This window comes from Procambarus clarkii, chromosome 23 (genome assembly GCF_040958095.1).
Source record: "Procambarus clarkii isolate CNS0578487 chromosome 23, FALCON_Pclarkii_2.0, whole genome shotgun sequence".
NCBI lineage: Eukaryota > Metazoa > Arthropoda > Malacostraca > Decapoda > Cambaridae > Procambarus > Procambarus clarkii.
The window spans coordinates 9952027-10024115 of record NC_091172.1 but is presented as its reverse complement, the minus strand read 5'-3'; the positions used below and the strand labels follow the sequence as shown (position 1 = coordinate 10024115).

The 72089-nt window shown below is 42.2% G+C and overlaps 1 protein-coding gene across 1 annotated transcript; it reads left to right on the top strand.

Annotated features, from left to right (window-relative positions):
- Positions 1 to 23924: 23924 nt before the first annotated feature.
- LOC123764063 (transmembrane protein 120 homolog) lies at positions 23925 to 70712 on the top strand. The gene is made up of 10 exons (XM_045751558.2): positions 23925 to 24126; positions 31822 to 31940; positions 34224 to 34400; positions 37015 to 37107; positions 41565 to 41640; positions 44911 to 45052; positions 49598 to 49821; positions 54245 to 54408; positions 60790 to 60901; positions 70327 to 70712. Exons 1-10 carry the CDS (start codon positions 24055 to 24057, stop codon positions 70567 to 70569), a joined length of 1422 nt encoding a protein of 473 aa, XP_045607514.1. The 5' UTR covers positions 23925 to 24054; the 3' UTR covers positions 70570 to 70712.
- The last annotated feature ends 1377 nt before the right edge of the window (positions 70713 to 72089 follow it).

Below are 72089 nucleotides of genomic sequence, written 5' to 3'. Positions count from 1 at the left end.
GTTGACAATAGAGGAGTGAGGTAGATTACAGGGAATTTATTAGGTAGTGTTTAGTTTTTATCTTAAACTGGTTGAGAGAGGTACAGTCTTTAACATGGTTGGGAAGGTCATTCCACATTCTGGGCCCCTTGATTTGCAGAGCATTTCTAGTTTGATTAAGACGTACTCTAGGAATATCAAAACTGTATTTATTTCTGGTGTGGTGCTCATGGGTTCTGTTACAACCTTCTATGAAGCTTTTAAGATCAGGATTGGCATTATAGTTTAGCGTTTTATATATGTATAATACACATGAGAGAATGTGCAGTGACTTAATATCTAACATATTAAGAGATTTGAGTAGGGGTACCGAGTGATGTCTGGGGCCAGAGTTGGATATTGTTCTAATAGCGGCTTTGTGTTGGGTAATTAGAGGACGTAAGTGATTTTGGGTAGTAGAACCCCAAGCACAAATACCATAGTTGAGATAAGGATAGATAAGGGAGTAATAGAGAGTCACCAGAGCAGGGCGTGGTACATAATATCTGATCTTAGAAAGAATGCCCACAGTTTTTGAAACTTTTTTTGATATATTTAGAATGTGTCCCTGGAAATTCAGCTTGTGGTCAATGAGAATGCCAAGGAATTTGCCATCTAATTTGTTACAAATTTGGGTATTGTTTATTTTGAGATTTATAAGACTAGAGGATTTACTGCCAAACAGAATATAGAAGGTTTTGTCAATGTTAAGGGTGAGTTTGTTGGCAGTTAGCCAAAGATGGACTTTATTTAGCTCAGTATTTACTGTGGCATTTAGAGCAAGAGGGTCAGGACTGGAGTAAATGAAGGTTGTGTCGTCAGCAAATAGAATTGGTTTGAGGTGTTGGGAGGCATTTGGAAGGTCATTAATGTAGATGAGAAAGAGGAGAGGGCCAAGTATGCTGCCCTGAGGAACACCAATGTTGATGGGTAGGGTGGGAGAAATTGTATTATTCACAGAAACATATTGGAGCCTGTCAGTAAGGTAGGACTCGAGGTATTGTAGGGAGTGTCCTCTGACTCCATAATGATGTAATTTAAGAAGAAGGTTTTGGTGGTTGACAGTATCAAAAGCTTTACGCAGGTCCACAAATAACCCAACAGGGAGCTCCTTTTTATCAAGAGCTGTATGAATCGAGTTAAGCATACAAATAAGTGCATCGTTAGTGCTTTTTTGGGTCTGAAGCCATATTGGCAAGGGCTAAGTATATTGAGTTTGGCTAGATATGAGTAAAGCTGCTTGTATATAAGTTTTTCAAAAATTTTTGAAAAATTTTTTAAAAATTTTTCAAAAATTTTCTTCTTGTTGTGACTTGTTGTGACTTCTTCTTGAAAGTGACTTGTTGAAGAGCAAAGCAATAGCAGGGGCTAAAGATCTGGAGGCTTTTTTGTAAATTAAAGTTGGTATCTCCTCAAGGGCACCAGACTTGGTTTTAAGGGAAAGGATTATCTCATTGACGTCAGTGGAATTAATAGGCTTTAGGTACAGAGACTGTGGATAGTTACCTGAAAGATAGTCATTAATGTCTGTACTGGAAGATGGAATATCATTTGCAAGGGATGAACCAATGGAAGAGAAGAACCTATTGAACTCAATAGCAGAATCAGAGGCTGAAAGCTGACCATCGTTATTAGACAGGAGAGTCGGTTTGTTATTTAAAGACTTCTTTGATCCCAATATTTGAGAAATTGTTCTCCAAGTTTGTTTAATGTTGCTCTTTATTTGGGTAAATTTATCTTCGTAGTATTTAGTTTTGGCTCGTCTAATTATCTTAGACAGCAATAATGAGTAATTCTTTGAGAATTCTTTGGAGACAATTCCTAACCTATACTTCTTCTCAAGGTCATGTTTTTTATTAATAGATTTAAGTATTCCCTTTGTAAGCCAGGGATTGTTAAGCCTTTTGGTTGTGACTTGTTTTGTAAGCATAGGACAGTGGGTATTATAAAGGCTAAGAGTTTTTTGAAGAAAAGATTGCACTGCTAGGTTGATGTCCACTATGTTACCTAACTCGGACTCCCAGTTGACATTATCAGCAGCAGTTATAAAATTGTCTATAGCAGTTTCATTGTGTAGTCTAAAACGTATCACTCTTGATTCAAGAGGTGGTTTGCTAATGTTAGTTAAGAGAAATGTGGGGTAATGATCTGTAGTGCTATCGGTGATTATACCTGAAGTAAGCGGAGAGGTTATGTTTGTCCAGATGTGATCGAGCGTCGTGGCAGTGCTATCAGTGATTCTAGTAGGTCTAGTGATTAAGGGTATGAGGAAGCAGGAATTCATCTAGAGGTCACTTGTCATTCACGGTATTAAAAAGACTCGTCTTGGTAAGTTGTAAAGGACAGGAGCCTTAAGAAGACTTTGACAAAGCTGCCTACTGATATCCTAAGAACTTCTAACGCATTTGCCGTGCTGGAGGACGAGTGCACATCTGTCGTCAAATTCAGAGAAGTGGTGGCACTGCTCTTTACTACCACCAAGAACTAACATGTTTAAAAGTAATTAGAACTAGAGACTGCTGTGGGGAGTATATCTTCGCCAGCTTCAGAGTCAAGGGTACCGAGTCTGTCCTGTCTGTGGGTGCAGTCTATAGAATTCCTAACACTGATGTGTCCGAATTCAACTCAAACCTCAGAAATCTAATACTCGATAACAGACTGAACAAAAACCATCTAATTATCGCAGGGGACTTTAATATTGACCTCTGCGAGCCTGAACACCCTACTGCTGTTAGCTTCCTCAACTGTATGAATTCCAGCTTCCTCATACCCTTAATCACTAGACCTACTAGAATCACTGATAGTACTGCCACGACTCTAGATCACATCTGGACAAACATAACCTCTCCGCTTACTTCAGGTATAATCACCGATAGCACTACAGACCATTACCCCACATTTCTCCTAACTAACATTAGCAAACCACCTCTAGAGTCAAGGGAGTTAAGTTTTAAGCTGCACAATGAAACTGCTATAGACAATTTTATAAATGCTGCTGATAATGTCAACTGGGAGTCCGAGTTAGGTAACATAGGGGACATCAACCTAGCAGTGTAATCTTTTCTTCAAAAAACTCTTAGCCTTTATAACACCCACGGCCCAAGAAAAGATGAAAGAACGAAACGATGCTAAGGCTAAGTGGCGGGTATTTCAGCCTGGCGACCCTGTCCTAGTATTAAAGCCTCGACTAGGGAGCACTATGTCCCACAAGTACGAAGGGCCCTACATTGTGACAGAAAAGACTGCATGGGGACCTCACGTACAAAGTGAGGCACTCTGACAAGCGTAACCAGGTAATGCTCGTACACGTGAATCGGCTGAAGAAGTTCCAGGGCCCCAGGCCCATTGCACTAACCAATGTTTCCATTTCCAGTGAGGGAGGGGATGATTGTTCTGGGGACCCAACTAATCTCATTCTCAATAATTCTAGTTCTGTGAATGCTGTGGAGGAGGGACTGTCCCATTTGCAGATGGCCCAACGTAAAGAGGTGCAGTCGTTGCTTGATGAATTCTCTAGTCTGTTCGGGGAGGTCCCGACCCATGACACCATTTGCCATGATGTCAAGTTGACGGACTATGTAACAAACTAGGCTGTTGTAAGAATTATCCAGAGTGGTTTATCGACAAAAGAGAATGGGAAGCTGAGCCGCATGGTGACCTGACCCCCAGGGGAATTCGCGGTGGAAATAACCGACGCTTTGTTCATATCTGCGTATAATGAATCATCCTATAGTATTCAAGTAATTTAGAGAAAATTAGCCTTTATTCATTTTGCATTAAAAATGTATTGTATAATAATACTGGGTACAATATCAAGAGTATTCTAATTATTGAGTTTAAGTCACCATCAGTGACGTCACGAATCAGATCTAACTTTTAAAGCGGAGTGACCGGCGGTCATAGGTCATCAGGGGTTGACAGGTCTACTATTTCTCAAAGTTTTAATAACCATCTTTGTGATCGGGAACAGCTCTGCCGTTAGAGGCTTGTGTAATTTATTTCAGTAAAATAATTCAACCAGTCTGGATCAATTAAGTACAACAGAGGTTAATTGTTATAACTTAAACCTGGCTAGTAACTTGGAAAACTTTGACTAGGCGGAAGGATACAAGGTTCTAGTCTGGGCTAGGCCAGACGAGGACAAATCAGTGTGGTCACGGAAGCAGCTGGGATAAGAGGTCAACATCTTACCTCTCCCCAAGAACAGGCCCAACACCTAGAACTGTGGTCGCCCAAGGTATAGTTGCTATTGTTAAGTATAGAAATAGTCTCATTTGCCACTCAGGTCAAGTAGGGAGTGTTAAATTGATAGGGAGTGAACATATTTAGATTTTGTTTTAGTTTTCGTTTAATAAATTAAATTTGTTATTAATTTGCATTTTATTGTTTCCATGTGTTTTATGTGTATACTTGTCCTGGTCACGTGGTCCACACGAGGCAGAGTTGCATTGGGCGCCGATTCTAACATCGAATCGGAATTATCATTACCGTGTAATTTATTCCACACTCAAGGTCATCGTTTATAGTGGGGATCAAGCCCCTAGGTTGATTAATTAGCGTGATCGATCCAGACCTCGATCATTGCTCTTGTATTACTGGTCTGGTGGTGGCAGCAGAGGTGACTCTAGGGTTTTGTTCAGAGCTTAGGTCACGTCATACTGGGTGTAGAATCCTAAGTCGGTCAATCGTCTTAGGACCACGTGGCGTGGAGTTGGCTTTGGTAAAAGTTTTGGAGTCCCTTGGTTTAGAAATAAAAGAAAGAATACGGGTAGAGGGAGTAGAAGATAAGAAGTGAAAGAGAGAGGAGCCCGAACCCGTGTTACAATGGTGCACAGCGGTGGTTTCAACAATTTTGTTTGAAATTGTTGAAAGGCTCACGCGTCTAGCCGTTCGAACACGTGCGCGGATGCTAAGGAGACAGCCGCGGGCCAGGATTAGCAGTGCGCCCCACAAGTGCGTTTGAGTGGGGATTGGCGAATCTTGGGTCATGCGGGCTGATATGATTAAGGTTAGTTAGTAAGATTAGGTTGTTAAAATTAGATTTATTGAAAAGGAGACCGCTCCGAGTTGATTGGACTGGGTACCATACTCGACCCATTGCAATTAATTCAGAGGTGTTGGGAGCCGCCATACTCTCAACAGCAGTTCCTTGAGGGCTGTCGGGGGCGGATATATCTGAGGGACGCCAATAGATAGTCCGAGGGCGTTATTAGACGACCCAAAACGCTAGGAAAAACGTAATCCGTGAAGGGCGTTGCGGCCTCCGAGGGACGGACTAGTAACCTACCTAGCAGCGATTCAACAACTAAGTGATCGCACACTTAGTGGAGGTTGAGTCGTCCCTAGTCATAATTGTTGCTGAAAGCTGCGTGTCGCTCTGTTGGAACCTAGATGGTGTGGCCTCTAGGCTAGGTGTGGTACGGCGAGCCGGTAGGAACAATTATAAGATTAAGTCGAGTGCATTTTTTTAATTAAGTATACTTCAATTTATAAAGTAATTTCCGTTTATTTGCGTTGTTCTAGATTAATTTTTTCCCCTAAATTCAATCCCCGGTTAAAAAATTTTCCCAAGTGTAGCGTTTCCTTGCATATTAGGCTAAGTGCGTACGTTAAGTTTTGTTATTCCCTGTTCTATTAGTCTAAGTCAGAGGCGTTGTTAATCCTCTGGACTTAGGGCTATATGTCGGTCACGATAGATAAGTGAAGGAGTTTAAGGGATAATAAGTTGCGTGTAAATGCTTAATAGAGTCCGTGGTATATTTCTAAGTATTTTGGGATAAGTTTTCGGCTAAGTCGATGTCGGAAACTCGTTAACTGTAATTAATTTGTATTCGTGGGTCACGTGTATGATCTGGGCGTCATTAGGATTCTCCAGTCGATGCGGGTGATATTTTCTAGTTTTTACCAGTAAGACGGTAGAATTGTGTTTTAGACTTAGAACTCTGTTTTCAGTAGAAACGTAGGTGGAAAATTTTCTAAGTCCAGCTTGGGCTAGAATCTGACTTTTTGGCGGAAATTCTAATTTTCATGTTTCGTGTATATTCTGGGGTCAGTATTACTCTCTAGTGCGCGCAAGGGACGTAATTCTGTCCGTAAGCATTAAACAGTGATAATTACATTTTTGCCGAATTTAGTTATTTTTCGAAAAAATCGTGTTGTAATTTTGTCAGAGTCCATGGGAGGTGAAAATCTCGGATTTTGACGAAAAATCGAATTAGTGAGTGTTGAAACCGCCCGAAGTGTCAGTATTGTTCTGTATACAACGTCAGTAGTAAATAATAACGTATTTATATCTGGGAACGAGAAACCCAAATTTTTGTGAATTAAACGAGTTTTGTGATATTTGGGGTGATAGAAATTTTTTTCCCTCGGAGTCAGGAAAATTGGCAGAGTCCAGCAATTGAGTAAAAACGCAGTTTTTGATAAAAATTCAATTTTTAGTAAGCATTTATAGGTCCTGGGTGTCTATATTAATCGCTAGAGCGGTTTATTAACGTAAAACTAGTTATTTTCCTTCAGAACAAAAATTTTGATTTTTCAGCGTTTAAGCGAAAAAGCGCGGGACTTAGTTTTTTTCAGCGCAGCTGGTCCCGCTCCATCAGTCATCAGGGGCCACGCTGCTCACTTCAAGCGCGTTTAGTATTCAAGTACAGTAAATATTCTTTATTAATCCATCACGAGTGCTGCGCGTTAGTTGCGTTATCATTTAAATTGTTTTATATAAATTAGATTCTTTAATTTTGTTAACGTAAAGGACTTAGGTTTCAGCAATAGAACTGTGGGATATTTCACGGTCAGACACGAGTGCGGGGCAGACATTCATTGGATTCACTTCAGCGATTCTCTCGATAAATCGTTGTATTTCCTATTTTGGGAATTTAGTAGTTGTTTCTTGGAAAAGAGTTGCGATTTTTTTTTTTACTATTATTTGTGTAAGATCACGGTTGTAGTGAGTTCGGGTCGAGGGTGTACTAAAGGGTAGTTTAGAAGAGACGTGGCACACCAGGAATCTCAGAAAATGTTTAACCCAGATAATGACCAGTCAGTAGGGACCAGTGGGAGTGGAAGTGGAAGTGTAGAGGACAGCACCTCTTCCGACACCACTGGGGACCACCTAGGTACACCTCATCCGTCACTACAACAACCCCAACCCCATCCTCAATTCCCATACCAACCCCATCCTCAATTCCCATACCAACCCCATCCTCAGTTCCCATACCAACCCTTCCCCCAACCCCAGGCCACCCCATACCCATACTAACCCCAGGCCACCCCATACCCATACCAACCCCAGGCCACCCCATACCCATACCCATTCCAACCCCAGGCCACCCCATACCCATACCCATACCCATTCCAGCCCCAGGCCACCCCATACCCACCCCAACCCCAATCCACACCCCAGCCTGAGGTCACCCACACCATACCTCAACCCCAACCTCCATCCACACCCCAACCCCAGGCCACCCACACCATACCTCAACCCCAACCTCCATCCACACCCCAACCCCAGGCCACCCACTCCATACCTCAACCCCAACCCCAGGCCGCCACAGCCTTAGACAGGCAGATGCGCACGGAGACGCCGGGCACTCAGTTGTCGCCATACGTAGAGGCGTTAAGTAAAGGCGAGGGAGCCAAGCCGAGGAACTGTGGCGCGGGTTCATCAGGCGGGAAGCAGCCCTCAGCTGCAAGTTCGAGCCACCCTGCGCGGGGTAACAACAGAGATCCGCGGAGGTGTTACTCCTGCTGGAAGCGCGGGCATATACAGAGGGATTGCGAAGTCACTCCTGCGAAAGCATGAAAGCAGGCTCCTAGTGATGGCAGGCCTACTTTTGAGGTGAAAGTGGAAGGTGTGAGATTGACAGCTTTTGTTGATACAGGAAGCCAGGCAACAGTAATTAAAAAGTCAGCCTTCAGCAATTTTAAGTTTGCACGTCTTCAACGTTGCGCAAAGACATTAACAGCAGTCAATGGGGAAAAGATTGAGATCGTAGGTCAAGGTACAGTTAATTTTGAGATTGATGGGGCATTGCAGCCTCACACATGTACGATCGTAGAGAACCTTGATTTTCCTGGTCACATCTTAATGGGAACTGATTTTCTGTCGCGATTTGATTATTCCTTGTCTGCTCAAAAAGGGGCTAGGAACTGCAGGTTGCAGTTGGGACAGACTTCCTACCCAGTGGAGATGATCGACCATCCCCCAGTTGTAGCTTCAATTAAACGGAAGCTGAAATATAATGCGCACTATCCAAAATTGATTTTTAAGTCTCTTCCAGACACAGTTAAGAGGTCATGCGCCTTGCATGCATTGACCAAACAGAGTTGCCCACCACATTCTGTTAAATTTATTAAAGTAGCCGTGGGACGTCACATACAACCAGGTACCACCCTTCAGGTGGCTGGGAGATGTGATAGTTTATTAATTCCTCATCACTTAGTTGTAGTGCTCGATAAAGGTGCACTCATTCCAGTTGTCAATCTTTCACATAAGACTTTTCGCTTCAGGGCAGGTGATAGGGTATCTCAGGGAACCATGGTGGAGGACACAGAAATCTTTCACCATGAGTCAGCTGAGACGCCAGCCGTCACTGCACAATGTAGTGCACTGAATATGTTGAATACTAAAACACCATCCAAAGTACAATACGAGACGAGAAATGTTGCACAGAATGTTGAGGAAGTGGAAAAATTAATTTCAGCACTTGATTTGCAACATGTTGCACAGGCAGATAGGAAGGCACTGAGAGGAGTTTTACGAAAATTCCCGAAATTGTTTGCGACAGAGGATGACCAGATTGGTCTCCTTGATAAGATCGAGCACACCATTCCAACTGGTGACCATTTGCCTGTGTACACAAGACAGTGGAGGTTGCCGGAACAGGCAAAGAACATTATCAGGGAGGAGTGCCAGAAAATGTTGAGACAGGGCGTAATAGAGCCTAGTACGTCACCATGGCTCTCTCCTGTTGTGCTAGTTCGGAAACCGGACGGTAGTTATCGTTTCTGTGTTGACTACCGGAAGGTGAACGAACTAACTAAGGGTGATGTGTATCCGTTGCCCCGAATACAGGAGATAATAGATCAATTTGGTGCTGCTAAGTATTTCTCAACTCTTGACGCAAAATCGGCGTATTGGGCGATTCCGGTGGCAGAACAAGATAGGGAAAAAACAGCATTCTCGGATGGTAGGCACACTTATCAATTCCGTAGGATGCCGTTTGGTTTGAAGACAGCGCCTTCGTCGTTTCAGAGGGCCATCAACTTTATCCTTAGTCCGGTACTGGGTAGGCATTCTTTAGCGTACCTGGATGATGTTGTGATATATTCCAGGACGTTTGAGGAACACCTACAGGACTTGACTGAGACTTTGAAATTGTTAGATCAGGCAGGTTTCAGGCTGAATGTTCAGAAGTGCACCTTGGCGGCTCAGAAATTCAAATTTCTGGGGTTCCAGGTGTGCCCAGACGGTATCCGACCTGACCCAGATTCTTGCCGCGCCATTGCTGACATGCCTACTCCAAGGACAGCAAAGGACGTGCGTAGGTTTTTGGGGGCGGCCGGATATTTTCGTCGTCATATTGAAGGTTTCGCTGGCATTTCAGCACCCCTGACTGATCTGACAAAGAAAAATGCGAAGTTTGTGTGGAAATCTGAACATGACGAGGCCTATCGCAAACTGAAAGACCAACTAATCACGACACCGGTATTGGCTATTCCTGATTTTGAGAAAGAGTGGGAAGTGCACACTGACGCCAGCGGTATAGCTATTGGCGGGTGCTTAATTCAGCGAGACGCAGATAATTTACCCCATCCAGTAGCCTATTTCAGTAGGAAGGTCAAAGGACCTGAAGTTCGTTATTCAGCTACGGATCGGGAGGCACTGGCAGTAGTAGAATCAGTTAGGTATTTCGAGCCTTACCTATTTCAGCGGCATTTTGTAATCTACACAGACCATCGAGCGTTAACACACATATTTAAGAAGCGAACAAAATGCCCACGAATGTCACGCTGGTCTCACGAACTTTCGGCCCACTCATTCCAGATCTTGTACAAGCCTGGTCCAGCACATGTTGTGCCGGATACGCTAAGTAGAAATATAGCGGCAGTTCAAATTAATGAAAACATTGTAACCATTCCATCAGATAAAATGAGAGAATACCAGATGAGCGAGCCTAGATGGAAAGAGATTATTGAGTATTTAGAGGGAGGAAAATACCCCAAAAAGAAAAAGAATTTACCTATACATGATTTTGAAATGAAACAGGGCGTCCTGTATTATGTTAATAGCCAGAATGATAGGGCAGTATTTCAGCTAGTTATTCCGGACGCGTTGCGGTCATCAGCGTTAAAGCTTGCGCATGCTTCAAAAATTGCAGGGCATCCGGGGATCTTTAAAACGCACTTAAAAGCAAAGTCTCTATTTTATTTTCCAGGATTACTTTCTGAGGTAATCAATTTCGTGAAGTCGTGCCCTCGTTGCCAGAGGAGGAAAGGTACCCTTAAGGTACAAGCCCCACTTCAGGAATTTCCTGAAATTCGTGAACCGTTAGATCGTGTGGGGGCCGATCTGATTGATTTACACCACAGTCATTCAGGAAATAGATATGTGTTGGTGCTAGTTGACCATCTGTCTAGATACACTACACTAGTTGCATTACCTCAGAAGGATTCTCGTACGGTTGCAGATGCATTCTTGCGTAGGTTCGTTACTGTATTCGGACCTCCTAAAGTTTTAGTCTCTGACCGGGGTCAAGAATTCAATGGGAATATATTTAGAGAAGTTTGTAAGATTTTAGAGACAACTTCGGCTTTTACAACAGCCTACCACCCACAAGCAAACGGAATGACGGAACGGACTAATCGTTCAGTCAAGGATATGCTTGCAATCCTTGCTGAACATGATGCAAACACCTGGGATGAACACCTACCCTATGTTCAGTTCGCCTTGAATACTGCCATCCACCAATCAATTAACACCCAACCACTTCATTTGTTTACTGGTAATTCATGCAATTTCCCCTCAGGTCTGCTTAACAGACATAATGTTGCATACGGGGAGGACTATCCTTCAGAGGTCCTTGGTAAAATGAGAAATGCATGGAATATTGCAGCTGAAGCGTCCAAGAAGGCACGGACTCGGTATGCTCATTTTTATGACAAGAAAGTGCGCCCTCTTGAGTTGAAGGAAGGAAGCCTCGTATTGAGAGTGAATGAGGCTGCGCCCGCCAATCAGAGCAGGAAACTAGCTCCGAGGTGGCGAGGACCCTATAGAGTAATTAAAAGGGCGGGGCCGGTTAATCTTGTTATAAAAGGAGTGTTCGAGGACCAGGTGGAAAGGACAATTCACGTGAATAAATTGAAACATTATCATGCTAGAGAGGAATTAGAACTGCCTTCAGCGGGTCTAGTTCCTGACTCAGCAGTGCTGACTCATGGCTTCACCGACGAGTCAGAAGATGAGGATGACCCTCTGTCATCGCTCATCAGTAGTCAGGTGCAGTCTCGCCACCCTATGGTGACGAGATCTCGCGCTGTACAGTAAAGTAACTTCCTTAGTTAGTATAATTTAGTATTGATTAGATTTTCCTGTAAAGGCAATGAGATGTACTATGTCTATACTTAACTTAGGTAGCAACTTTTACCGTGCTCTGGGGTTCCACCTCCACCAAACCCAGAGTATATCTATGCTTCCGCTGTGTTGTGTCTGTCTGTTCCCAGGTCTGATTGGTACACCGACCCAGTTGTTCCAGCCACACGTGAACCCTTGTCTGTAAAGACCGAGGGGGGAGGCACGTTACACAAAGCCCTCCCCCCACTAGACCCAGTAACCCATACATCAGTTACTTTGGGGATGAGTGACTGTCCAAGAGTCACCCGGCCGACGCCTCACGTCACTAACGAGGTTGTCAGGGCCAGCGAGCTGTCCACATTATAGCAGTCACCGGAGGTGCCATACAACGCCGGGGTAGCTGTCTCGAGATCACCACTACCCACCTGCTGCGTCATCAAGACTGCAGTCATTCCAGCAGTGTTGGAGGAGAGGTCAAGAAATGGAAAGCACGTAGCAGTACTCAAGAATTTCGCCGGAAGATTAATGATTACGTCATCTGAAGTAACAAGAAAGCAGAAGTAAGGCGGTCACAGGTGGAAGGCACGGTTTCCCTACAGAGTACCGGGACTCGCCAATAGAAGGTCGCAAAATTGTCTCCTTTGGCCTAAAGTCGGCGGTACGAGGGTATGCACAGTTGGTGTTTACGGCCTAGTAACCTGGTGACATCAAGAAACGCCTGAGATGACGTGAGCAATGATGGAAGACGAGATTCACCTGTTCTGCAAACAAGCAACCCGCCTCTACGACCTTCTAACATCACTCCTGCTAGGAGACACCGTTGGTACATCCAGTTCTGCTCTGCTGTGGTCATCTGCGACGTCAAGTTTAACATCACGACTACCGTGTGAACTGTGATTGATATGAAGGCGTGTGGACTGTCGAGAGCAAGATTAATGGCCGAAGTAACAGTATTCTACAGCTGTCACTTGGCACTCCGCTCTACTACACTCTGTCGTCATTCAGGAGTACCGGATGGGAGTACAAGAGGACCAGGTATTGATGTCTACACATGAGAAGAAGCAAGATCGACACCGTCATCGTCAGCGCCTACATTCAGCATCAAGCAGCATCGATTTTTTTTTTCTCGTTTACTCAATATGAACCATTGATACAAACAACAAAGTTGGCTCTGAACATCTGTGTAAAGACCATCTGGACACTTTTGTTTAAATGTTGAAAAACAGATTTAAAATAATTCTGGTATAATATATGAAAATTTTACTCTATAAATTGGTCAGTAATCAAAATCGAAGCCCCTGTGTAATTGTCTCAGCCCAGAACAAACGGTTATGGAAAATTATGTTGTGCTATTTTTTTCAGAATGTTTGAACACAGGAGAGGCGGACCAATATAAACATTGACACTTCTAGTGAGTGAGAACACTTGGCTGTGCAGTCAGCTGAAACCTGTGATATAGTATAGGAATTTTTATTTTTAGATATATGTAATAAACGTTAGGTGTGTTCCTTAACATGTCAAGGTTGACATTGATGGGGAGTGGTTAGTACACGGATGTGTACCTGATAGTTCCGTAGTACGCTCCCGGATGACTGAAAGTTCAGTCTGATGATATAACTTTAATGTTTGTTTGAGCACGGTGTGGCCGGCTCTAGAGGACACATGGACTTGGCTAGTGAAGAGCCAAGAGAGTTTAATAGCTAGTTTTTATGGTAGAGTAGGGACATGTTATTTAGCTATGTCAGTAAGGATAGGATGTATGTTTCCTGATATTAGAGGATTGCTGTCAGTTGACAGCTGAGAAATTTATGAAATATGAACATGTTTATTATGATGTTGGACTATTATTTGTCAAATTTTATTAGTTAGGTTAGCTTTTGTTTGTGGCATGAGTTGAATTGTGGGTTTGGATACTAAACCTCGTGAATTTTAACAAATTAACAAGGTTTACTAAGTGCTTGTGCGGGGGGGTTGTAACAAACTAGGCTGTTGTAAGAATTATCCAGAGTGGTTTATCGACAAAAGAGAATGGGAAGCTGAGCCGCATGGTGACCTGACCCCCAGGGGAATTCGCGGTGGAAATAACCGACGCTTTGTTCATATCTGCGTATAATGAATCATCCTATAGTATTCAAGTAATTTAGAGAAAATTAGCCTTTATTCATTTTGCATTAAAAATGTATTGTATAATAATACTGGGTACAATATCAAGAGTATTCTAATTATTGAGTTTAAGTCACCATCAGTGACGTCACGAATCAGATCTAACTTTTAAAGCGGAGTGACCGGCGGTCATAGGTCATCAGGGGTTGACAGGTCTACTATTTCTCAAAGTTTTAATAACCATCTTTGTGATCGGGAACAGCTCTGCCGTTAGAGGCTTGTGTAATTTATTTCAGTAAAATAATTCAACCAGTCTGGATCAATTAAGTACAACAGAGGTTAATTGTTATAACTTAAACCTGGCTAGTAACTTGGAAAACTTTGACTAGGCGGAAGGATACAAGGTTCTAGTCTGGGCTAGGCCAGACGAGGACAAATCAGTGTGGTCACGGAAGCAGCTGGGATAAGAGGTCAACATCTTACCTCTCCCCAAGAACAGGCCCAACACCTAGAACTGTGGTCGCCCAAGGTATAGTTGCTATTGTTAAGTATAGAAATAGTCTCATTTGCCACTCAGGTCAAGTAGGGAGTGTTAAATTGATAGGGAGTGAACATATTTAGATTTTGTTTTAGTTTTCGTTTAATAAATTAAATTTGTTATTAATTTGCATTTTATTGTTTCCATGTGTTTTATGTGTATACTTGTCCTGGTCACGTGGTCCACACGAGGCAGAGTTGCATTGGGCGCCGATTCTAACATCGAATCGGAATTATCATTACCGTGTAATTTATTCCACACTCAAGGTCATCGTTTATAGTGGGGATCAAGCCCCTAGGTTGATTAATTAGCGTGATCGATCCAGACCTCGATCATTGCTCTTGTATTACTGGTCTGGTGGTGGCAGCAGAGGTGACTCTAGGGTTTTGTTCAGAGCTTAGGTCACGTCATACTGGGTGTAGAATCCTAAGTCGGTCAATCGTCTTAGGACCACGTGGCGTGGAGTTGGCTTTGGTAAAAGTTTTGGAGTCCCTTGGTTTAGAAATAAAAGAAAGAATACGGGTAGAGGGAGTAGGAAGAAGGAAGTAAAGAGAGAGGGACCCGAACCCGTGTTACAACTACACCCCCATTCGCCTTCAACCCTACCGGATGAGTCCGGAAAAGAAGGCCATCATACGGAAAGAGGTAGAATTCCTGCTCCAGCACGGCCTCATCCGGCCGAGCCAGGGCTCTTGGTGCTCGCCCGGCCTTTTGGTCCCCAAACCAGACGGCTCCTGGCTCCTGGCACCGACTATCGGCAGATTAACAAGGTGACCATTGTGGATGCCTATCCGCTGCCCCTCCTCGAGGACTGCATCGACGAGCTGGGAAACGCCAAGTACGTCTCGAAATTCGACCTCTCGAGCGGGTATTATCAAATCCCGCTCACTGAACGTGCTAAACAACTAACTGCGTTCGTGACACCCAAGGGTGTTTTTGAGTATCAAGTGTTACCGTTCGGCTTGCGTAATGCCCCTGCCACGTTCCAGAGACTCATGAACTCTTTGCTCGCTAATGTGCCAAATTGTCGGGCGTATTTAGATGATATTGTGCTCTTTGATAGTAATTGGGCTGACCACATAGCTAAGTTACGCCAGTTGTTCACAGTTTTGAAACAGGCAAATCTGACCTTAAATGCGAAAAAGTGTCATTTTGGCCAAGGCACAGTGACGTACCTCGGTTATGAAGTGGGCCAAGGAAAAGTGTTACCTCGGCAAGATAAAATCAGTGCCATTCTGGAGTATCCGGTGCTAAAGTCTAAAAAGGAAGTTCAAAGATTTATCGGTATGTGTGCGTACTATCGACGCTTTTGTCAGAACTTTTCCAGTGTGGCCACTTCTCTCACAGACTTGTTGCAGAAGGCCGTTAAATTTAAGTTGTCATCAGACTGTGCAGAGGCATTTAAAAATTTGAAATTGATCTTAGCTTCCGCCCCAGTGCTCGCTAGTTCAAGGTTCGACAGACCATTTAAAATTCATGTTGACGCGTCTGACTCGGGTGCTGGTGCAGTGTTGTTGCAAACTGGGGATGATCAAGTGGAACACCCAGTATACTATTACTCTGTGAAATTGGACAAGGCGCAACGCAATTATTCAGTGGTAGAAAAAGAGGCGTTGGCGCTAGTGTTTACATGTAAAAAGTTCGAAGTTTACCTCACAGGTAATATAGTGGAAGTGTACACGGACCATAACCCACTAGTCTTCCTGAATCAGATGAAGGGGAAGAATAAACGCATCCTCAGGTGGGCATTATACCTACAGGACTTCAATCTTTCCATTACCCACCTACCGGGCCGGCTCAACGTGATAGCCGACGCTCTGTCCCGGTTGCCTGAATAACATTCATCTGGACCACAGGAGGCCATTTACCAACTGTCATGCTTTAGTTATTTTTTTTTGTAGGTTCTCCTGTGACATTAAATATTCCGTGTCCAATTTATTTACTTCCCTGTTTTTTTTTTTGTGTGTGTGTATGTGTTTTTTTTCTTTCAGAGAATTCCTTTGTACTTTTCTTGCAGAGAAATTGTTGTTTTTGATTTATTTTTTTTTTCATAAATTTTCCTTTTTATTCTCTGTATACTCTTACAAAAAAATATGACTACTATTCTAGTAGTCACATTTTTTTTTTTTCACTGAAGGGGGAGGAGTGTTACGACCCTGGGTTTCTCAGTGGAAACCAGAGGTCAAAATTGAGCTAAATAAACTACCTTATAGTATTGGGAACGCATGGCGAGCTGCATTTGTTTCAAAAATCAAATAAAAAATCAAATCAAGTTTGTAGCTTCCCTGCCAGACGTAAGACTATTCTTGTTTCTCAAAGAGCATGTAAAGACTGAGCTTGGGGTTGATTATTAAATAATAAAATAGGCACCAACTATGTTTACTAATATTTTCTAATCATTTGTAAAGTAAACCTGAGTAAACTTGGGATAGGAATGCTGTACGATTAGTTGAGTAGTCTGCTGGCAGCGAGTGAACTTAGGGAGGAGAGTGGAGATGATCTCTCTGCTCTGACTGGCGTTCGTGGGGGATCAAGACTTTTCTGAGCTGCTCTGCACTCCTCTACCTTTCCTCTTACTTATTTCTCTTACCTTAAGTTCCTGTACCATTAAGTTAAGTCCTGTGTTTTTTTAAGTGTGCCTACTCTGGGTTTGTAAGAGTGGTGGAGACCTTAGGATAAAATTTGCCAGTGTTTTGGGTACCCATTAGTGTTGTGTTGTGTTAAGGTACCACGTGGGCTCACTACCCCCTAAGCTGCCCAAACTTCAAGTGCTTCACTAGTAGTACTTTACCCTAGCTTGTTCTCAGTGTAAACCTTGTATCCTGCTTATGTGGACCAAGGCTTTTAACGTAAGATAGTGTGGTAAAGTAATTATTAATATTGTTTATGGTGTGAATGTATATGGGGGGTTGTTAAGGGGTTAATAAATAAGTATGTTAGTTAAAGGAGTATCCATTCTTTCTGCGTAGGAGATCTATGATCAACCTCTAGACTGACAATGTGTAGCCAATTAATATTCACTGTGGATATTTTACTTGGGGGCCGGGCCTTTTAGATCTCCCATATTTGATAACTCTTAATGCTAACTACTGCCCCTACATCCATTTATACTAGATCCCCCATAGTACAGACTCCCATTTTTAACAGCTTCTTAGAAGGTTGTAACTGTACAAAGGCTGTATACCTCTCTCAACCAGTTTAAGATGAAAACTAAGTATTAGCTTAAAAGTAATTAGAACTAGAGACTGCTGTGGGGAGTATATCTTCGCCAGTTTCAGAGTCAAGGGTGCTGAGTCTGTCCTGACTGTGGGGGCAGTCTATAGAATTCTTAACACTGATGTGTCCGAATTCAACTCTAACCTTAGAAATCTAAGATAACAGACTGAACAAAAACCATCTAATTATCGCAGGGGACTTTAATATTGACCTCTGCGAGCCTGAAAACCCGACTGCTGCCAGCTTCCTCAACTGTATGAATTCCAGCTTCCTCATACCCTCAATCACTAGACCTACTAGAATCACTGATAGTACTGCCACGGCTCTTGATCACATCTGGACCAACATAACCTCTCCGCTTACTTCAGGGATAATCATCGATAGCACTACAGACCATTACCCCACATTTCTCCTAACTAACATTAACAAACCACCTCTAGAGACAAGGGAGATAAGCTTTAGGCTGCACAATGAAACTGCCATAGGTAATTTTATAGCTGCTGCTGCTAATGTCAACTGGGAGTCCGAATTAGGTAACATAGGGGACATCAACCTAGCAGTGCAATCTTTTCTTCAAAAACTCTTTATAACACCCACTGTCCTATGCTAACGAAACAAGTCACAACTAAAAGGCTAAACAATCCTTGGCTTACAAAGGGGATACTTAAATCCATTAATAAAAAACATGACCTTGAGAAGAAGTATAGGTTAGGAATCGTCTCCAAAGAACTTTCAAAGAATTACTCATCATTGCTATCTAAAATAATTAGAAGAGCCAAAATTAAATACTACGACGATAAATTTACCCAGACAAAGGGCAACATTAAGAATACATGAAGTACAAGTTCACAAATATTGGGATCAAAGAAGATTTTAAATAACAAACCAATAATCCTGTCAAATAATGATGGTCAGCTTTCAGCGTCTGACACTGCTTTTGAGTTCAATAGGTTCTTCTCTTTCATTGGTTCATCCCTTGCAAATGATATTCCATCTTCCAGTACTGACATTAAGGACTATCTTACAGGTAACTATCCACAGTCTCTGTACCTAAAGCCTATTAACTCCACTGACGTCAATGAGATAATCCTTTCCCTTAAAACCAAGTCTAGTGCCCTTGAGGAGATACCAACTTTAATCTACAAAAAAGCCTCCAGATTTTTAGCCCCTGCTATTGCATTGCTCTTCAACAAGTCACTTGAATTTCAAACCTTTCAGATATCCTAAAAAAAACAAGAGTAATCCCTGTCCACAAATGTAGTGATCCCACTGATGTTAACAACTTCAGACATATATCAATGCTGCCAAATTTGTCTAAAATATTTGAAAAGCTTATCTACAAGCAGCTTTACTCTTATCTCAGATTCAGATTCAGATTCAGATGTTTATTCAGGTAAGGTATATACATACAAGTGATGCTACATTAATGGATTGATATATAGATAGAGCTAGTACATACAATGCCTAAAGCCACTATTACGCAATGCGTTTCGGGCAAGAAAAACATTAATATCAAGAACTTAATACTAATTGAGCATAAAGAATAAAAGATGTTGAGAACAAATACAAATAAAGATAAAAAAAAGGGGGAACATGACTGAAAAAGCAGCACAAATACAATAGGTTGACAAACAGTGTTGATTAAAAAAAAAGAAAAAAAAAAGAAAATAAAAAGAAAATAACAGACATGGGTTGACAATAGAGGAGTGAGGTAGATTACAGGGAATTTATTAGGTAGTGTTTAGTTTTTATCTTAAACTGGTTGAGAGAGGTACAGTCTTTAACATGGTTGGGAAGGTCATTCCACATTCTGGGCCCCTTGATTTGCAGAGCATTTCTAGTTTGATTAAGACGTACTCTAGGAATATCAAAACTGTATTTATTTCTGGTGTGGTGCTCATGGGTTCTGTTACAACCTTCTATGAAGCTTTTAAGATCAGGATTGGCATTATAGTTTAGCGTTTTATATATGTATAATACACATGAGAGAATGTGCAGTGACTTAATATCTAACATATTAAGAGATTTGAGTAGGGGTACCGAGTGATGTCTGGGGCCAGAGTTGGATATTGTTCTAATAGCGGCTTTGTGTTGGGTAATTAGAGGACGTAAGTGATTTTGGGTAGTAGAACCCCAAGCACAAATACCATAGTTGAGATAAGGATAGATAAGGGAGTAATAGAGAGTCACCAGAGCAGGGCGTGGTACATAATATCTGATCTTAGAAAGAATGCCCACAGTTTTTGAAACTTTTTTTGATATATTTAGAATGTGTCCCTGGAAATTCAGCTTGTGGTCAATGAGAATGCCAAGGAATTTGCCATCTAATTTGTTACAAATTTGGGTATTGTTTATTTTGAGATTTATAAGACTAGAGGATTTATTGCCAAACAGAATATAGAAGGTTTTGTCAATGTTAAGGGTGAGTTTGTTGGCAGTTAGCCAAAGATGGACTTTATTTAGCTCAGTATTTACTGTGGCATTTAGAGCAAGAGGGTCAGGACTGGAGTAAATGAAGGTTGTGTCGTCAGCAAATAGAATTGGTTTGAGGTGTTGGGAGGCATTTGGAAGGTCATTAATGTAGATGAGAAAGAGGAGAGGGCCAAGTATGCTGCCCTGAGGAACACCAATGTTGATGGGTAGGGTGGGAGAAATTGTATTATTCACAGAAACATATTGGAGCCTGTCAGTAAGGTAGGACTCGAGGTATTGTAGGGAGTCTCCTCTGACTCCATAATGATGTAATTTAAGAAGAAGGTTATGGTGGTTGACAGTATCAAAAGCTTTACGCAGGTCCACAAATAACCCAACAGGGAACTCCTTTTTATCAAGAGCTGTATGAATCGAGTTAAGCATACTAATAAGTGCATCGTTAGTGCTTTTTTTGGGTCTGAAGCCATATTGGCAAGGGCTAAGTATATTGAGTTTGGCTAGATATGAGTAAAGCTGCTTGTATATAAGTTTTTCAAAAATTTTTGACAAGTTTGGCAGGATTGATATAGGTCTGTAGTTGTTAACATCTGTGGGGTCACCACATTTGTGGACAGGCGTTACTCTCGCTTTTTTTAGAATATCTGGAAAGGTTTGGAGTTCAAGTGACTTGTTGAAGAGCAAAGCAATAGCATCTAGTCAAACACAATATACTTAGCTCTTGTTAATATGGCTTCAGACCCCAAAAAAGCACTAACGATGCACTTATTTGTATGATTAACTTGATACATGCAGCTCTTGACAAAAATGAGTTCCCTATTGGGTTATTTGTGGACCTGCGTAAGGCTTTTGACACTGTCAACCACCAAAACCTTCTTCTTAAATTACAACATTATGGAGTCAGAGGTCACTCCATGCAGTACCTTAAGTCTTACCTTACTGACAGGCTCCAGTATGTTTCTGTGAATAATTCAATTTCTCCCACCCTACCCATCAACATTGGTGTTCCCCAGGGCAGCATACTTGGCCCTCTCCTCTTTCTCATCTACATTAATGACCTCCCAAATGCCTCCCAACATCTCAAACCAATTCTATTTGCTGACGACACGACCTTCATTTACTCCAGTCCTGACACCCTTGCTCTAAATGTCACAGTGAATACTGAGCTAAATAAAGTCCATCACTGGCTAATTGCCAACAAACTCACCCTCAATATTGACAAAACTTTCTATATTTTGTTTGGCAATAAATCCTCAAATCAAATAAATCTCAGGATTAACAATACCCAAATTTGTAACAAAGTAGATGGCAAATTCCTTAGCGTTCTCATTGACCGCAAGCTGAATTTCCAGGGACACATTCTAAATATTTAAAAAAAAGTTTCAAAAACTGTTGGCATTCTTTCTAAGATCAGATATTATGTACCTCGCCCTGCCCTGGTGACACTCTATTACTCTCTCATCTATCCTTATCTCAACTATGGTATTTGTGCTTGGGGTTCTACTACCCAAAATCATTTACGTCCTCTAATTACTCAACACAAAGCTGCTATTAGGACAATATCAAACTCTGGCCCCAGACATCACTCGGTACCCTTACTCAAATCTCTGAATATGTTAGATATTAAGTCACTGCACATCCTCTCATGTGTATTTTATATATATAAAACGCTGAACTGTAATATCAATCCTGACCTTAAAAGCTTCCTAGAAGGTTGTAACAGATCCCATGAGCACCACACCAGAAACAAATACCTATTTGATATTCGAAGAGTACGACGTAGTCAAACTTGAAATGCTTTTCAAATCAAATCAAATCAAATGTTTATTTAGGTAAGGTACATACATACAAGAGATTTTACAAAGAGTGATGGATTTATAGATAGGGCTAGTACATACAATGCCTAAAGCCACTATTACGCAAAGCGTTTCGGACATGAAAAACTTAAATGACTAAATAAGCTTAATACTAATTGAGCATAAAGAATAAAATGAGTTGAGAACAAATAAAAAAAAGAGATAAAAAGGGGTGAACATGGCTGAAAAAGCAGCACAAATACAATTTGGTCGACAAACAGCGCTCCTTAAAAAAAAAAACAGACATTGGTTGACAATAGAGGGGTAAGGTGAGTTACAGGGAATTTATTAGGTATAGCTTCGTTTTTATCTTAAACTGGTTGAGAGAGGTACAGTCTTTAACATGGTTGGGAAGGTCATTCCACATTCTGGGCCCCTTGATTTGAAGAGCATTTCTAGTTTGATTAAGTCGTACTCTAGGAATATCAAAACTGTATTTATTTCTGGTGTGGTGCTCATGGGGTCTGTTACAACCTTCTATGAAGCTTTTGAGGTCAGGATTGGCATTACAGTTCAGCGTTTTATATATGTATAATACACATGAGAGAATGTGCAGTGACTTAATATCTAACATATTCAGAGATTTGAGTAAGGGTACCGAGTGATGTCTGGGGCCAGAGTTGGATATTGTCCTAATAGCAGCTTTGTGTTGAGTAATTAGAGGATGTAAATGATTTTGGGTAGTAGAACCCCAAGCACAAATACCATAGTTGAGATATGGATAGATATAGATACTAAGTACCACCTAATTAACTCAATGTAACCTACCTCACCCCTAAATGTCAACCCACGTCTGTTATTTTTAAACAATGCTGTTTGTCGACCAAATTATATTTTTGCTTTTTACTGCCATGTCCCCCCCCCCCTTTTTTATTTTTTCTGATTTTTTCTCAACACTATTTATACTTTAATCTAAGTTAGTATTAAGTTTTAGTCTATAATGTTTTTCCTGCCCGAAACGCTTTGCTTAATAGTGGCTTTAGGCATTGTATGTAATAGTTCTATCTATAAATCCATCAACTTTTGTATTTTACCTTGTATGTATGTACCTTACCTGAATAAATATTTGTATTTGTATTTATTTGTAATATTTAACTAAGAAAGTATCTAAAACAGTTGGCATACTCTCCAAAATAAGATACAGTATTATGGTCCTAACTCTGCTCTCCTCTCACTATATTATGCACTAATCTATCCCTATCTTAATTATGGTATATGTGCATGGGGGTTTACCACTGCAAACCACCTTAAGCCCATCATCACACAGCAAAAATCTGCTATCAGAATAATAACTAACTCTGCTATCAGACAACACTCAGCTCCCTTGTTTAAATCCCTAAACTTGCTAAATATTAACTCCCTCCACAAATTCTCTTGTGTCAACTACATTTACAAAACCCTGTTCTTAAATGCAAATCCTGCTGCAAACATATAAATTTTGACACTAGCTCTCCACATATGTCAGTTGCTTAATTTAGAACCTGTACTTGAGGTCGATCTCGAACCCATTGTTGATGTGATGACTTATATTGAATTTTGTAACTAGCTCATCAAGATTGTAACTTGCTTAGCTAAATGAATTGTGGGGTTCAGTCCCTGAGCTCATTATGTGCCTCTGTAACCATTTCCACTACCGCCCACAAGATGGGTATGGGGTGCATAATAAATGAACTAAACTAAACTATAGTTTTTTTCATTGTTGCTTTAAAATTGCACTGTATCTATTGCTACCCAATCTCCCAATCTTTATGTACCCAATCCGAACATCTTTACCATTATGATCACTGCTGTCTTCTTATATGTGCTATCAAATTAATCTTGTTTAAATTACCAATCAAGCTGTCAATGTAATCAATCAGAGCTTTAATATACCAATGTGCTTTAATATACTTACTAATCTCTCTCATCTCATTATTTTTCTTGCAATGTATTTGTTATCATTTTATTAATTCTGCTAGAATTTACCTACTTAAAATTATCTGTTAGATTAAGGACCTGCCCGAAACCCTGCGCGTACTAGTGGCTTTACAAGATTGTAAATACCATGCTATGTATTCTCACATACCCAATGTACCTTCTTGTATATAAATAAATAAATAAATAAACAAATAAATACATAAATAAATGTATGTATGTATGTATGTATTAGTGGGGAGCGCAGAGATTGCGAGGGAGAAACAAAAGAGGAGAGTGTTGTGTTGTGAAGGAGGGAGTCATCGTGGAGCTGCTGGTGGTGGTGGAGCTGCTCGCCTCACACCATGACCCTCACACTCTGACTACCTCACACTCTGACTACCTCACACTCGTCACCTTACATCATGGAGCACAGTGCCATCGACGCCTGCATAGAGGAGTGGGAGACTCTCAGCAACGAGTACAGAGCACTGGAGGTAGGTCGAGGGGCCCACTGGGCACTGGAGGTAGGTCGAGGGGCCCACTGGGCACTGGAGGTAGGTCGAGGGGCCCACTGGGCACTGGAGGTAGGTCGAGGGGCCCACTGGGCACTGGAGGTAGGTCGAGGGGCCCACTGGGCACTGGAGGTAGGTCGAGGGGCCCACTGGGCACTGGAGGTAGGTCGAGGGGCCCACTGGGCACTGGAGGTAGGTCGAGGGGCCCACTGGGCACTGGAGGTAGGTCGAGGGGCCCACTGGGCACTGGAGGTAGGTCGAGGGGCCCACTGGGCACTGGAGGTAGGTCGAGGGGCCCACTGGGCACTGGAGGTAGGTCGAGGGGCCCACTGGGCACTGGAGGTAGGTCGAGGGGCCCACTGGGCACTGGAGGTAGGTCGAGGGGCCCACTGGGCACTGGAGGTAGGTCGAGGGGCCCACTGGGCACTGGAGGTAGGTCGAGGGGCCCACTGGGCACTGGAGGTAGGTCGAGGGGCCCACTGGGCACTGGAGGTAGGTCGAGGGGCCCACTGGGCACTGGAGGTAGGTCGAGGGGCCCACTGGGCACTGGAGGTAGGTCGAGGGGCCCACTGGGCACTGGAGGTAGGTCGAGGGGCCCACTGGGCACTGGAGGTAGGTCGAGGGGCCCACTGGGCACTGGAGGTAGGTCGAGGGGCCCACTGGGCACTGGAGGTAGGTCGAGGGGCCCACTGGGCACTGGAGGTAGGTCGAGGGGCCCACTGGGCACTGGAGGTAGGTCGAGGGGCCCACTGGGCACTGGAGGTAGGTCGAGGGGCCCACTGGGCACTGGAGGTAGGTCGAGGGGCCCACTGGGCACTGGAGGTAGGTCGAGGGGCCCACTGGGCACTGGAGGTAGGTCGAGGGGCCCACTGGGCACTGGAGGTAGGTCGAGGGGCCCACTGGGCACTGGAGGTAGGTCGAGGGGCCCACTGGGCACTGGAGGTAGGTCGAGGGGCCCACTGGGCACTGTGTAACACCGTAAGGTGTTTGGTTTAGTTTTATTTAAAAATACATAAGAGATACACGAGTCACAGACAAGGATTTGAGAGGTGCCAGTTTGGTCGGCCTGAGTCTCGCACCTCTAAGCGTTAATGACCTCAAGTGACCTGAGGTCAGATCAAGCGAATTCCACCTTGCTTCTGCTAATCTGATAATTGGCCTTGAAATATGCCGACGTTTAAGGAGTGGCTTGGTAGAGTGCCTGAGGCTGAGTTAGTTTCTAGGTTCCCCAATATATACTCGGAGAGCAGAGCATAGAGGAAGCAATAGGAGACGAGACAGCAGAGCAGATAAGACGGCCTAGAAAGGGAAGCTGTCAGCCGGCAGGGCAGGACAGTCTCTGTCAACTACAGACCCCCTCCCTCTGTCCAGCTATAGGCAGACACTTGGCGAGTTGAACATTAAGGTGACTTAGTCGTGTTACAACTGTTGTGTGAGGATCAGGGGCAGTCCAGTTGTAGGGTTCTCGAATTCTTGGATGATGACTCGCTTTGCATATTAAACTTGAATAATTGAATTGCTTAAATTATGATACTTATGTTAAATATAACATAAATATAAATATAACATAAGTATCATAATTTAAGCAATTCAATTATTCAAGTTTAATATGCAAAGCGAGTCATCATCCAAGAATTCGAGAACCCTACAACTGGACTGCCCCTGATCCTCGCACAACAGTTGTAACACGACTAAGTCACCTTAATGTTCAACTCGCCAAGTGTCTGCCTATAGCTGGACAGAGGGAGGGGGTCTGTAGTTGACAGAGACTGTCCTGCCCTGCCGGCTGACAGCTTCCCTTTCTAGGCCGTCTTATCTGCTCTGCTGTCTCGTCTCCTATTGCTTCCTCTATGCTCTGCTCTCCGAGTATATATTGGGGAACCTAGTAACTAACTCCGCCCACAAGTAGATAGCCTCAGGCACTCTACCAAGCCACTCCTTAAATGTCGGCATGTTTGAAGGCCAATTATCAGATTAGCAGAAGCAAGGTGGAATTTGCATGATCTGACCTCGGGTCACTTGAGGTCATTAACGCTTAGAGGTGTGAGACTCAGGCCGACCAAACTGGCACCTCTCAAATCCTTGTCTGTGACTCGTGTATCTCTTATGTATTTTTAAATAAAACTAAACCAAACACCTTATGGTGTTACAACTAAGAGGTAGGTCGAGGGGCCCACTGGAAGTAGGTCACTTCTGATGGTTTTTCTGCCGAGTTCTCTTGGTTTAGCTCTCTGCGCCATTCAAGTTCAGGACCTATTCCCATCGGCGTGGTCTTGGCATCTTCCTGTGTACGTGGCACTGTTCCTAGACTGCGAGGCTCTCGCAGTGGACGCTTTTCGGCAGGACTGGTAGAGATGAGGGTTCCTGTACCTTTTTCACTCTGTCCAGCTGTTGCTGTGGGTTCTGGCACAGTTGGAATCCTTCCGATAGTGGACAATGCTCCTGGCCCCATATTGGTGGGCCCAACCTTGGTTTAGGGGCTGCTTGTTCGATGTTAAAACCTGGGCACTTTTTTGCAGCTCCACCTTTTTCAGCAAGTCAGGCGGGTGAGGTACTGTACCTCGCTGGTTTGACCTTCTGCGCTATATGCGTCTGGTCTTTCTAATGCATGTGCATCACCATTTGTATGGTGATCAGGTGACTAATTTGGTGTCCCACCTGCAGTCTTCTCAGCATCGTTATGGAGTTTCTTGGCGGGCTTTCCACCATTTTATTTTTTTTCTTAATGTTTTGTTTATATCGGATAAGGTTGTTTTGTCCTTTCCATCGTGGCTTTTTTTTCTGGATCAGCATCTCGTGTTGAATACTGTTGCTTCTTATCGTAATTAGCAAAGTGTAGTTACATAATGAGAGCTACGCTCTCATTTTAAGTGCAAACTAACATTAATAACGGTAGTACTGTACTCTAAACAACAAGCGAGAAGGGTTATTCAATAAACTCAATTTTAATAATAAAAGGATAGACTGGGAGGAAATAAACAGGGAACTTGCAAACATTCAATGGGAAAATGTTCTAAGAAATAAAAATCTTACACAAGGAATAGAAAAACTGACATCTGAAACATATGAAGTCTGTCTGAAATATGTTCCTTTGAGGAAAGCCAGAAAGAGGTTCAATGTAGAAAGAGAACGCAGACGACATTACAAAAGAAGGAAGAAATTAATGGAAATGATTAAGCAGACATGACTTTCCATACAAAGAAGGAATAATTTAAACAGGGAGATTGAAGAAATTGAACAGAGACTGAAGCATTCGTATCAGACTGAAGAAAGGCAACTGGAACAGAAAGCATTTCAAGAAATAATGGAAAAACCCAAAATATTTCTTCACATACGCTAAATCAAAAGCAAAAACCACTGCCAGAATTGGACCTATTCGTATTAGTGAAGGCTCATACACTGAGGATGACGAAGAAATTAGCGAAATCCTGAAAAAGCAGTACGAGGACATGTTTAGCACTCCGATAAACAGCATGAAAGCGGAAGATCCGGACAACTTCTTCATGCATGATATCCAAACACCTGTAAAAATGTATAACTGATTTTTTTTTTTTTTTGTTCTTTGGGCAGGGATATTCCTGCATGGGCCCTAAGCCTCTGGCTGGCCTATTAAGTGTTGAGGAACTGATATCAACACAAGCATAACAGATTTTGAAAGAGAAATTGACAATATGTCCATGCACTCAGCCCCAGGTCCAGACTAACGGAATTCAATATTCATAAAGAAATGCAAAGTGCCAGTAGCACAGGCCCTCGGTATAGTGTGGAGGAAGAGCTTGGACACGGGGGAGATACCAGATGCACTTAAAGCAGCAGGCATAGCCGCTCTACACAAGGGAGGGAGCAAAGCATTGGCAAGGAATTATAGACCAGTTGCACTAACATCCCACATAATAAAAGTATTTGAGAGAGTGATCAGGAGTCAGGTCACTAGATTCATATAAACAAATGGCCTCCACAATCCAGGCCAACATGGATTTAGAGCAGGAAGATCCTGTCTCTCTCAGCTACTTGACCATTACGACAAAATCATTGGGGCATTAGAAGAAAAACAGAATGCAGATGTTGTATACACAGACTTTGCAAAGGCATTCGACAAATGTGACCATGGAGTGATGGCACACAAAATGAGGTAAATGGGTATAACTGGTAAAGTAGGACACTGGATTCTCGATTTCCTGTCGAAAAGAACACAGAGTAACAGTCAATCAAATAAAATTGAGTCAAAGCGCAGTTAAAAGCTCTGTACCTCAAGGTACAGTCCTTGCACCACTGCTGTTCCTTGCTTTCATATCAGATATAGACAAAAATACAAATCACAGCTTCGTGTCATCCTTTGCAGATTATACAAAATTCAGCATGAAAGTTACCTCTGCTGAAGACATTGAAAAACTACAGATACAGTATTAACAAAGTTTTCGGTTGGGCAGCAGAAAATAACATGTTTAACAGTGATAAATTCCAGGTACTCGGGTACAGCAAAAATGAGGAGCTGAAACATAATAAAGGGTACAAAACAATCGAATCTGCCCATAGTAGGAAAGCAGCATGTCAAGGATTTGGGAATAATGATGTCCGACGACCTAATGTTTAGGGAGCATAACTAAACAAATATTGTCGGCCCGAAAAATGTTAGGATGGATTATGAGAACCTTCAAGTCCAGAGATCCCATCACAATGGTTGTACTCTTCAAATCACTTGTGTTGTCCCGTCTTCAGTACTGCTCAGTACTCGCTTCCCCCTTCAGAGCAGGAGAGATTGCCGAGAGGGAATACAGAGAACATATACGGCACGCATAGACGAGAGAGAGCACCTAAATTATTGGGATCGTCTCAAAGCTCTCCAAAATGTACTCGCTAGAAAGGAGACGAGAGATGCCAAATAATATACACATGGAAAATACTGGAGGGCTAGGTCCCAAATCTACACAGTAAAATAACAACGTACTGGAGTGAACGATATGGAAGAAAATGCAGAATAGAACCAGTGAAGAGCAAATGTGCCATAGGCACAATCGGAGAACACTGTATAAATATTGTAGGTCCGCGATTGTCCGCATCATCTGCAAACTCATTCATATAATTTTGTATTCCTTCCAGTAGATCGTTGACGTAGATGAACATTACTGGTGCAAAAATTTAAGCCTGTGGTACTCTGCTACTAACGTTCCTCCAGTCAGATACATTCTCTGATTACTGCCCTCGATTGTCTCTGTCTTGCAGTGTTGGCAGAGCTGCTGTACCTTGTATTTGGTGTGAATGTCACTTCTGCCCCACTTCTCCAAGCTTTCTTGTGCAATTTTTTTGCCTCTGGCCTGCTTATGCACTATCTGAACCTTTTGTCTTTGGACCGGGTTCATTCTTTCTTCACATCGATTTGTTGTGGCCCCTCCGGTTTGTGATTGTTTTTGGTAAGTGTTGTTTTTGGCCTTGGTAGCTGCTTTGTGCTACTTGTGAGCCACCAGTTCTGTCAGTGGACATGCTCTGGGTTGGTTTGGTTTCCTTGGTTTCCTGTTCCAGGGCTCGTGTGTCTCAGGTCATCTGCAGTGTCATTGAATCTAGCCAACCTGCAATCTACCCTCGTACCCATGGTGTTATGAAGTATGCCGCTCTCTCGCATGTGTTTGGGAATGTGTCTTGGGACGATATTCAGGCACGAGGTTTTGGAGGTCTTAATTAAAGGGTTTTGGCCGCCAGGTTTCTGGTAATGTCCCAGGCCCTCTGTGGCCTTGTGTTGCTTTGGGCTGTCTGTCGCTGCTGTGTTTTCCTCGAATTGACACCTGCAGTGCTGCTGCCTCCCTAGTAAGTCTGTTGTTTCTTCTCTGTGGGTAGTTAGCTTCAGGGAGTCAACAGGGCTTTCCACAGAAAACCATCTTCAAATGTACATAATGAAATGCCAGTTTTTGGGCGAGCCCAGGAGGCTCCCCGACACCCTCCCTCCCTCCCTCAGGTTGGCGGCATTCATCATTCAAGAACTGGCTGGTGGGCGGCCAAGCTCACTTGGGCCGGCTTCCTCTCCCCCTGCAGAGATGGGGGTTGTGCTAATGAGTGGGTGGGGGGTTAGTTAGATGAAGTTCTGCTTGTTTTCTTTGGGGGGGGGGGGGGGAGTTATTTTGCTCTTTTGAGGACATAGGTTGCAATTTTCAAGTAGGTAGTGATCTACTTGATTTGCCTAACTTTCTGGGTGCCTTCCCAGGTCGATGTCAAAATGACAAATTTTAAATGTAAAGTGTTCATGGACCATTAGTCCCTGTGCCTCTCTGAAGGGGGCCAGGTTCTGGCTTGTGGACCCCGGTAGGCAGTACAAGAACTCTGCGACTGATAACACTCAAGTAGTATGGCACTTGATCAGTAAGATAGCTTCAGGGAGCCGACAGTGCTTACCCAGAAGCTGGCATTTCATTACATTCGATGCTGGTTTTTGTTTTATTTTGGCTTGTCATTTTTGTTTAATTAACAAGTACATGCAAAATGGTATAAAAGAAGAATGTTGGGTTTCTAGGTGCGGCAAGTATATACTGACCCTAAAGTCACTAAGACGCAGTATTTCAGGCATGGTGTGGGAATATTCTCAAATAATACCAAATCTCTGTTTTTTCACCCCTATCAGTTCTAACAATGTCTAGCTTTGTCTTTAAAGTAATAGGTTGTCTTTTCCTCGGCACTGGTGCATTATCAACATGCTTCCTATCCTTATCAGCCATCGTTAATGGTATTTTCCTCAAAGTCTAAAGAAAGCCCAGCACTAGCTAGTCTGGGCACAAAAAAACTGTTAGGCACTGCGAGTCTCCACAGGTACAAGTGACATTGTACACACGATGGTTTGCCAACTTATTTTAAAACCTACTTACCTAACCCAAGAAACCTAATGTTACCAAAAGAAACCTACTCTAACATATCCGTGCCTAACACCTAGGAACCGGTGACTGAGCGGACAGAATACTGGACGCGTGATCCTGTGGTCACGGGTTCGATCCCGGGCGCCGGCGAGAAACAATGGGCAGAGTTTCTTTCACCCAGATGCCCCTGTTACCTTGCAGTAAATGGGTACCTGGGAGTTAGTCGGCTGTCATGGGCTGCTGCCTGGGGGTGGAGGCCTGGTCGAGGACCGGGCCGCGGGGACACTTAAGCCCCGAGATCATCTCGAGATAACCTCAAGATAACGTAGTGTAGTCCAAGCTAATATATAACCAAATGATGTTTATAGTTTTGACAATTGGAAAATAAGCTGTTGAAAAGTATTTTTGTACATTTTGACCATCCTCCTCCTTCCCAGTGAGCTGTGAAGATGGTTTTATACAATACTTCACCACGTAGGCTGCCACATGGATTATTTGGTGCACTGATCATAGTTCTGGGGACACTGGAGGGTTTGGTTAGCAATTTGATGCATAAAGGGGAACATAAGAGGATGTTTGGATGGACGAGTGTTTGTATAACAGGGACCTCCTGTATTTATATATGACAAAATAATAAATATTGCGAAGTACTCTACTGTACTGTATTTGAAAGTTTAAACATTTTTAAAGTTTGGAAGGGGGTTAAAAATGATACAGTAGACTGGATTTTTGAGGTGGCTTTATACTTGTGAAGATATAATGCAATTTGATGAGTAATAGTCTATAGTTCTCTAATATTTGTTCCTAATGATTGGTTTTTCATCTAAATATTTTTCAGAAAATTCACAAGGAATATCGAGAAAAATTGGAAGATCTAACCCAGCTACAACAAAAGTGTATCAAAGGGATCGCGCACCAGCGATATAGAATTACTATCATTAAACAGTCCCTTAAAAAGTTAAGTCCATGTTATTTTTGTCTTTTTAAGTAGTTAATACTGTACTGCAATGAATGGTACCTGTACTATTTAATATAATTGTCAATAGGAAGGAAGGGGTAGTGCCACAGAAGGGTTTTTCATTTGATACCTGTGGCAGACAAGAAATGCTTAGATAATATTTCCTATCTCATGGGTTGTTCACCTAGCATTGAATGTGTTTTAGGCAACTACTGTTAGTTGCATATTGAGGAAGAGGCAGTAGTTGACCAGTATAAATCTAACATGTTTCCTGTACCTGGCTATGGAAAACCATAGTGACCCCATACTTGACTGTATATTACATTAATTATTTGGTGTACCCAATAGGGACACCAATTTTTTTAATTTTTTTTAAGTTCTTGCCTTGTAAACTTGAAAAACTGTGTGACCAAAATGTGTTGGTACCTTCTTAAATTATGAAATGTGCATTATGTCTGTCTCTGTGTGTGTGTGTGTCTGTGTAATTACTTAAGTATAGTTACAGGATGAGAGCTACGCTCATGGTGTCCCGTCTTCCCAGCACTGTCATATAACTTTGAAACTACTGACGGTCTTGGCCTCCACCACCTTCTCACCTAACTTGTTCCAACCGTCTACCACTCTGTTTGCGAAAGTGAATTTTCTTATTTCTTCAGCATCTGTGTTTAGCTAGTTTAAATCTATGACCTCTTGTTCTTGAAGTTCCAGAACTCGGGAAATCTTCCCTATCAATTTTATCAATTCCTTTTACTATTTTGTACGTAGTGATCATATCTCCTCTTTTTCTTCTGTCTTCTAGTTTTGGCATATTTAATGCCTCTAACCTCTTCTCGTAGTTCTTGCCCTTCAGTTCTGGGAGCCACTTAGTAGCATGTCTTTGCACCTTTTCCAGTTTGTTGATGTGTTTCTTAAGATATGGGCACCACACAACAGCTGCATATTCTAGCTTTGGTCTAACAAAAGTCGTGAACAATTTCTGTAGTATTTTGCCATCCATGTATTTAAAAGCAATTCTGAAGTTAGAATGCGTAGCATAGGCTCCTCGCACAATGTTCTTTGTGGTCCTCAGGTGATAGAAAACTATCTAGAACCACCCTTAGATCTTTCTTTATCAGAATTCTTTAAAGATTCCTCACATAATTTATAGGTTGTGTGGGGTCTGTTCTCCTATTCCGCATTCCATAACATGGCATTTATTCACATTAAATTCCATTTGCCAAGTGGAGCTCCATATACTTATTTTGTCCAGGTCTTCTTGAAGGGTATGGCAATCATCTTGTGTGTGTCTCTCTCTCTGTCTGTCTCTCTCTGCGTCTGTCTCTGTGCACTCTATTTGTGCTTGCGGGGGTTGAGCTATGGCTCTTTGGTCCCGCCTCTCGACTGTCAATCAACTGATGTACAGGTTTCTGAGCCTACTGGGCTCTATCATATCTACACTTGAAACTGTGTATAGAGTCAGCCTCCACCACATCACTTCCTAATGCATTCCATTTGTCAACCACTCTGACACTGAAAAAGTTCTTTCTGATATCTCTATGGCTCATTTGGGCACTCTATTTCCACCAGGGTCCCCTAGTGCATGTGCTCCTTCTGTTAAAGAGCCTGTCTTTATATACCCTATCAGTTCCTTTGAGAATGTTATATGTCATGATCATGTTCCCCCTAACTTTTGTGCCTTCCAGCGACGTGAGGTTTAATTCCCGTAGTCTCCTCGTAGCTCATACCTCTTGGCCTGGGTACTAGTCTGGTGGCAAATCTTTGAACCTTTTACAGTTTAGTCTTATGCTTGACTAGATATGGACTCCATGCTGGGGCTGCATACTCCAGGATTGGTCTGATATAGGTGGTATACAAAGTTCTGAATGATTCCTTACACAAGTTTCTGAATGCCATTCTTATGTTAGCTAACCTGGCATATGCTGCTGATGTTATCCTCTTGATATGGGCTTCAAGGGACAGGTCTGGCATGATAACAACCCCTAAGTCTTTCTCTCCTTCTGACTCTTGAAGAATTTCATCTCCCAAATGATATCTTGTATCTGGCCTCCTGCTCCCTACACCTATCTTCATTACATTATATGTAATGAAGAGTGAAGATTCACTCTTCACTCATCTGAGTGAAGATTCATTATATGTAATGAATAATGAAGTCCTACTCTCTGGGAGATCATTTACATATATCAGAAACAGGATAGGACCAAGTACAGAGCCCTGTGGGACTCTGTACTCTGTGTGGGTTAGACAAGATGTACAGTAATAAGTAACAATTAAATCCTTGGCAGGCTGGATCACAGAGATGATCCTGACAACAGAGAAAGAAATGCGCTGCTTCAGACTGACCTCATTCGGCGGAAGGCTCAACTATATGACATGGAGAACAACATTCCAAAAGAGAACGGTCTCTACCTTAAGATCATTCTCGGCAATATTAATGTCTCAATATTAAACAAAGAAGAAAAGTAAGTACTACTGTATATATATGTGTATATATATATATGTGTGTATGTGTATGTATGTATAATATTATATAGCAGTTAATGGAAATATTTAATCTACATTTTCTTTGCAGAAATTTTTTCCTTAGTGTGTTATTGAGTATATACAGTAGGGCGCTATCAGTTCAGTGTTTGGTTCCTGGGCTCTCCACAAATTAGCTAATCTTCCCTTCCCCACTTGCATGCACTTGCGAAGGTGGGGCTTCAGAGTTGACAATTGGCCTCTGCAAGCACGAGTATATCCAGTTGAGTACCAACACACTGCCTATAGCTAGCTAAAAATGTGAGGACTAATGCTAGGGAAAATAGCCGAGGTGTTTTCGTCAAAACTAGCGCCGGCTGGATATGATAGGAGAGGGCGGGGCAAGGAGGGGTAGGGAAGGGGAGGCGACAAGGGGGGGGGTGAGGGAGGTGGCAAGGGGGAGAGTGGGAAGGGGAGGCAACAAGGGGGGGGGGTGAGGGAGGCGGCAAGGAGGGGTGAGGGAGGTGGCAAGGGGGGAGGGGGAGGTGGCAAGGAGGGAAGAGGAGGGGGAGGCAGCAAAAGGGGAGGGAGAGGCAGCAAGGAGGGGGAGAGGCAGCAAGGAGGGGGAGGAGGGAGAGGAGGCGGGGGGAGATCTAACACAACATCATTTAGTGTCCAAGAGGCAGAGTTCCTACTACCTGTACTACAAACAAGCAAAGTTGGAATTGACAAAAAAATGAAGCAATTGTTGGTGATTTTTTGCCATGACTGGTGGTAAAGAAATTCCATTAAACTTTAAATTTACACAAAAGGATGTAAAGTATGTAAATTTCCTCTCAAATTTGTTTCAATTCAGATTAGTTATATACTGTGTTTAAACGTAATATTCAAAAGTTGATATAGAAAAGAAGGTACACATTCAACAAAGGTTTGATGAAGTAAAAACTGTCAGGGGGAACACAGTTTTCATCAAATTATAGCTATCTGTTGTAGGTATATGTTCTGATGGATGTACTACATAAAGTTCAATGAATGACAGGGATTTAATATTCGTCCAAAAGCTGATTAAGTAAAAGATCTTTCCTTGAAAGAAGGAAGTTTTATTATTGGACAATGTCTTTTGTCATCATTATGGAAAAACTGTTGGGCTTTATCTTGATTTTTCAGAGAAATGTTTAAATTAAAAAATATAATCTTTAATACCTCAATGTAGACGAAGATGTATGATGGGTAGAAATTAAAGTACTATACTCGCCTAGTTGTTTGTGTTGGTTGAGGTTTGGCTCTTTCGTTCAGCCTCTCGACTATCGATGAACTGGTATACAGGTTCCTGAGCTTATTGGGCTCTATATCTACATTTGAAACTGTGTATGGAGTCTGCCTCCACCACATTACTGCCTGGTTAATACCTGGTTACCTGGTTGATGGGGTTCTGGAAGTTCTTCTACTGCCCAAGCTCGGCCTGAGGCCAAGCTTGACTTGAGAGTTTGGTCCACCAGGCTGTTGCTTGGAGCAGCCTGCAGGCCCACATATGCCCACATGAAATGCCTAGTACATTTCATTTGTTAACTACCCTGTCCAGTGTAACACTTTACCAAACCCATCGGAAGAATTGGGGGTCAGGTGTGTTTTACAAATTTACATTCTAAATGTACGGTAGCTGACGTATTTGGGCGCCTGATAGCTGGGTGGACAGCACTTCGGATTCGTAGTCCTGAGGTTCCGGGTTCGATCCCCGATGGAGGCGGAGACAAATGGGCAAAATGTTATTTCAACCTGATGCTCCTGTTCATCTACCAGTAAATAGGTACCTGGGAGTTAGACAGCTGCTACGGGCTGCTTCCTGGGGGGAGGGGGGGGGGTGTAACAAAAAAGAGGCCTGGTCGAGGACCGGGCCGTGGGGACGCTAAGCCCCGAAATCATTTCAAGATAACCTCAAGATAAGAAGCTATATTTCAAAATTTGTAATAATGCTTCAGTGAACATATTACATTACATATTTTTACATGGTATTATTTTCAACTTATAATTTAGTAAAATATTTAATTATTTGTGGGTAACTGCACAACATTGTATTTAAAACATTTGGTTAATAATAGATACATGTTCAAAAATACCAACATAGATTTTGTTATAAACATTAAATAATGTGCTTGTAACAAAATGTACAACAAAGCTTAATATAAAAGTTGCAGGCCATACTTCAAATAATAAAGTAAAAAACAAAAAAAAACAAAATTCATATTTTTATAACCTTGGGGGGAGGGGTTGCTGCCTCCCAAAAATTGTAATTGAACTATTGAAAAGTATTATCTAGCTATGGTATGCTTTATTTTTTCTTTAACTTAATTGTTTTATTATAATAATAATAATTGGGGGCTTGGGGCCAACTGGAAATTTTACCCCCCCCCCCCCCCCCATATCTCTGGAACTAATTGATCAGTACGGTGTATTGCTAAAAGTTGACGTGTTAATCACTCGTTAATCTTCAACTTCACCAAGTTTCAGGAAAATCAAAGATGTGTGGTGGATTTTATTTTTGTCTGATTTGTCTTTGGATGCATCACCAGTTACATACTCTTGGTCTAATTGTAATCATATTTACTTTGCCATCAGGTACCGGTACAAAGATGAGTACGAGAAGTTCAAGCTTGTTATTAATCTTGTAGCATTTGCCATCTCTACCTTCAATATACTTACAAACATCAGGTAATTATATATATATATATATACAGTATATGTATATACAGTGTGTGTTAATGTAAAATGTGTTTGGTGTGAACTTGCTTGAATGAACTATGAGGCAAGGCTGCTTTGTTCCAAATGGGATTCCGTATGGACAGTTAGACTCCAGACAACCCCTTCCCACCCAGGTAAATAAATGCATATTCTGTGATGCATATACCTGTACAGGTTTGTGACTTAGAGCTATCATAACCTATCTTCAATACTATATTAAAAAAAAATCAGAAAATCTAGTTATTAATCATTTTGACCTTCACAAACAATTCAATATCCAAATTTTATCAACTGTACATGACAATTATTTTTGGCACAAACATTATGTAATGACCAGGTTCCAAATTCACCAAGTGTTGTGCATTTCTTCTTCAATCGCGGCATCAAAAAAATCTTGGCTCTGTAAGAAGGCCCCTATGCAAGAACCAGCAAGGTGTTTTTTCAAAATTATTAAGGATTTGGTTCTGATTTACCTGCTTCTTGACAGAAGTCACTAATACTTTTTGTTTTGCCAGAGTGAAGGTAATATTGTTCATCTTATCATTTGGCTAATCATGTTGCTGGCTTTGCTGGACAACCAACCAATCTCATGCATCTTATATCAGGTGATGTATGTTAACAAAGTGAGTTTACATATTCACTAAATGGAAGAAGAACTCTGCTTCTGTGTACCCATTATATAGATAGCATATTTTAGCATTAAATTGTGCAAAGGAATGAAATATACTGCGAGCTGCTGCAAGCAACAGCCTAGTGGACCAAACTCACAAGTCAAGCCTGGCCTCGAGCCGGGCTTGGGGAGTAGAAGAACCCCCAGAACCCCATCGAGCAGGTATACTTGCTAGTTTGCTAGTAAGCTCCTTTGGAGGCCTTCTATATCTCTCATGGTTGAAGTATCATTGGGAGAGAACTGCATTGAGGGACTAGTGGGGGTGTGAGAGAAGATGACATACAGTATAATAAAATGTGTCCCATTTATTTATGTAGTATATGTACAGTACGAGTTTACTTTATTTTTGGTTTGTTTATAAATAAAATATACATGCCGGTTGGTCATTAAACTACTGCCACAGCCTTAACACTTTTGCATTCCGATGAATTGTTTTAGCGTACCTTACTTTGAGGTTACCTCGATGGTTTCAGGGCTTAGCGTCCCTGCGGCCCAGTCTTCGACTAGGACTTCTCGTTGCTGGACTGGTCAACCAGGCTGTTGGACACGGATGCTTGCAGCCTGACATGCGAGTCACAGCCTGGTTGATCAGGTATTCTTTGGAGGTGCTTATCCAGTTCTCTCATGAACACAGAGGTCGGCCAGTTATTCTCCCTTGTGTGTACCTTGAGGTTACCTTGAGGTGCTTCCGGGGCTTAGCGTCCCCACGGCCCGGTCGTCAACCAGGCCTCCTGGTTGCTCGACTGATCAACCAGGCTGTTGGACGCGGCTGCTCGCAGCCTGACGTATGAGTCACAGCCTGGTTGATCAGGTATCCTTTGGAGGTGCTTATCCAGTTCTCTCTTGAACACTGTGAGGGGTCGGCCAGTTATGCCCCTTATGTGTAGTGGAAGCGTGTTGAACAGTCTCAGGGCTCTGATGTTGATCGTTCTCTCTGAGTACCTATTGCACCTCTGCTCTTCAATAGGGTTATTCTGCACATCCTGCCATGCTTTCTGGTCTTGTGTATTCACCTAGTTGTGCTTGCGGGGGTTGAGCTCTAGCTCTTTCGGCTCGCCTCTCGACTGTCAATCCATTCTTTTTTTCATTGCCTGCCTGCCTGCAGCCCATAATAGCTGTCGTAACTACAAAGTACCTTTTTACTGCTAGGTAACAGGGTGAAAGAAACTCTGCCCATTTGTTTCCGCCATCGCTGGGGATCAATCCCCGGGTCATAGGACTACGAATCCAAAGCACTGACCACTTGGCCACAGGCCTCTGTAAATGTGGTGTTATTTCTGTATGCAGGTTTGGGACCAGCCCCTCTACTATTTTCCACGTGTAAATTATTATGTATCTCTCCCAGTACATGGGGCCTGACAACTGAGTGGACAGTGCTTCGGATTCGTAGTCCTGACGTTCCGAGTTTGATCCCCGGTGGAGGAGGAAACAAATGGGAAGAGTTTCTTTCACCCTGATGCTCCTGTTCACCTAGCAGTAAATAGGTACTTGGGAGTTAGACAGCTTTGTGGTCACTTGTTAGACACTTGGGAGTTAGTGTTTTGTTTGTCTTCCTTGGCATCTAATGCCATGTCATAGTGGTCCAGCAATTTTGATAGGCAAGAGCACCCTGTTCTGAAACCATGCTGTCCAGGGTTATGGAGATGCTGTGATTCCATGTATTTTGTGATCTTACTTCTTGGCACTCTTTCAAAGATTTTTTATGATGTGTGATGTTAGTGACATCAGTCTGTAATTTTTTGCCTTCGGCTTAGCACCACTTCATAAAGGAGGAAATATCTCTGCTGTTTTTAGTATACAGGTATCAGGAATAACGCCCGTATCTAGGCTCTCTCCAAAGAATGTGAAGGACCTGCGATAGTGGTTTTTACAGTTCTTGATGAATACCAATACTTCATTATTGTTAATACGTTATCAATACTCTAACAGTTAACATTGCGATGACTCTAAAATGTCATGCAATTGACATTTATAAATTTTAGTATATTCATAGCTGTCATGCATAATCTATTATAATGGCATTTTTTTCTGGAGGGAGTTTTTTGTGGTTCCCTGAAGCTATATGCAGAGATGGTTCCCATCTTCCAAGTTGCATCAGCTGTGGAGTTCTTGGGCTTCTTGGGGACCTGACCCAGAACCTGGCCCCAGTTTTCCCTCGGAGGGAAAGGGTGAAGGGACATTTTGCCACCTCGCTGGGAAAGGCATCCAGAAAGGCAGCGAGTCGAAACGAACCGCTGTTGGGTTCAAAACACAATCCTCATATCCGGCCTAATGAACCCCCTCAACTATGTAAACAAAGGATTGAATCTTTTGAAACAAACGAAGTCATTTGCCCCAACTTTCCACTTGTTTCGGGGGGGGGGGTTGAGCTGTTAGCTCTTGCACTGATGTGATTGGGGTCATTTGACTGCTGTAGTGGTTCTCGGTCACCTTTCTTCTGTGTGCGTTGCACTGTTCAGCTAAAGGGGTGCAATAGTGGTATGGAAAAAAGATAATTATAGAAAGGAGAGGCTTCGACAACTAGAAGGCAAGTCAACTTGTGTAAAAGTACAAGACCCGCAGGTGGCGCTTAAAGCACAAACACACAACCAAAAATTATACTAAAACTATACAGGAATAAAGATGATAGGTCTAGGGGCATTGGTGGGTAGGACTAAAGCAAAAGCAAGGGACCTACCTCTGAACGTAATCTCTCACTATCCGTGTATACCAGAGGGAGAAGCAGCTAAAAGGGTGGCAGAATTTTTTTTCTACAAAAATACAGTATAATTAAACAGGGTCCGAGACAAACGAGAGTTTTTAGGCCACCAACTATGGAACTGTTAGGAAAGCTATACTACACGTAATGAGGGACATCTTGTTAACTTTAGATGGTAAAACCTATAGACAAATAAAGGATACAACAATAGAGGCATCGAGCAACATGGTAATAGCTGAAATATTTGTCCAGTCTTTGAATCGGCTGGAATACAAACACAGAGAACAGAGCAGAGTTTACCAATATACCTATGATACATAGACGATATCTTTGGTATCATGGTAGGACGCAGACAAGAACTGGAACAATTCTTTAATTGGGCAAATACAGTGCACAAAAACCTAAAATTCACACTAGAAATCAATGATACAAGCATGCTCTTTCTAGATACAAAGGTGTATATAGAAGACGATAACAGAATTTTACAAACCGCAGTACATTATAAACCGACAAACCTTCATTCACACATGCTTTATTCATCTAGTCACCCATTATCACTCAAGAAATCACTGTCTCTTACTCCTTAGCCATTAGGCTTAAAAGAATAATAAGTACTGTAATAAAGATAAACTACAAGAGGCAGAAGAATCTTTATAGAATCATTTCAGAAATAGAGGTTACCCAGAGAATATATTACAAGATGACAAAATAAAAATAGATGGCAAAAGTAAAGAATTATTTTTATGTACAGCGAGATCTAGAGACGCTAATAAGAGGTTGAGCCTTCCACTCCACTATTTTCTGGGAATAGCAGAATAGTCACACTATTACTTGACACATTCTTTCTGCAGCAAATTATATTTTTTATATCTAAATTATATATTACAGTAGTGTAGTGGAAAACTAGATCACTGGTGACCCAAATGATAAGTATATTTTGTTTGACATGGTTTTCAGGAGTAAGACGGGGGGAAGAGGGAGCTTGGCTTGCAGAGCTTCTTTTTTTTAAGTACATTCTCCAGCTTTACCTTTTAATTTGACTAGTTTTTTCTTTTGCAGGACAGCTGATTTGATTCACATGTTCCTCTTGGTGTGGTACTACTGCACGCTAACCATCCGAGAAAGTATTTTAAAGGTCTGTAACTGAGAAAGTCACAGTATGACATTATTCTTTGTATAATTGAAATGTGTTTATCCTCGCATATCAGCCAACCCGTGGAGAGAATCCTATGCTAGGGAATCTTTCACAATCTCTTGGTGCACAATCCAGTAAAATCAACACAACATGATTTTGTTAAAAATAAGTTCTTATTAACCTTTTCATATATTTTTGGATAAGTTAACCAGCTATTCAGTAGACATGTATACATGGACTTCTCTAAAGCTTTAGATAAGGTATTACATGAAAGACTGACAGGAAAATTGGCAGGCAAGCCAAGGCCCTTCAACCAGCAATACCTCGCAAGGAAGCCAAGGTCCTTCAATCAGATGCTGTAGCAGCTGGCAGTCAAAACTGACCTTGCCTAGCTCATGTACAGTAATTTTAGTGTTTGTTAGGTTACTTAAAGATTTTAAAACAATTCGGCAATCGAGCAAACAAACAAAATGTGCTCAAATTTCTGTTGTCACTAAGGGGTGTTGGTGGCTCAGTAGGTAGAGCGACTCAACCGTACTAATGGGTTGACTGTTCGAGGCTCCTAGTGCCCAGGTGAATGAAATGTTACATACATGACAGTATGGTAAACAGATCGGATAGTCAGCCACTGGGTTCAAAATTTCTTATTTTGCACAATATATGATGAAGGCACACAAACATTCATACCAAAGCAGATATGCAGACCTAGGAAACAGGGTTGATTCAACAGAAATTGCAAGAGGGCCGGAGATCAAAAGGCACAAGCATGGAATCATTATAGAAAGAGGCCAAACCCCCAAACATACCAGCGTCCAGCGATACAAAGATGCAAGAAACGACTACATGTCGGTAAGGAGAGAGCCAGAGAGGAACTTTGAGAACGGTATAGCGACAAATGTAAATCAGATCCAGGCCTTTTTTATAAATTCATTAAAAGTAAGCTGCAGGTAAAGGATAATATTCAGAGGTTGAAAATGGGGGACAGATACACGGAAAATGAAAAGGAATTGTGTGAAACCTTTTTATTTTTTGGGGGGGGAGTTCCAAAGTGTGTTTGTACAAAATGAGATCTTCAGAGAACCAGACACAATACGAATTCCACAGAACAACATAAGAGCGTATAGAGGTGTCTAGAGATGAAGTGGAAAATATGCTAAAGGAGCTAAGAAAGAATAAAGCAGTTGGCCCAGATGGAGTTTCACCATGGGTTCTGAGAGAATGTGCATCTGAGCTCAGCATTCCACTTCACCTGATCTTTCAGGCATCCCCGTGTACAGGAATCGTAGCAGACGTGTGGAAACAGGCTAACGGTTCCAATCTACAAAAATGGCAGCAGGGAAGACCCTCTCAATTATAGACCTGTATCATTGACAAGTGTAATAGTGGAAATATTGGAAAAACTAATCAAAACTAAATGGGTAGAACACCTGGAGAGAAATGATACAATATCAGACAGGCAGTATGGTTTTCGATTTGGAAGATCCTGTGTATCGAAATTACTCAGTCTCTATGATCAAGCCACAGAGATATTACAGGAAAGAGATGGTTGGGTTGACTATATCTATCTGGACCTAAAAAAGGCGTTTGACAGATTTCCACAAGAGGTTGTTCTGGAAACTGGAAAATATTGGAGGGGTGACAGGTAAGCTTCTAACATGGATGAAAAATTTTGACCGATAGAAAAAAAGAGGGCCGTAGTCAGAGGCAATGTATCGGACTGGAGAAATGTCACAAGTGGAGTACCACAGGGTTTAGTTCTTGCACCAGTGATGTTTGTCTACATAAATAATCTACCAATTGGTATACAGAATTATATGAATATGTTTGCTGATGATGCTAAGATAATAGGAAGGATAAGAAATTTAGATGATTGTCATGCCCTTCAAGATGAGTTGGACAAAATAAGTATATGGAGCACCACTTGGCAAATGGAATTTAGTGTGAATAAATGTCATGTTATGGAATGTGGAATAGGAGAACATAGACCCCACACAACCTATATATTATGTGAGAAATCTTTAAAGAATTCTGATAAAGAAAGAGATCTAGGGGTGGTTCTAGATAGAAAACTATCACCTGAGGACCACATAAAGAATATTGTGCAAGGAGCCTATGCTATGCTTTCTAACTTCAGAATTGCTTTTAAATACATGGATGGTGATATACTAAAGAAATTGTTCATGACTTTTATTAGGCCAAAGTTAGAATATGCAGCTGTTGTGTGGTGCCCATATCTTAAGAAGCACATCAACAAACTGGAAAAGGTGCAAAGACATGCTACTAAGTGGCTCCCAGAACTGAAGGGCAAGAGCTACGAGGAGAGGTTAGAGGCATTAAATATGCCAAAACTAGAGGACAGAAGAAAAAAGGTGATATGATCACTACGTACAAAATAGTAACAGGAATTGATAAAATTGATCGGGAAAATTTCCCGAGACCTAGAACTTCAAGAACAAGAGGTCATAGGTTTAAACTAGCTAAACACAGATGCTGAAGAAATATAAGAAAATTCACTTTTGCAAACAGAGTAGTAGACGGTTGGAACAAGTTAGGTGAGAAGGTGGTGGAGGCCTAGACCATTGGTAGTTTCAAAGCGTTATGACAGTGCTGGGAAGACGGAACATCACGAGCGTAGCTCTCATCCTGTAACTACACTTAGGTAATTACACTTGGGTAATTACTAAATTGTTTGAATGCTGTGAGTACTGTATTGGTACAGTATGCGAGTCAATATGAACTATGTTGGTTGCGATATAGAAAATTGAGAATGTTAATTTTTGGACTTTCCGGAACACATTGCTGCTAATCTAGTTGTATGGCCAACTTGGTGAGGGGTGGTGTCCTATATAATCTGGATCAATGAAAGTAGACAGTACAAGATAACACACTAACTAGTACATGCAATCTATCACTCTCTCGCCCCATCAACTCGTGTTTGTGTGCACACTCTACATTACAGTCCTGAATTTTATAACAAACTGTACTGTTTGGAATGATGATAAATTGTGTGTGTGTACTATTTTTATTATCCCTGTACTATTGATAATCCATGTGGTCATTACGGTACCCTGTAATATTAGTTAGACCACTATTCGTATTCTGGAAGATACCAAAATGGGGGATGCATATCTGTCTACCTAATTCTGTTAAACCATATCTAGTACAGTAGTGTTTTTTATAATTGATAATATAGCCCAGTTTTTATAATTTATTTTTTTATTACTAGTGCTCAATTGAGTTGCCTTTCTAAAGCTGGAATCTGGTTTACAGGTGAATGGTTCAAGGATCAAGGGCTGGTGGAGGGCACATCATTTCATATCGACAGTTTTGTCAGGAATTCTTCTTATTTGGCCTAACGGGGAAACCTACTATGCATTCCGTAGGCAGTTCATGTTCTTCAATATGTATATTAGTAAGTATTGTATAGATATCTCAATAGAACATGACAATTTTTGGTTTCTTTTTAAATATTCATGGTTGCAATACTATACAGTGGACTGTTAAATAACTGCTGGTGTATTCCTGGAAAATGAATGGACTATATAAATTTAATTAGAAAAAACTAGCATTGAATGTAATGAAATGCCAATTTTTGGGTGAGCCCTGGTAGCTCCCTGCAGTTAGGCAATACACACACACATTGGAGATGCTAACAGGTGCCATCAGTTAAGAGTTCTCTGGACTACCAGGGACCATGGGCCAGAGCCTGGCCCCCCTCATAGAGGCGCAGGGAGCAGTGACATCTATTTTATATATGCTATCACCAGAGAAGGCACCCAAAAAGTCAGACACAAAACAGACCAAAGCTGGCTACAGTACTTCCTATTCCTGCGGACTTGAAAATGGCCATAGAACTCCCCCAAAATAAACAACCAAAAATGTTTGGATCCAGCTTGTGCTCGTTTACTCCACTTCCCCTCGTTTGGGGGGGACGGGTGGGCAGTCCGTGGCTCCCAGGCCGCAAGCTTGTCAGTTCAACGAATGATGTGAAGCTTCCGACTCTGGGGGAAGGGCAGGCATCAGGAAGCCTCCAGGGCTTGCCCAAAAATTGGTGTTTCATTACATTCAATACTGGTTTTGTGGGGGGGAGGGAGACCCTTGTGGCTCCCTGTAGTTATCTACTAATGGAGAAGAAAAGAGGGACAAACCAGGGAGGAGGGAGCACTTCAGGTATTTGAATTAGAAGACAGTCGGCATAGAAAGCGCCCGTGTGGCTCCGAGTAGGCTGAGGTTCAAGAACAAGAGCCCAAAAACTGGCCACCAGTAATTTGTTAACTCGCCCCTCAGGGCTGATCCATGCCTTATGATCACCTAAACCTTTTGTCCAACAGTTATTTCCCAACAAAGTATGCTAAGGAATAGAAGGATAACTAAAGCACTTCCCTGTAGTTGTCATGGTTGAAGATTTGCAAGAGTAAGCATCCACTCAATTTAACAGCCTATATGGGGCTGTACCCAGGTAATTAAATGCGACCTGGTATACTGGCTCCGGTATTTTTGAAGTTAAGTGTCGGTAATATTTCAAGTAACATTCAGGCAAGATGTATTTTGTACAGACAGCCACTTGGTCTTCTACCTCTTCTAGGTCTTGGTCTTCAGCTCTAGTGGCTTCTACCTTGTGACGTCACAAATTCACAGCACATTGTTTTGATGTGTCATGAGGCTAGTGTTCATTCTGTGACTTTGTTGGACGTACTGTATCTGTATAATCAAAGGCAGGGAGGTAGGGAGGGGTGGAGAGAGAGAGAGGGAGGGAGGGAGGGAGGGAGGGGTGGATAGGAGGAGGAGGGAGGGAGCGGTAGATAGGGGTAGGGAGGGAGGGAGGGGTGGATAGGGGGAGGGAGGGAGCGGTAGATAGGGGGAGGGAGGGAGGGGTGGATAGGAGGGAGGGAGGGAGGGGTGGATAGGGGGGGAGGGGTGGGTGGATAGGGGAAGGGAGGGAGGGAGGGGTGGGTGGATAGGGGGGGAAGGAGGGGGGAGGGGTGGATAAGGGGGGAGGGAGGGGTGGGTGGATAGGGAAAGGGAGGGGGGAGGGAGGGGTGGGTGGATAGGGAAAGGGAGGGAGGGAGGGAGGGAGGGAGGGGTGGGTGGATAGGGGAAGGGAGGGAGGGGGGGAGGGGTGGGTGGATAGGGGAAGGGAGGGAGGGGTGGGTGGATAGGGGAAGGGAGGGAGGGAGGGAGGGGTGGGTGGATAGGGGAAGAGGGGGGGGGAGGGAGGGAGGGGTGGGTGGATAGGGGAAGAGGGGGAGGGAGGGAGGGAGGGAGGGGTGGGTGGATAGGGGAAGAGGGGGAGGGAGGGAGGGGTGGATAGGAGGAGGGAGGGAGGGAGGGGTGGATAGGGGGGGGAAGGAGGGGGGAGGGAGGGGTGGGTGGATAGGGGAAGGGAGGGAGGGGTGGGGTGGATAGGGGGAGGGAGGGAGGGGTGGGGTGGATAGGGGGAGGGAGGGAGGGGTGGGTGGATAAGGGAAGGGAGGGAGGGGTGGGGTGGATAGGGGGGAGGGAGGGATGGATGTCGAGTTGAACTACGTGACCTTGAAGCAGTGTGTGTATGGGGTGTGGGGAGCTGTTGGAGATGTGATGGTGGTGGGGGAGGGCGGCTCACTCTGATAACCCTATCACACTCGGCCCCATTAGCCAGATTTGTTAAATTCTGGATTTACATCATCATATACATGTTACAGGTTTTGTTTAGTAATTTTATTAGGATAATAAGAAGTTATAAAAATACTTTTCATGAAAGCTTTATTGTATTAGATGGAGATTCTCCAGGCTGTCTCTGGCTGGCTGGCAATCTACTGAGCCACCTCCCAGAAAGGTCTCTTGGGGGGTGGGGGGGGAGGGAAGCAGGAATTTAGGGTGTAGGGAAAAGCTGCAGTGAGGATGAGGGCGGGTACGATAGTCAGCGGCCTGTTGCCATGTGAGGGCCCCCTGATGCCAAAACAAACCCAATATCGACCTACGGTTCTATCGACCGGTATACAGTATGAGGCTCCAGATACCGGTCTCCCAAACCGGTCAATGGAACTGGCAAATCGGTAAATAAGAGGCTGTTAAATTGAGTGGATACTCAATTTATGCCATCCCTCCGTTAAGCGTGCCACCAGTGGCACGCTTTGTGTATCACGAACCAGAATTTACTTTGCTGGCTGGCAATGCTTGTTTTATAATTATATGGCAGACTCCTCCCTCCCCATCCCATTCAGATGACGCTTCAACAGAATTGTTCTTTATGGATCCTGGAAGGAGAAGTTTTGCTCAATGGTTTTACTGATAATTCAGTAGAATTTATGAAGTGTTATTTGTTAGTCATCTGACTGTGGGTTTTAATGTTAAACTAAGTAAATACGTTTTGAGGAGATGCTGGCGATGCAGTAAATAATGATCTCGTTTTCTGGAACAAATTTTATCCCATACTTCATCTCTTTCACGACTAACTAAATTATTTATTTTATATATTAATGAATACACAAAAGCAGCATTTTGTTTTTGGCCTGTTGCATTAAACAATTTGAGTAATGTGGGAGTTTTTCCCATATACAGGGGTACCTCGGTTTGAGTTTAACCCGTTCCTGGAGGCAGCTCGTAACCCGAAAACTCGTAAACCGAAGCTAATTTCCCCATAAGAAATAATGGGAAATGAATTAATCCGTTCCTGACTACCCAAAAACCTCACTTCAAACTAAATTTTATACCTAATTTATCAAAATCTAACTACAAAAGTATGTTCAAGTTATTACTTACCCTTGCTGATGACTGATGTTGGCATATGGAAGATGGTGAGGAGATGGGAGGAGGAGAGGTGTTACTGCTTGGAAGGGGAGTCCCCTTCCATTAGAACATCAGGCAGTGAGGACTTCTCTGGTGTGCACACTGGCACATTTTGCCTGCATACCACTAGGACTTGCTTGTGGCTCACTGCTTGCTTGTCTTACTAAGAATCTGTCTAAAGACACTTGTTTTCCCTACATTTTAACACTTGTCTGTAGTAAGACATAACATTGTCATTTAAAAGGTCAATGCAACGGCCTGCTACAGTTTTATCTGGGCGAGTTTTTTCAACAAAACTTTGCAGTTCTTCACACATTTTCTTAATGAGGAAGAGCCATCTTCTACTCACAACTGTTTTCTTAGGTTGAACCTTACCACTGGCTTTCTTGGGACCCATTGCGAGATATATAATAACAACTTTATGTTCAAATGGCCAAATATCCAACAAAACACTGTAAATCCTGGTGAAGTATTGAAGCGGGATAGTCACTGGGCACGAGGCATTGGTAAACTGAACGGCGATCGCCATGCCACCACGGGCTAGTCGGCCTATACGCGTATTAACACCCTCATATTCTGAGGCAACCCTCGTATCCCGATACAGATTTTCCGAGCAAATCCTGCTCGTAATCCGAAAAAACTCGTAACCAGGGGCACTCGCAAGCCGAGGTGTGTGTGTGTGTGTGTGTGTGTGTGTGTTTGTGCGCTCGTTCATTCGTTCGTTCGTTGTCGTTACTATAAGTTCTAAGTAAACATGAGGATGGGCTGCCTTTTACCTCTTCCACGTTTTCATTTGTCTAGTGTTTCTGGTGTTCTGTTATCTACTTTGACATCAATCTAAGAGTTTGGTGGGGTAACTGGAGGCTTGTAGCTGGAAAGATGGGGTAACTCAAGGAGCCATGGAAGAGGGCACCAGAAAACGGCACTTCTTTACATTCAGTGCTGGATTTCTGTCAATTATGTGTACAAATATTATATTGTGTAAACTAGTAAATGAAGTATCAAACATAGCAAGAAAGACAGATTTTCTTTCTTTATCATATATGCGAGGTAACAATTGTAGTGATATAATAGCCACATTCTGAGGAATAATATTAAATTATATGCATCATTGTAAATAAGCTAGAATTATAACTACCTTGTATAAAAATTTTAAAGAAAATATATATTGCTAATTTTTTTTCCCCAGGTTTTGTACAGTATCTTTTGTTCATGTATCAACGTGGCTGCCTCTACAGACTCAAAGCTCTCGGGGAACGTCACAATATGGACATAACTGTTGAAGGCTTTCACCACTGGATGTGGCGGGGTCTTGGCTTCATCATACCTTTCCTCTTGATAGGATATATGTGGGAGCTTTATAATGCCTACACACTCTACCTCCTCTCCTTTGCTGACAATGCAGAATGGCATGTAAGTCTGATCATTATAGTTCAATGTGTTATTGGCATGCCTTGTTGCTTTGCTTGTTGTTTAAACTGTGAAGCAATTAGAATACATTTGTAACACTGGTATTATCTTTAAAAGGAGGATGGTAAACCCACCACAGATTATAATAGATATAAATGGCACCTCACTTGGACAAACTTATTGGGACTGGACCTGTTCTGTTCTATCAAGGATTCAGGTCCACAAAGAGCTTCCCAATTTTTGTTAAAGTTGTTTCTTAGGGGAGCCCCCGTCGAGACTCTGAAACTGACTGACTGATATTCCATATATTAGTCTAGAGCATCACAGTTACTTGGAGCTCTTACGTACCAGAAACCAGAACCTGGTTCCATCAGAGAGGCATAGGGAGCAATGGCTTGTGAACATTCCACTTTGTGATAGTATAATCATGTCTGCCATTGACTGGAGGTATCGCCCAGAAAGGTAGAACCATTACAAACGCCTACTGGTAAAACATTGCAACCCAAGACAGAACCGAGCCCAAGCACTCCCCCCCCCCCCCTCTCCCAAGAGGAAACGACAAACAATCAAATGTCCAATCGACTAGCGCGCCTGCTCGTTAGTGATATAGCTATTTTGTACATGCCACCACCAGGGAAGGCACCCAGAAAGTCATTGAGACAAAACATCCCATTATTGTGATGGGATCATCACAATGGTTGTACTCTTCAAATCACTTGTGTTGTCCTGTCTTCAGTACTGCTCAGTACTTGCTTCCCCCTTCAGAGCAGGAGAGATTGCTGAAATAGAGGGCATACAGAGAACATATACGACACGCATAGTCGAGATAAAGCACCTAAATTATTGGGATCGTCTCGAAGCTCTTCAAATGTACTCGCTAAAAAGGAGATGAGAGAGATACAAAATAATTTACACATGGAAAATACTGGAGGGACAGGTCCCAAATCTGCACAGTAAAATAACAACGTATTGGAGTGAGCAATATGGAAGAAAATGCAGAATAGAACCAGTGAAGAGCAGAGGTGCCATAGGCTCAATCAGAACACTGTGTAAACATCAGAGGTCCGCGATTGCAAAACGTCCTACCAGCGAGCATCGGAAATATTGCTAGAACAACCGTGGACATCTTCAAGAGAAAACTAGATTGTTTTCTTAAAGGAGTGCCAGACCAACCAGGCTGTGATGTTGACCAGACCACACACTAGAAATTGAAGGGACGGCGACGTTTCGGTCCGTCCTGGACCATTCTCAAGTCGATTGTGATGAGGACAGGTAGGAGCTGCCTCGTATGGGCCAATAGGCCTGCTGCAGTTCTCATTACTACTATCCCCTACACCTGACTTTCCTCCTCAGCTCTCTCTTGCCTATTTAATGCCTGTCCCTACCTGTCCTCATCACAATCGACTTGAGAATGGTCCAGGACGGACCGAAACGTCGTCGTCCCTTCAATTTCTAGTGTGTGGTCTGGTCAACATACATCAGCCACGTTATTGTGACTCATCGCCTGCGCAGGCTGTGATGGGTATGGGGGCCTGCGGGCCGCTCCAAGCAACAGCCTGGTGGACCAAACTTTCACAAGTTAAGCCTGGCCTCGGGCCGGGCTTGGAGTTGAAGAACTCCTAGAACCCCATCAAGCAGGTATCGAGCAGGTGTATGTGCCGCCTGAACCGTCCTGGTCTTTGGATTAGGTGCTCTTTTCTCTCTTCTCCTCGGTTTATTGTGGTCCCTTTGGTTCAGAAGTGCTTCAGGAGGGCATTGTTTTTGTTGGCTTTGTGCGCCAACTCTGGGGGTCAGGTTGGGGAGCTTCGAGCTCTTCTCCAGCATAGAGGTGTCTGCTCCTTTGTCCTTTGGGGCAGTTTGCTCATTTGCAGCTGTCTCCTTGTCTTCTGGTGAAGAATATGGTGGGCTTCCAGACGGGTCCGTGGGTTATAGATGCTTGGTTGGTCAGGCCGGGGGGGTGCATCATGTTTTGTGTTCAGTTGCGGCTCTTCGCCGTTCCCTGCGCTCCTCGGACTGTGTGTCCGGGGACACGCTTTTGGGTTGATCTTGGTTTCCCTCTTTGCCTGTTCCAGGGCTCGGGTCTCTCAGATTGTCTGCAGGGTTATCAAGTCTAGTCAGCCTGCAGTCTACCCTCGTGCCCATGATGTGCGGAAATTTGCAGCTCTTGATGTGGTTTTTGGCAACATGTCCTGGGCTTACATAGTACTGATTTCTACTTTCTAACTGCCTTTTACATCAGTGTGTATGATGGTCCTCATCATTACTTTAAGCACTACCTACACGAGAGGATGGGCTGCATATTTCCATCCATCTCGTCTATTCCTTTCAGTATCATACATATCTTGAGGTCATCTTGAGATGATTTCGGGGCTTTTTAGTGTCCCCGCGGCCCGGTCCTCGACCAGGCCTCCACCCCCAGGAAGCAGCCCGTGACAGCTGACTAACACCCAGGTACCTATTTTACTGCTAGGTAACAGGGGCATAGGGTGAAAGAAACTCTGCCCATTGTTTCTCTCCGGCGCCTGGGATCGAACCCAGGACCACAGGATCACAAGTCCAGCGTGCTGTCCGCTCGGCCGACCGGCTCCTGGTACATATTGTGACATCACTTGCGGTATTTCTTTAAATTGTGGTTAGGGTTAATTGTCTTAGTCTTTATTTACAGCTCGACTTTCTTGCCTCTGGATACTAGTCTCGCAGAAAATTTCCGAATGCTCTAAAAGATTCCTTTCTTAGATTTCTAAATGCCATTTGTATGTTTACATAGTATTTTGTTAAGGCTTCACTATTACTTTATATACCTGGTTACCTGGTAGATGGGGTTCTGGGAGTTCTTCTACTCCCCAAGCCCGGCCCGAGGCCAGGCTCGACTTGTGAGAGTTTGGTCCACTAGGCTGTTGTTTGGAGCGGCCCGCAGGCCCACATACCCATCACAGCCCAGTTGGTCCGGCACTCCTTGGAGGAATAAATCTAGTTTCCTCTTGAAGATGAAGATATGTTCCTCTTGTACAAGTCTAGCGTTATGTCCACTGTTCATCTCATTCAGCCTCTTGAAATAGCCTTCTTATATCATACTTCATATCCCCACTTTACAATTTAAATAGTTTAAAATTGTTGTTAGGACTAAACAGCAATCGTTACAAGGAACAAATTATCACTAATCGCCCAATTAAAAACAATTGTGCCAGATTCATTTCTACCCACTAGCATTCTTGTATTCTGACATGAAATTCTTGTATATGAAATCTATGAATTATGAAAATTCATATTAAATATGAATTCTTGTATTCATACTTTAGAAATTAAGAATTGATGCGATTGCCTCAACCTTTACCGAGTGTTCCATTTGTTTACATATTTCACTACATTAAACATTTGCCTTCATTCTTTCGACTCTTCTGTGTACTGGGTGTGTCTGCAACTGTGATCACGTGTTGTGCTTTTCCTCAATTACAATCGACTTCATTCATGCACTACATCCGTTCCCCAAAGTATCTTGTACACTATGATCATATTACAGCTGGTCCTTCACTCTTTTAGTGTCATAGGATGGTTCTCTTGGCTTGTCCTCATGGTTTAACTTTTATTGCTAGCACTTATCTCAGTCTTCCTGCTTTATACAATATGATAGATGCAAAAATGGTAAAGAATTATGGTTGGGATGTAAATAGTTACCCAGGGTAGTGGGTGCCACAGTCAATGTGGTGTATGCTGATCTGGTGCCTTTTGTATTTCTCTCCATATTATGCATGCTAACAACTCCAGTTGAATCTTGCTTTCACATACTAAGAAAGATTTTCAAATTACTTTTTAACTTTAATTAGCTTTTGAGTAGTTTCAAAATATATAAAGTACAGTGTACCACCTTTTAAAGGACAGGTTCATACCAGATTCCGGAACAATTAAATTTCTAATCCATTCAACAATTGATAATTTTGCTATTTTATACCAAATCTTACTTCCTTATATGCAGTGAAACATGATATTGAACACATTTAAATTCCACAATTACTTAGAAAAAAGTAAATTGTTCACTTTTTTTTTTTTCCAAATTTTATATCAGATTCTGGTCCAGTGAATTCAGACACTTCACTGGACATTTACGATCACTGTATTCAGTAACACGAAAAAATCATACATCTGGAATAGAATCGTTCTAGTGCTTCCATTTTCCTACTGTACCGAGTTCCATTTGAGTAAGAGTTACACTGTAATGAATAGTACTGTACTATAACAGAGTTGCCAAAAGGGGTTGTACTGCTTAAGCCCACCAAGCTCTTTGCAACACGTTAGGTGATGTATTTTTGGCAATAAAATTTGTGTAATATACTGTTCCAGGAAATTATTAATAATAATGCATTTTACATCAATGTTGGCACGTTTTCTAATTCCTTTAATATTTGTGCATTATCTTCTTTGATTTCAGGTATCGACACTGGCCATTCTGTTTCTCGTACTCTTTCTGGGAAACACCCTCACTACCCTATCAGTCATTCCTCAGAAGATCAAGGAACGCATGAAATTCAAGTATCGCTTCACTCGCCTTGATAAGTACATCTGGACACACAAAAAACGACGTGTGTCATTCAGGTTTGTTGTCCGATTGCTTCGTCTTAACCCCTTAACTGCGTTGCCTCCAAATGTGACACCCCCGCAGTGCGCAGGAAATAAATTCTCTGGAAAAAATTCTTTTTTCTTTTTAAAGTGTCAAAAACCCTTCCCTCAGTATGGGTATATAAAAAAAAAGTCGAAATTTTACTTACTTTGGCTGCTATGGGGTCCGGAAGTTGGGGCGTGACGTCATCATTCCCCGTGCGCCCGTGCCGTAAGCTCTCAGGGGCGGTGGGGCGCTCGGGGCGGGGCGCGCGAGTTGCCGCGAATATATTTTCATTCATTTTTTGCGCACCTTTCCAAATACATTTTCATTGTTTTTATGTGCCAATCCAATGTATAATGAACACGTACACTATAATATCGCAGTACAACATCCGTACTGTCCGTAGACATTGTGTTACGTGCATGAAACTTGTGTACACATATGCAGCACATATTTACTATGTATCATGCTAATTTGTGTATATATACAATCTATTTACACACTATACACTGTCACACACTATATACATTCACCATCAACACATTCAGAACACCGCGTAGCAGCTGCTTCGTATGGGCCAATAGCAACTGCCCCGTATGGGCCAATAGCAGCTGCCTCGTATGGGCCAATATCAGCTGCCTCGTATGGGCCAATATCAGCTGCCTCGTATGGGCCAATAGCAGCTGCCTCGTATGGGCCAATAGCAGCTGCCCCGTATGGGCCAATAGCAGCTGCCCCGTATGGGCCAATAGCAGCTGCCTCGTATGGGCCAATAGCGGCTGCCTCGTATGGGCCAATAGCGGCTGCCTCATATGGGCCAATAGGAGCATTTGGCCATGAACACATTCAGAACACCTCGAGTGAGAGCAGCCAGTCTCCCTCACTCCAACATCTTACTCGCCAACATTGCTCATCCCACCATATTGTTATAGTTCTTATTACACATGTTCTATATACCTATCTACATGTTTTATTTACCAGAACTATGCAAGTAAGCCGGTATTGTGTCCAAACAGAACAGTGGCCACAATACACTGCATGAAAAATCACACAGCAGACGACGCTACGATTACGTCACCTCCCTCACCAAAATAGCTCCTCTCAACATTCTCCTGTTGCTGTTCTTACACTATATATACCCATGTACATATGTGTTGCCCATAGCGAACCACTAAGCTAGTATGGTGAGCAAAACAAGAGTGGCAGCCACACACACGATGAGGTTACCTCAATTCTCGCCCTCCCTCCCTCATCAAAATTCCTCCTTCCACAATACTACGCACAACGCTAATTATAACCACAATCCTGCTATTATCACAATCCTGGTCACTAATTCCTGTAAATGAATAATTGACCACACATATATTTTGAAAAGGAACCTAAGAAATCATTTGAAGATTCCTAGATGAACGAAATAATGCTGTGGTGCTGTGGCTAGCGCTGTGAACATCGTGAACAGCATTGAATCACTGATATTTGAACATTGTACCCAGTCATTATCACATTCAGGCTCTAATATAACACTATCATAGCTAAATAATACAAGTTATATATACATTTTGACATTATTAGGCGATGCTGTGGTCACATGCTGAACAGCAGTGCTGTGCGCTCATGCTGCGAGCGCCAGCCTTGGTTGCTCACATACTACTAAGGCTCCCACACCCGGGAATGTGGACCACGATTTTTTTTAAAGATGGCGTCTGTTTACAAGAGCCCTGAGGAAGCTGATGTGAACCCCATGTAGTTGCGGAAGTTTTGAATGGAACGTGAAAAATACAAATACCCGGAGGCGCGTTGCGCAAACCAGACGTGAGCCTGCAGGCGCGTTGCGCAGTTTAAAGGTTAAAGGTTTTATGCAAATATAATGGGCCTTTATATATTAGGTATAAATGTCCCAGGAAATGTGCATCATGAATACATGGGTAATGTAAGGTGACAACCCATCCTCCTCTTTAGATAGTAACAATTGTGATGATCATTATTAGTCATGAATTGGTACCTACTTAACTTTAACATAGTAGTATACTGACTTGTAAGGAATTCTTTTATAACAAAATTAAGCTAAAATAACAAACTTTAATATTCCTAGGCCTAGTATAGTACATGTGTACTATATTATGCCTCAGATATCATGTATTAGGCCTAGAAAGGTCTAGGTAGGTCTAGTTTCTTTGCAATACAAGTAGAAAATAGTTTTCCGGTTTGTCCATCTCAATAGTGCCGCTTTCTAATTTCATTGTACGTCGATGTGTATATATACAGTACAGTACTATGGCCCTCGTCGTTACTATTAGTACAGTGGGGCCCTCAACTTGCTAATTTAATCCGTTCCCAGAGACGGGTTGTAAGTAAAAAAATTTGTATGTCGAAACATATTTTCCCATAAGAAATACTGTAATGTAAATTAAATTAATCCGTTCCACACCTCCAAAAATATTAACTTAAAAAATCCATCTTATACCAAATAACACTCCTTCTGTACTAGGTACAATACAGTACTGTGTGTATATCTTGCCTTGAATGAAGCCTCTTGTTGGCGTATGGAAGACGGTGAGGAGGAGAGGTGTTAGCGTTTGGAAGGAGAGTCCCCTTCCATTATAACATCAGGCAGTGATGACTTTTCTGGGGTACACTCACTCACTCACTCACTCACTCACTCACTCACTCACTCACTCTGTGTGTGTGTGTGTCATACCACTGAGGAAAAATTGAAACGAATTTTCTTAAGTACTTCGTATATTAATGCATCTTCAGAGGTCATTTAGAGGTCAAGTATTAGACATATATAGGCAGGAGAGAATGGTGGAGTGAGGTGAGGTACAATGACAAATGAATGGGAATTAGGCGGACACAAATATGAGCTGCAGAAGGCCTATTGGCCCATACAATGCAGCTCCTATTCATACCCACCAGTAGGCTCACACATGGATAATAATAGCACAAGATAGTAAATATTTACAATGATTTAGTGAGACAAATGTGTATCAATGATCCTACTCAAATCGCCCTTTAATTGATCTATCGAAAATGGATCCTAGTTATATACACGCACTGATTATAGATCAATTAAAGGGCAATTTGAGTATGATCATTGATACACATTTGTCTCGCTAATGCATTGTAAATATTTACTATCTTATGCTGGATGTACATGAGGATAAGAATGCTGGAAGTGCTACCTCAGTTGCATTTCGTATGCCTATTCCCCCCAAATCTCGCTGGTAGTGTTGCTTGGTCCCACTGACTGTCATCTAAATCTAGGTTGAGCGCCTTCCTGAATATTGACCCGAGGAGCTCATCATATTTAGAAGTGGGTTGCCAAAAGTTGGTGCACACCTTAAGAAATATATTAGCCTGCGCAAGGTAAGCCACTTTGTGAGAAGGTAGAGGGCATCATGGGAGTCGGTCCCCTATTCTCGCTTCCATCCTATTTAGGTCGTTAAACTTTTCGTCAAGCACTGCAGCAATGGCATTGTGGCCCAGAAGTGCTCAAAGTAGTGTGCTGTCGGTGGGTTTAATGACTGAGGCTTCTGGTAAAACTGATTTCACTGCTCTAATGATTACCTCACTGGATGCAATAATTTCGCACTTGGAGGGGTTAAGGATGAGACCCATGATCTCCCCCCGTGTCTTCACCAGCTGCAGTCTTCCAGCAGGGAATCTTGTGTGCCTGCCAGAGTACCATCATCCAGGAACCAGATGTTGAGCTCACTGGACAGACTGGCTGTAATTTCTCAAATCGCTATGCAAAAGAGGAAGGGTGCAAGTGGGTCTCCCTGTTGAATTCCCTCTGCTGAGGTGACTTCATGTTTGCCAAACAGGAGGGTTGAGTCTTTGCTGTAGCCTGCTGACACAAACGGGAGAATGCTTGGGCAATGTTCCTGGACTGCGATGAGGACTGCTTCTCTTTTGACAGAGTTGAAAGCGTTCTTAAAATCTAATTTTACTACTGCCTGGTCTTCAGTAAGAGAGCTAATGTAGGCTCGTGCAGCATGGGCCGCTGCTTCACAGCCATGGGGGACTCCAAGGCTGTGAGGCTTGTGTGGCATGGGCCGACTCAGAGCTTGAAGCTTTGAGTCGGTTGCGCACGCCATTCAAGCACCGTGAGTTGCCACAAATATATTTGCAATTTTCTGTTGTATGTATTTCCAATGCGGTTTTATGTTTGTTTTTTATCATATATGATGCATATTTGTGTTCTTTACAATATGTATACAGTAGAACGTTCATAATGTTCCATGGAACTGCGATACATGTGTCAGTAATGTTTTCACAATAAATGTTTATTGTCGCAATATTACTTGTTCAAAATTCACTAAATTACAATATGTACAGTTTCACACTTTACACAGTAATGCACTGTTTTACACACTCAGTACTTCGGAAGCGAGTGATAATCAATGAAACAGTTCATGGTACACAGCGCGACTTCGCTCTCGATGCACCAGGTACAAACAGATTTTCGCTTCCTGTTTCTTTGTTCTGTGTGCTTGCAAAAAACACTCGTATACACCCTTGGCTTTAATACCTGTAGGTGTTGTGTAGCCAAGCTTGTGAAGTGTAAGATAGTCTTGAAAAGATCACTTTGTAAGGTATTCTGGAAGAGATTCAGCCATTCTGAAAGAGATTCGGCTATTCTTGACAAGATTGATGGAAAACACCACCATGGAAGCCGCTATCACTGTTCATCTATGCTACTTGTATTGGATGCATCATCACCGAATCGAAAAAACGATTCATCTATGTATCGTCTATAAAAAAAAAATTGGAGATAACACGGGTGAGCAAGGGTGGAGCTCGGCTACAACTGGATACACTCGCTGTATCGTCCTCATTTGGTGCTGTATCACTTGCACCCGACCCTTGTGTTAGGTTCTTATTGTGCCTAGCTTCATCAATATCATGACCCTCATGTTCTTCAAACAATAAGGTCTGAATTTCACTGACGGAGAGCGATCTTTCAATACCGCATCCGACAGGTGTTTAGGAGCTAGAGGTGCGTGCGCCACCCTTGGTTGCTCATTCAGAAGTGATCCTGCCAGCCCTAGGGAGATCTGGAATTTTTTTTCAAGATGGCCGCCTCTCACTGAAGGTCCCAAGAGTCCATTTCGTACCCAACATACTGCAATCACATTTCGACTGTGCACGAAAAAATAAAAAATACAGGGGTACCTCAATTTACAAATTTAATACATTCCTGGAGACGGTTCGCAACCCGAAAATTTATGAACCGAAGAGACTTTCCCCATGAGAAATAATGGGAAATGAATTAATCCGTTCCAGACTCCCCCCAAAAAATTAACTTCAAAGTAAACTTAGTACTTACCTTTACTGATGACTCCTGTTGGCATATGGAAGACGGTGAGGAGGTGGGAGGAGAGGTGGTGTTATTGTTTTGAAAGGGAGTCCTCTTCCATTATAACATCGGGCAGTGAGGACTTTTCTGGGGCGCACTCTGGCACGTTTTGCCTGCATACCACTTGGCCCTGCTTCTGACTCGCTGCATGATTTTCTCAGTTTTTCTTGAAGATTGTTTTTCCCTTTGTAACACTTGTCTGTAGTGAGACATCACATTGTCATTAATAAGATCAATGCAACGGCCTGCTAAAGCTTTATCCGAGTGATTCTTTTCAGCAAAACTTTGCAGTTCCCATATTGCACACATTTTCTTAATGAGGAAGGGACATCCTCTACTGCCTCCTCCTCCTCCCCTGAAGATTTGTTATACTGCCTAGCTAGTTCAACTGTTTTTCCTCTACGGTCATTCTCACATGTATTTTCTTGCCTTGAACCTTACCACTGGCTTTCTTGGGACCTATGGCGAGATATACAATAACTTTTATGTTCAAATAGCCAAAAATCCAAAAAAAAAAACTAAATCCTTGCAAAGATTTCGGGCGGGATAGTTACTAGGCGGGAGGCACTGGGAAACTGAGACGCGATCACCGTGCTTGGCCAGCCATACGCGTATCGACAAACTCGTATCCCGAGGTAAAGTTCGTAAAGACGGGCATTCATAAACAGAGGTACCACTGTACTTTTGTTGGGTGACTCAGTGCACTGGTTAACGTGATGGGAAGAATTAGTCGTTGGTGGCACAGTGGCAACACACATTCGCCTTGCATCTCACGAGAGATAAGTTCTAGGTTCAAGTCCTGTCCAGGAAGGATTGACAGAGTGCCAATCATTAACCGTTTGCCTCTGTTCACCCAGCGGTAATTCCATACCTGGTTGTTAATGGATTGGTGGATCTTGTTCCAGGTAAAACTAGTAGGTAAGGCTTGCTATGAGAAGAAAAGCTCTCGGCTTGCAAACAAGAGTCAGAAGTTCTGTTGTTGTACTGTACTTATATATATTAATGATTACCACAGGAATCCAGAGTCCCCTCAGCGACGTACTCCAGCTGCCCGAGCTGCTTCATTCTCCTACAAAAGGCGAGAGGTCACGGAAGAAGACGAGGCTCTAAATTCCCCTATGCCACAGGTACTGATAAAATTGTCTGCTATGTTAGAGACTGGGTAGTAGTCTGTGTGCTCAAATATAAAATTAATGAGTATCTGGTAGTACTGAAAAGTTAGTTATTGAAAGTTAGCACCGAGTAATATTAAATTATTTTGATATAAAAGAATGTTGCTTGGAAAATGAAAGTGGAAAGTAAGAGGGGCAATATGTGAAGGTATTACTTGGGAAAAGGGGGTGAGACAGACAAGATTGCTTGCTGAATGACCTTTCCAATAACTTATGTTAATTGCATGTTAATTTTTTTTTTTTTTACTGCTGCCTCATAGTTGTAGGGAGCCTTAAGGGGGCATTAGGTTGGTGTCGGAATAGTTGTTCAATGTCAACCAATATTATTTGACTAGTTGTATATGAAAAGTGCTGAAATTGGCCCAAGTTTCAGTACTGCAGTGTAAATAGAAAGGGAGTTTTTTTTATTTTTATTTTTTTTTCTCTCAACGTTTTTTTACTCATTTTCAAGTCTACACTTCAGAACACACGTTTCAGATATAATTATTCTGTGACAATTTTCTGACACATTAACATATAATAAAGGACCCTGAGATAGAGAATTTCCAAAACATCTTTAGTTTTCCTAATACAAATGTTCAAAGTTCCCCCCCAAAAATTATGCAAATATGGCATGTTTATTGCTATTATAAAATCAATAAATGAACTTAGAGAAAAATGAAATCTCACCAATGTAGAGAGATGCCCTCCACATATACTGTGTAAGTTTCATGTAAATTGAATAAAAAATGAATTAGTTTTGTAAACATTTGTCAATTGGAAAAAAAAAACAAAAATAATAAAGTCTAAGGTTCTAAAATCTGTGGCTGAGGTTGACATCAACCAATTTTCTCCAAAATTGGCATCCTTACAGATAGGCTTACGTACAATCAGGTGTGTAAATTTGATGCAAATCGTCCAAAAAAAGTGAAAAAAAAAAATTTTGAACAAAAAAAAAACTTTTTTTTTTTTCTTAAAATTTTTTCCAGTTAAACTAATTATAATATTTGTTTAATATATGCTATTGTGATAGCAAAGAGTCATAGCTATGATTTCAGTTGACACTTTTGATTGATAATCGATTTTGACCATTTTGGCATAATTTTCACGACTACTTCAATATTTTTTTTTCTCCCTTCCTATTTATGCTACGATGCTGAAACTTGGACCAGATAAAACACTTTTCATATAGAACTTGTCAAAAAAGTTTGATTGAAATCGAACGAGTTTTCATTTATTGCATTTTTGGAACCTAATGCCCCCTTAACCATTTTTGGGGAAGGCCAAACAGTGGCTCCCTGAAGCTAGATATACTGTGATGGCTCACACGAGTCACACCTGTCCTATGATTTTGTGATAGACTAGCAGAGACCCGAGCCAGAACCTGGACCAGTCAGAGGTGCAGGCAGCTTGGTACAGTTATGATCACCCTCACCAAGGAAACATCCAGAAAGTAAATGAAGCAAAATGAACAACTGCAAGGTTAAAGAGAGAAGAAATAAAGCAGCAAACGACTCCTTAAATGATCCATTCAGTAGTCGGTTCTTACTGACTATCCATATATGTACATGAATGAGATTGGGTGGATATGAACAGGCGTATTGTCATATGGGCCAATAGGCCTTCTGCAGTTACCTTCATTCTAATATTCTTACCTCCCTAGTTACAGTTGACCACCAACAGGTGGCAGGACCACTGAAAGCTGCCAGATCTGCATGTCAACACAACTCTGTTTGGACCTTTCCTTGAGATGTCAGCCTTTTTGGGTCCCAATTAATTCTTGATAAGCATTAGTCGTCTTTTGGACTGTCGTGTGGGGGGGGGGGTTCCATTTCTATATGTATCACTCAAACGTTGTGTTTGCTTCATGTAATTTCCCAGGTGTAGTTACACGATGATCTACGCTCGTGGTGTCCCATCTTCCTGGCACTCGTTGTCATATAACACTTTGAAATGACTGCTGGTTTTGGCCTCCACCACCTTCTCACCTAACTTATTCCAACTGTCTACCACTCTTTGCAAAAGTGAATTTTCTTATTTCTTTGGCATCTTCCTTTAGTTAGTCTAAAGCCATGACCTCTTGTTCTTGAAGTTCCAGGTCTCAGAAAATCTTCCCTATCGATTTTATCAATTCCTGTTACCATTTTGTATGTAGTGATCATATCACCTCTTTTCCTTCTTCTAGTTTTGGCATATCTAATGCCTCTAACCTCTCTTCGTAGCTCTTGTCCTTCAGTTCTGGGAGCCACTTAGTGGCATGTCTTTGCACCTTTTTCCAGTTTGTTGATGTGCTTTTTCAGATATGGTCACCATACAACAGCTGCATATTCCAGCTTTGGTCTAACAAAAGTCGTGAACAATTTCTTTAGTATTTCGCCATGCTTGTATTTAAAAGCAATTCTGAAGTTAGAAGTTAGACTTCTTTAAAGATTTCTCACGTAATTTATAGGTTGTGTGGGGTCTATGTTCTGTTCCACATTGCATAACATGGCATTTATTCACATTAAATTCCATTTCCCAAGTGGTTCTCCATATACTTATTCTGTCCAGGTCTTCTTGAAGGGCATGACAATCGTCTAAGTAACTTATCTTCCCTATTATCTTAGCATCATCAGCAAACATGTTCATATAATTCTGCATTCCATCTGGTAGATTGTTTATGTAGACAATGAACATTACCTGTGAACGAACAGAACCCTGTGGTACTCCACTTGTGACATTTCTCCTGTCTGATACACTTCCTCTTATTACTTCCTTCATTTTTCTATCAGAAAATTTTTCATCCATGTTAGCAGGTTACCTGTGGCCCCTCCAATGTGTTCCAGTTTCCAGAACAACCCCTCATGTGGAACTCTGTCGAAAGTCTTTCAGCCCCCCCCCCCCCCAAAGTCCAGATAGATGCAATCAACCCAACCATCTCTTTCCTGTAAAATCTCTGTGGCTCGATCATAGAAACTGAGTAAATTCATTACACAGGATCTTCCAGGTCGAAAACCAAACTGACGGTCTGATATTATAGTGTTTGTCTCCAGGTGTTCTACCCATTTAGTTTTAATTATTTTTTCCAATATTTTGACTATTACACTTGTCAACGATACAGGTATATAATTGAGGGGGTCTTCCCTGCTGCCGCTTTTGTAGATTGGAACTGTTAGCCTTTTTCCACATGTCTGCTACGACTCCTGTATACAGGGAAGTCTGAAAAATAAGTTTAAGTGGAATGCTTAGCTCAGATGCACATTCTCCCAGAACCCATGGTGAAACTCCATCTCAACCGTGAAGAGCTCAGTCCCCCAGGGTACTGTGCTTGCTCCAGTACTTTTTCTCATCCTCATATCGGACATAGACCAGAACACAACCTATAGCACTGTATCATCCTTTGCAGATGACACTAGGATTTTCATGAGAGTTGGCAACATAGAGGACACGGCAAACCTCCAATCAGATGTTGATCAGGTCTTTCTATGGGCTACAGAAAATAATATGGTATTCAACGAGGATAAGTTTCAGCTCATGCGCTACGGAAAAATTGAAAACATAAAAACAGGAACCACGTACAAAACGCAGGCAAATCATAACATAGAACGAAAAGGCAATGTAAAGGACCTGGGTGTACTCATGTCGGAAGACCTTACCTTTAAAGAACACAATAAAGTAGCCGTCACAACTGCAAGAAAAATGACAGGTTGGATAACAAGAACTTTTCACACTAGAGATGCTATACCGATGATGATACTTTTCAAAACGCTTGTGCTATCTAGAGTGGAGTACTGCTGCACAATGACAGCCCCTTTCAAAGCTGGAGAAATTGCTGACCTAGAGAGCGTGCAGAGATCCTTTACTGCTAGAATCCACTCGGTAAAACATCTAAATTACTGGGACCGACTAAAGAGCCTAAATCTGTACTCCCTTGAGCGCAGGCGGGAGAGATACATAATAATTTACACGTGGAAAATAATTGAGGGGCTGGTCCCAAACCTGCACACAGAAATAACACCACATGAGACCAGAAGACATGGCAGGATGTGCAGAATACCCCCGTTGAAAAGCAGAGGTGCAACAGGTACTCTGAGAGAGAACTCTATCAACATCAGAGGCCCGAGACTGTTCAACACGCTTCCACTACACATAAGGGGCATAACTGGCAAACCCCTCACAGTGTTCAAGAGAGAACTGGATAAGCACCTCCAAAGGATACCTGATCAACCAGGCTGTGACTCATACGTCGGGCTGCGAGCAGCCGCGTCTAACAGCCTGGTTGATCAGTCCAGCAACCAGGAGGCCTGGTCGACGACCGGGCCGCGGGGACACTAAGCCCCGGAAGCACCTCAAGGTAGCCTCAAGGTAGGTAGGTAGGACCAACTGCTTTGTTCTTACTTGGCTCCTTGAGCATATTTTCCATTTTGTCTCTTAAGACACCTCTATGTGCTCTATGTTGTTCTCTGGAATTCTTATGATGTCTGGTTCTCTGAAGATTTAATTTTGTACAAATACACTTTGAAAGTTTTGTTTAAAAGGGAACGTGTGAAACATTAATTTTACGTGACTGTTTCCCATTTTCAACCTCTGGATATTATCCTTTACCTGCAATTTGTTTATGAATTTGTAGAATAGGCCTGGTTCTGTTTTACATTTGTCTGCTATACCGTTTTCAAAATTTTTCTTCCGCTCTCCTTACTGCTGTGTAGTTGTTTCTCGCATCTTTGTATCGCTGGTATGTTTGGGGGTTTGGCTTCTTTCTATATTGATTTCATTTTTGTGTCTTTTGGTCTCTGGTGCCTTCTCAATTTCTGTTGAACCAGTCCAGTTTTCTGGCCCAGCATCTCTGTTTAGGTATGAATGTTTGTCTTCATCATTTATTTTGGAAAATTTGGCATACCTCTACATTTACTCATTTACATCCCCTTCCCTCATTCTTGTGGCCTGCTTGATGTGTTGATACAAGAATGTCTACAAAAGGAGGTTTACAAATCTGCCTGTCCAAATGTCCTCCGTTCTTGCTACATAGGCCTCCCAGTCTATTGCTTTAAAGTTGAAGTCCCCCAGTATCAACAGTCGTGATTTATCTTTACAGTATCTGCTTGTACTGTACAAGGAGCACATTACTGTACCACATTATTTCTCTCGTGACCATTATGAGGCCCTTTTGTTTGTCATCCGATTCTTCCTTTATCCATGTGTTGCTTGCTGGTGGGCTGTAGGCATTTACAATTATCAGTTTGTCATCCTGATTCCAGACCTACAATGCCATTATGTCAACTTCTCGAGGGTTTTTAAGTATTGACTCTCTTACCTTCATGTGTTCTTTCAGCAGCACAGCCACTCCTTTCAACCCCCCCCCCCCCCCCCCCCCCCATCCCCTCCCTTTCCTAGTTTTCCTGTCACGTCTCCAAACTGAGTAGTCCCTTCAGAATATGACTTCATTTAAAATACTATCTTCAAGTTTCATCTCTGATGATGCGTTAATATCTGGGACCTTAAGCTGAATCTATGTTGGTACAGTATATACAGTTTTCTGGAACATGTTCCCTTTCCCTTTGTTCTTTCCTCCCCCTTCCATTAATGATTTTCTTGTCTTGTTTTCATGTACCATTTCATTAGCTTTCCAGTCCCTGACACTTTGTAGAAAAAAGAATGTCTTCATTTCTATTCCCATTTAGATGTTTTGTTTCAATGAGGTTCATTTTCAGCGTTTCTGTGTCTTCGTTTGAGAGGCATTTTGACCAAAGTTTGCCAACCTCATCACTGCAATTTCCTGGCATTTCTAAGCACTTCCATCATGTTTTTCACTCCATTAACTGTCACCCTTAATGGGCAGTTCTTGTCTCTCATATTTTCCTACTCTTTTAAAATCACTGGCATTTTCCTTTTGAGTTTAGGCCTTTTCCTAAATCTACTATTTTCCCTTATGATTTTCATCTCTTCTGCTGCTCTGTCCACCCTAGATGAAATTTCCTTTTCCAAACAACCGAAGATTATTATGGACTTCAATCTGCAGTGTTTTGTGCTAGTTTACTGTTGGTTACCAGTTCTTTCCTAATTGCTTGCCTAATTTCTGCTTCTTGTTGGTCATTTCTGGTTTTAACTTCAAACACACTTCCTTGATTGTGTGTCTCTTACAACTTGTGCATACGTCACTCTTATTTCTTCTTTATACTTTTCTAGTTCTTTATTAACCTCCTCCTGTGAGTTGTCAATGAAGTTTCCAGTTGCATATCCTTGCCTAACTGTTAGCCCTCAGGGTTCCTTGGAGTTAATCACCATATGAGTCTATTTTCTTGTTTATTTCTTCACATTCACCACTCTTCACTTTCCATGCCTCCTTATCTTTTACTAGTTCCCTGATGTGTGCCTCCTGCATCCTTACCTTATCAGTCAAGCTGGTAATTTCCTTACCTTGCTGGAAAATACTTACTTTTAAATTGGAAAACTCAATCTTGAAACTTTCATTTTCTTGTTCTAATTTAATTACCTTTTCTTCATAATTCTTTAGCATGTCCTCAATAATCGCTAACCTGCCAAGAAAACCACCTTTCATTAGATCTTGTGCTGAGAATCCTGCAAAACATTCCTTTGTTGGTGTGCTGTCCTTCCCTGTGGTGGTGGCCATCTTTGTTGTTGACATTGCTGTATTGAAAGATAAACTTTTCTAGCCCAGATTTTTCATTCACTAACACTTATTTCTTACCTCTCAATTTCTTTCCAAATTTCCTACACCTTCATGTATTCTGGGACACCACTTGCAGCCCTCACCCTGCTCCCAACACTTAGACAAGTTGAATTATCCTGGAGCCTGCAGCAGTGTGACTCCTCAGTGTGATGCAGTGTGAACTTATCACACCGAGTGGAATGGTGGAATGCAGACTGTGCTTGGGCTGTCCACTGTAAGTGTGCAGTCTAGAAGAAACGCCATCGCCGGTGGACTCCCGATTCTTCTTTTTGTTTCGGAAGGCGAGTGTGGTGGCCCATACAGCTGGCCCATCTGTATGGCCAAGCATGAGAGTTGGAGATCTTAAGTTTCCACCATTACATCTGATGCTCTTCTGCCCCTGACCTGGAAGTAAATCCGCAAGATAGTGGGCAAGTTTGTTCCATATGTCTCGCCAGACCTTCACCTCCGTGGTTCTATTGTGGTGGATCCGGTGTCGGTCGCAACCAAACTGGGTTCACACTTTTTGACTGTTGACTACGGTTCTCGTCTTCCTCCTCCTTTCCATACTCGTAAGCCCCCTTCTTGAATCTTGTCCCTTAGATTTTTGCACTCGTCTTCAGCTTCCCTATAACAATCCTTTCTCTCAGAACTCCAGTCTGCTCTGGCCCTCTGCGGTTCTATGGCAGTGGGCTCGGATGATATTCATTATGAGGTGCTTTGCTATCTCCCACAATGCACATTTCATTATTTACTGAGTGTTTATAACAGTGTCTGGGAGTCGTCAGTCCCTAAGGACTGGCTTGAGTTGGTGGTTGTTCTTAATCGAAAACCTGGTTCTCTAGGGTCATCCCCTAGAGACTTCTGCCCCCAATTGTTCTAATGAGTTATGTCTGCAAACTCTTTGAACGTATGGTCAATGTCCATCTGGTGTGGTTTTTGGAACGCTATCACCACCTCTTACCTTCTCAATTTGGTGGTCTATATTTGTACTGTACTGCCTTTCCTGTGAAAAACCTCTGTGGTTGATGTCCTTTTTTACCTAGAAAAGGCAATGACACCACCTGGAGATGCCATGTTCTGACCCAACTCCGTTCTCTTGGCCTTCGTGGTAATCTCCCTCTCTTCCTACAGAGCTTCCTCTCTCTCTCTCTCGTAGTTTCTTTCGAGCAAGGCTTGGTACCACTCTGCCTCTTTTCAGCAATACGAAGGTGTACCCCAAGGTAGTGTTCCAAAAACTACTTTTCCCGATTGCCCTTAATGGTCTTTTCTTCCTTCCCTCCCTCTGGCATTTTCTCGGCTCTGTTGATGCTCTTACCCTCTGCTGTCAGTGATGACTCGCCTTTCCTCCAACGGTGGCTTTAACTTGTGATTGATGCAGTGTCGTCCTGAGGCCACCAATCATTGCTTCAAGCTCTTTACAACTAAGATTTGTGGTATGACCTTTACTTCATTCTTCGTCCCCCTCTGGCACTTTATGGTAATCTTCTTTTGTATAAGGATTCTGCTAAACTTCTGGGGTTAATCTTTGATTCTCGTTTGTCTTGGTCACCTCATATCTCTTACCTCAGAGTTGAATGATTTAAGGCCCTTTACTTATGGTCTCGTCCCATACTTCATGGGGAGCCGATAAGTGCACGCTCCTCCTTTTATGTTCCTCTCATGCTGTCCAAACTTGATTATGGCTGTCCTGCTTACTCATGCCTCACCCTCGACACTTCATCATCTTGATGCTCTTCCCCATATTGGGCTGTGCCTCAGCTCTGGTGCCTTGCATTCGCCTCCTACCCAGAGACTGTGTGTGCTGAAACTGGCATCCTATCTCTACAGGATCACCATGATCGCTACTGTCTTCACTAGTTTGTGCGGTCCCTACAACACCCTCGCTCCGTCTTATATCGTACTTTGACCATTACCCCTCCTGTGGACCCTGTTCCTTTTCGCCACTTTCCCCTTTTCCCTTTCTGTAAGATTGTCTCGCTTGCAAGGTTCTCTCTCGGTTCGTGTTACCAATGTTTCTTCTTGTGTCGTTCCATCCTTGCCCCCACAAGTTGGGTGCTCTTAAGGGTATCATGACCTTATGTCCTTCCTCCTACCACCGTAACCACCAGTGGGAAATTGGCTCTGGCGAGGCTACGTATTGGCCATACCTGTTTAACTCACGGGCACTTAATGGAGCGCCACCCTGCTCCTTATTGTCCAAACTGCATTGTCCCTCTTATGGTCATGCATATCCTTGTTGAATGTCCTGCCTTCCAAGATGTGCGCGTGTCTTGCTTCCTGACTGTCCCTCCTGGTCACCTGTCCGTCGATAGAATCCTTGGTGAATCTGATGCCTTTGATGTTGTTTGCCTTGTGTACTTCTGTTCTTGTATTGGCATCATTTAGTGCCTTTTGAATATCCTGCACATTTGACGGTGTTACATAGCCTCCCTGGCTTGGGGCTTTCTTTTGATACTTAGGCACCCCAATTTTGGACCTCTTCATGTTGGCATGGAATCGTCGCCTTCCTCTTTACACAGCTCCGTTCCTCAGTCATAAGGAACATGCATATAATTATTACAGCCTCTGTACTCATAACTGTCCAGCTAGTTTCCCGAGAGATGCTGGCACATGGTTGTATTTCTCGATTGTCCACTAACAATTAAGGCATAGATGATTGCTGGTATTGATCACTATCATTGAAGAGGGAAAATATTTTGTCTTTGATAATTTTTACCAATGAAATTTTTAGGAGTTATTTTCTTTTCAGGAAAAGCAATTTGATAAGGAAAGTGAAGACCAGGCAGGTTGTGAAGAAACAGAGTTAAATCAAATTCTAGATGTTGTCACTAGAGATATTGACTTTATGAAGATTGACCAAGAGAATGACAATGACTCCAACACTGATGTTAAAGTGAATGAAGATAAGAGTGAAGATATTGGAGAAGTCAACACTGATGAAGCTCCTCTCCTGCATGATTCATTCAATGATGAAACAAAAAAGGACAAATAAATACCAGTTAAAAAGCAATCATTTTAATATCAAACTACAGTACTTTTGATGATAGATCTCTGTACTCATCCATTTACCAATAATATAAAAAGCATCAAAGATATGCATTAACAAAATACTGGTTTAGGTATATAGCAGTACTGTACAACTACAATTGTTAATAAATATTTGAAGGAGAGTGTTTCAGAGAGTGAAGGATGATAAGGTACATGTACTGTAGTTTGTACTTCCCACTTCCAATGCCTCTGTGGCTTGTGCAAGCTCAGAATGCATCTTGTCCATATATTCGGCAAGATTCCAGTGTGTCTGGACTTGCCAGTTTTGTTTCCATACAGTCCTCAGGTATTGATCTTGGTGTTCTTTTGTCTACTTGCCTGTCTGGTCTTCAGTAGAACTTTGGTTATCCTGTGTAGTTGGTAGTGAAAGATTGTGGTGCCTGTTTTGCCTCATTATAAATGTGCGGTTCTTCCAGCTGTTGATATTCAAAATATTATTCCATGGGTCCAAATTTTCAGGAACATCCATTTAATTCAGATATTCTTAACAGAAAGCTGTTTATTAATTTTTTGCCATGCTCTTCCTTCAGAAATTGTTTATATTGTACATACATATATTAACATGCATAATGTTTCCTATAACTGATAAGCTTTCATAAATCAAATTGTGAAGTAATGAGTGATAAATTACTTCTGGTCATAATGTTGGGTTGTACTGTAATACTTTAAGGTGTGGGGGAGGAGTATTGTTGAGTGTACCTTGAGTACTGTGTTATATTGCACGTGTGATGCTCGGCCAGTGGGTGTTAACACGACTTTGCTGCACTAATGAAGAAAATGTCATCCAAAGTTGCAAGTATATTTTTACCAGTTGTAAAGGTATAAATAATAATTATAATATTAAAGAAGCAATCCTTGGGTTGTATATTGCCAGCGTATCGAGTATTCTATACTTGCGTGTTGCAATTACTTTTTGAAAGTGTATACTGTACTTTATATTCATTAATATTGATTTATATTTAGCTGTTGATTTGAAATGAACATAATTTTATTCCATGCATTTTGTTAAGGAGTACAGAGGCAATACTATGCAAAGGTATATGGAAGAAATAGTTTTTATTAAGATATTGCCAAGTATTATAAAGATTAATTAATACCTAATAAGCTCTAAATCTATTTTTCCTCAATAGTGGGTTATGAAGCATTAATTTTTTATATAACTTGTCAAGAACTTTCTTATAAAATAAACTCGCACCCTGATGATTAATATCTAGAGAGGTGTATTGCTCAGTAGAAAGTATAAATATACATTTTTTAATGAGTGCCAAGGCAAAAATGTTATTGTTATAGGGAAATAATACCTTGAAAGTTAAAACTATTGCAGTTACACAAGTTACACTGTCTCTCTCTCTCTCACAGTTTGGGTGGTTTGTCTCGTAAATTATCACACACACAGTTTGGGTTGCATGGTCTCTCCTATACTGTTAGTATTGTTGGTCAATAATGCAGCATCAAATACATCTG

Bases quoted from the DNA above. Each gene is read 5' to 3' on its own strand.
- LOC123764063 (XM_045751558.2), top strand. From the start codon at position 24,055: ATGGAGCACAGTGCCATCGACGCCTGCATAGAGGAGTGGGAGACTCTC. The intron at 31,941-34,223 runs GTTAAGTCCATG...AATCCTTGGCAG, and splicing joins ATTAAACAGTCCCTTAAAAA to GCTGGATCACAGAGATGATC. The intron at 49,822-54,244 runs GTAAGTCTGATC...CTTTGATTTCAG, and splicing joins CTGACAATGCAGAATGGCAT to GTATCGACACTGGCCATTCT.